Below are 72,089 nucleotides of genomic sequence, written 5' to 3' on the forward strand. Positions count from 1 at the left end.
TAACTAACGCAAACTTCTGGAACTCCAAACAATCTACCAAAATAGGACTACCTAGAAAATTTGTTTATTGATCAGCAGCAATTGGAATCAATATTTTATCACGTTCTGGCGATTTTTAACAATTATTTTCGTGAACAGAAAGTTTCTGGAATTTTCAGCAAGATCAAATAACTATCATCCAAGAAGATCCTATGGGTTAAACTTGGCACAAACACTAATTAAAACATAAAAAGACATCTAACCAGAGGGTAGATCAAAGATTTATTCCTAAACAGAAGCAAAAAAAACTAAAAATAAAATTGGGTTGCCTCCCAACAAGCGCTATCGTTTAACGCCCCTAGCTAGGCATAATAGCAAGGATAGATCTAGGTATTGCCATCTTTGGTAGGCAATCCATAAGTGGCTCTCATAATAGATTCATAAGGTAATTTTATTTTCTTTCTAGGGAAGTGTTCCATGCCTTTCCTTAACGGAAATTGGAATCTAATATTCCCTTCCTTCATATCAATAATTGCACCAATCGTTCTGAGGAAAGGTTTACCAAGAATAATAGGACATGAAGGATTGCAATCTATATCAAGAACAATAAAATCTATGGGCACATAATTCCTATTTGCAAAAATAAGAACATCATTAATTCTTCGCATAGGTTTCTTAATAGTGGAATCCGCAAGGTGCAAGTTTAGAGAGCAATCATCAAATTCACGGAAACCTAGTAAATCGCATAAAGTTTTTGGAATCGTGGAAACACTAGCACCCAAATCACACAAAGCATAGCATTCATGATCTTTAATTTTAATTTTAATAGTAGGTTCCCATTCATCATAAAGTTTTCTAGTGATAGAAACTTCCAACTCAAGTTTTTCTTCATAAGATTGCATCAAAGCATCAACGATATGTTTGGTAAAGGCTTTATTTTGACTATAAGCATGAGGAGAATTTAGCACGGATTGCAACAAGGAAATACAATCTATTAAAGAACAGTTATCATAATTAAATTCCTTGAAATCCAAAATAGTGGATTCATTAATATCTAGAGTTTTGACCTCTTCATTCCCACTTTTATCAATTTTAGCATCAAGATCTAAAAACTCCGAATTTTTGGAACGCCTTCTAGGTAAAGGTGGGTCATATTCAGTCCCATCATTATCAAGATTCATATTGCAAAACAAAGATTTATAGGGGACACATCAATAACTTTTAGATCTTCATCTTTATTTTCATAGAACTTTTCCGGTTTAGCGGCTATCCTATTAACTAAGGTGACCTGCTTATCTGAAATTTCATCTATCAATTTCTCGAGGTGAGCAATCTGAGATTTCAAACCATCAAATTCTTTAGACATATCATCGAGCTCTTTATTCATATAACTCATAAAGCTTTTTTGTTCCTTAAGCTCATTTCCAAAGAAATTATTATGCTCAACTGTAAAACCATAAAACTCCTGACGTTGCTTTCGATCTCTTCCAACCTTTTAAGGTGAAGATCTCCAAATCTAGGTAGAGCCATCGTGACAAGCAAGCAATCCAACACGCAAGCAAACAAGAAGTAAACAAAAAAGCGAACGGAAAAGAGAGGGCGAATAAAACGGCAAGGGTGAAGTGGGGGAGAGGAAAACGAGAGGCAAATGGCAAATAATGTAATGCGGGAGATAAGGGTTTGTGATGGGTACTTGGTATGTTGACTTTTGCATAGACTCCCCGGCAACGGCGCCAGAAATCCTTCTTGCTACCTCTCGAGCACTCCGTTGGTTTTCCCTTGAAGAGGAAAGGGTGATACAGTAAAGCAGCGTAAGTATTTCCCTCAGTTTTTGAGAACCAAGGTATCAATCAAGTAGGAGGCCACACACGAATCCCTCGCACCTACACAAACAAATAAATCCTCGCAACCAACGCGATAAGGGGTTGTCAATCCCTACACGGTCACTTACGAGAGTGAGATCTGATAGATATGATAAGATAATATTTTTGGTATTTTTATGATAAAGATGCAAAGTAAAATAGAAGGCAATAAAAATAACTGTTGGAAGATTAATATGATGGAAAATAGACTCGGGGGCCATAGGTTTCACTAGTGGCTTCTCTCAAGAGCATAAGTATTGCGGTGGGTGAACAAATTACTGTGGAGCAATTGATAGAATTGAGCATAGTTATGAGAATATCTAGGTATGATCATGTATATAGGCATCACGTCCGAGACAAGTAGACCGACTCCTGCCTGCATCTACTACTATTACTCCACACATCGACCGCTATCCAGCATGCATCTAGAGTATTAAGTTCATAAGAACAGAGTAACGCTTTAAGCAAGATGACATGATGTAGAGGGATAAACTCATGCAATATGATATAAACCCCATCTTGTTATCCTCGATGGCAACAATACAATACGTGCCTTGCTGCCCCTACTGTCACTGGGAAAGGACACCGCAAGGATGAACCCAAAACTAAGCACTTCTCCCATTGCAAGAAAGATCAATCTAGTAGGCCAAACCAAACTGATAATTCAAAGAGACTTGCAAAGATAACCAATCATACATAAAAGAATTCAGAGAAGATTCAAATATTGCTCATAGATAAACTTGATCATAAACCCACAATTCATCGGTCTCAACAAACACACCGCAAAAGAAGATTACATCGAATAGATCTCCACGAGAGAGGGGGAGAACATTGTATTGAGATCCAAAAAGAGAGAAGAAGCCATCTAACTAATAACTATGGGCCCGAAGGTCTAAGATAAACTACTCACACATCATCGGAGAGGCTATGGTGTTGATGTAGAAGCCCTCCGTGATCGATGCCCCCTCCGGTGGAGCTCTGGAAAAGGCCCCAAGATGGGATCTCACGGGTACAGAAGGTTGCGGCGGTGGAATTAGGTTTTTGGCTCCGTATCTGGTAGTTTGGGGTACGTAGGTATATATAGGAGGAAGAAGTACGTCGATGGAGCAACGTGGGGCCCATGAGGGTGGAGGGCGCGCCTGGGGGGGTAGGCGCGCCCCCCTACCTCGTGCCCTCCTGGTTGATGTCTTGACGTAGGGTCCAAGTCCTCTGGATCATGTTCGTTCCGAAAATCACGTTCCCGAAGGTTTCATTCCGTTTGATATTCTTTTTCTGCGAAACTCTAAAATAGGCAAAAAAACAGCAATTCTGGGCTGGGCCTCCGGTTAATAGGTTAGTCCCAAAAATAATATAAAAGTGTATAATAAATCCCAATAATGTCCAAAACAGAATGTAATATAGCATGGAACAATAAAAAATTATAGATATGTTGGAGATGTATCAGTCGCCGTCCCGTTCCTCGCTGCCACTAGTCGAGGAGGACGCGTCGGCGTTCCACTCCACACCGCGACGCGTCAAGGTGGATGCGTCGGCGTTCCCAATCTCGCGCACGCGCGTCGGAGGACGCGTCGGCTCCCCGTTACGAGGAGAACGTCGCGCCGCCCGCCGAGCCCCCCAGCCTTGAGGAGCTTTGGAAAGAAATGGATGTCGCCATGTGGGAGGCTTTGCCGCCGGCCGAGCACGCCAAAATAGAGGCGGAGAAGAAGGCCGAGAAATAGCCGCGGGGCTAGCTGCCTGGCAGGTCTATGTCGCGTCCGAGAGAGTCAGGCAATTGGCTCTTTGGTAGAAGGCTCATGCAAGGGCCGTGAGGGTGGCGGAGGACGCCCGTCCCAAAGCCCTGTGTGCAGTCGGGCCCAAGCGCCTCATTTACGCTTGGCGGTACGTGGACCGAGTGCACGCTTCCAGCGAGGAGGATTACCTGTTGGCGCCAGATCACCACACCGGTGAGATCGCGCTTGCCCGCCGGCAAGCCGCCAATCAACACCTCGCGAGTTGCAAGGTTGAGGAAGAGGCGTTGTGTCAGCGCGCTGGGAAACAGTCGCGCACCAGGGCACTCGTGGCGCGCCCCAAGCGCTCCTGTGAGCGCCGTGGCTTTTAGTAGGAGTATAATTTAGTTTCATAAGGTGATCTCATTAGTTTTGGGACGCAAATGATAAATCCCGAACGTTCGGGAATTATTAGCATCCTTAATTAAGTATGTAAGAGGGAAAGTTTGGAAACCTTGTGTATCTGCATGCATTTTGTAAGTATGTGCATATAGCACAAACTTTACTATATACTATCGCACTACACGTCTCTCTCTATATATGCTTGCAGACTGTGCTACTCCCTCCGTCCAGGTGAATAAGTCATCTTTGGCTGTGCACCGTGACCAAGAAGGCGGTACGACTTTATACACCTAGACGGAGGGAGTGCTACTATTACTTATATACGTGCAAATGCACGTTTTAACATTACGATGCGGTTTTTGTAAAAGTAGAAAAACAGCACTAGTCAAGCTTGTGAAACAATTCAATGCAAAACAAATGCAAAAATGCTCATTTGATTGTTTACTTTTAGCTTCCTTCTCTGTGGTTATTTCTCTGTCATACTTTGTACGGAGTATCTCACTGGTCGGAAAGGCATGCAAATTCCCAAACCGCTTCCTACACCCTGTATCAAATTTTTTTCCTAACAAGTTGTGTCGTGCAATTGGAATTCCAACTTGAGTACTAGTACTACTAGTAGGAGTACCAGGGGCCAGTTTGTTTAGGCTTCTAGATTAGTAGTTATCCCATTACTACACTAGTAGGGAAAGGGGCTTTTACCCCGGTTTGTAAGGGCCTTTTGTCCCGGTTCTCGAACCGGGACTAAAGGGTCGTTACTAAAGCCCTAAACCTTTAGTCCCGGTTCTTACACGAACCGGGACAGAAGGTCCTCCACGTGGCCGCTGCTGCCAGCCCAGGCAGGGGGGCCTTTGGTCCCGGTTGGTGCCACCAACCGGGACCAATAGGCAGGGCCTTTTGTCCCGGTTGGTGTCACCAACCGGGACCAATAGGCATCCACGCGTCAGCAGCTGGCAGGAGCTGAGGTTTTTGTTTTTTTTTAAAGGGGGTGGTTTAGGGGTTTTGGGGGGTTAATTTAGGTGTTTCATATATTGTGTTAGCTAGCTAATTAATAGAGAGAAGTGTCCTCTCTTATCTCCGTGCTTGGTCGACGCTACGTACTATATACGTATGGAGAGGAATAGACACACTAGCTAGTAATCAAATGAAGGAAACAGAAGATCGTCATGAACATATGCATACAGAGAGAAGTGATATCGACCACCTCTCCTTCTTTGAGATATTGGTCGAACAACAAGTTCTCGTATATCTATCCGACACTACCGGCTACATATATACAATAATTATCTCTTACAATACAATCTCCTAATTAAATTGTAGGAACACAGGGTCCACATAGTATTCTCCGTTTTCAGCGATCACGTGGTCAAGGAAGAATGCCGCCAATTCCTCCTGAATTCCTCGCATACGATCTGGTGCTAGGAGTTCATCCCGCTTCCGAAACATCTAATTTGAAGAAGGGGGTCAATACATATATATATGAATAAATGAAACTCAACACAAATGATGGTAATAAAATAAAATTGTGAATATTATTGCTTACGCACTTCATATTGTTCTTCAGTGTAGCCCCGCTCACAGGTCGTGTAGCCGATGGACTCGCAAACGTAGTATCCATAGTAATTATTCCCGGGTTCCTGCCACAACCACTTTACAAGAAATAGAGGTCAATCAAACTGATAAGCAAGCATGCTAAATGGTATTGATGAAACTGGCGCTTGAATCACTAGGAGATGCGCGGAACATGCTACTATAGTACTTACTTTCGGGTGATTAAATTGCAGCTTCTTCGGCAGCCCCAGAGCTTTTGAGGTGAATTTTCTCCAAACCCTGCCAGACAAAGAAAACAATTACTTGATATCAGGAAATGAACAAAGTTGCTGATATGGTGGATAATGATCGATTTAACTTACTTCTGGAGCATTTGAGTCATGTTCGCATAGTCCTGGGGATCTTTTCGTCTCGAGTCTAAGACGGTTACTACTCCCTGCTCAAGCTTAATCTCTAGGAGAATATAGTGGAAGCTGCGCATGCATGCATAAGTCATCAATTACATTACCATAACCTGGACTAATAAGGGAAACCGGATATGCACAAGACAGTAACACTCACTTGAAGTTGTAAGGAAAGAGTATTATATCTTTGTTTTGATTTAATACCAACGATTGTAGCAAGTTGGCCTCGCCTTCTTTGGGATGTTTTTCAACCGTATATGCATCTATGAGATTTGTGTTAATGAACCCAATATCACCGATTTGTCTTTTCTTCAATTCAGCGATCTTCAATCTGCATAATATAGTGAGGATAATTATAAATACATGCAATGAAAGAGCTGACCTATATAGAGAGACTTAATGACAGAAGTAGTACTACTTACAGACAGTAGCAAGTGATCGTTGTTTTATCGAGGGCCTTTTGATTGTAAAACTGGAAGAAATCCTCAAATGGAACATTCAGCAGATCAATTCCAACGAGGTCATGCTCCGGTTTAACTCTCAGCGTCAAAGTATCCATCCCATCAGACTCTCTGCAGGTTTTCATGTACCAATCATGTAGTCTTCGCATCATCGTTGTTAGAGATCTTTCATCTTTGATGAGAGGCTTCCCGTAATGGTATTTGTGTTCGTCCACCTCCATGATTTCATAATGTACATCGTCGGGCAGGTAATCTCCAAGATTGCTATAACCGGGCACCATACTCGGATCATTAGCGACGATGTCTTTTGACACCTTGAGCGGGGGGCACGATTGGTTCGCTTGTTCGCCGAGCTGGGCAATTTTTTTCCCAGCTCGTCGTTCTTTTAACCTTTGATCACTGACAGTACTTCCCGACCGCTCCGCTTCGGCATATGTCTTTGCAAGAATGCGCTCATAGTTGCCTCTCGGCGGAGACTTTGGTGGTTTTGTCAGGGCAGCCAGAGTGCGCTTTGCTTTCACCGGAACTACCTTCTCCTCCGGAGGTGGATGTTTCTTTGCTTTCACCCCTTCAAAGAAGTTTGTCACTTTGGCTCGCACGATCTTCCTGGTTTCCTCCTCGGTCCTCTCGTATGGTAACTTCTCTGGAGTCTTCAGAGAAGGACCGAATCTGTATTGCCTCCCACCTCTGGCAGTTGTACTACTAGACGCCGGCAGAGCAGATGGAGCGGCTGTGTCTGTCTTCTTTCCTTGCTTACGAGGCGGAGGAGAAGGACTACGACGCGCCGGAGCAGCCGCAGCGGCGGCGGGTCTCTTCCGCCCTTGCTGACGAGGCGGAGAAGGAGGAGGCTGGCTGCTCTGGCGCGCTGGCGCTGGCGGAGAAGGAGGCAGAGTGCCACCACGCGCCGGAGAAGGAGGCTGAGTGCCCTGATCACTCGCCGGAGGAGGAGGCGGAGGAGGAGGCGGAGTGCCCTTACTCGCCGGAGCCGTCCAGTTCGGAAGCTTGATGAGCTCCTTCCGCCATAGGCATGGAGTCTTCAGAGCAGAACCCAGCCGAGTCTCCCCTTCACTGGTAGGGTGGTCAAGCTGGAGCTCCTCAAATCCCTCCGTTATATCATCCACCATCACCCTAGCATATCCTTCTGGAATCGGCCGGCAGTGGTAGGTTGCGCCGGGTTCAGGAGGTAAAACAGAGCCAACAGCCGCCTTGACTTTGAAGTTCTGCCATTCCGCCATAAGGTGGCAATGTTGAGACTCCGTGATAGTATCCACGGGGTAGCTAGCAGGAGCCGCATGCTCCAGCTGAAGCAGCTCGGTGGAAGCCACGCTGCTTCTCCGCTGAGATGGCGGTGTAGCTTCGGGGGCAGTTTCGGCATGTCGATTGCCGTCTCGTTCCTCTAGCGCTTGAACCCTTTCGTGCAGCTTCTGAATTTGGATCTGCTCCACTTTTTTCCTCCTCTCCTGGCTTTTGTAACCGCCCATGTCCGGAAAACCAGCCTTCCACGGAACGGAGCCTGGCGTGCCTCGTGTCCGTCCAGGGTGCTCAGGATTCCCGATGGCCATTGTGAGCTCGTCGTTCTCTCTGTCTGGAACGAACGTCCCTTGCTGCGCTGCATCGATATATTGCTGAATCTTCTTGACTGGTATTCTCAAAAGCTCGTTCGTCCAAACGCACCTCCCTGATACAGGGTCCAAGGTTCCGCCAGCCCCGAAGAACCAAGTCCGGCAACGGTCTGTCCAGTTCATTGTCTGTTGTTCGATCCCTTTTTCAAGCAGATCACTCTCAGCCTTGGCCCACTTAGGTTGGGCTTTGAGGTAGCCACCTGACCCCGTGCGATGGTGAAGCTTCTTCTTTGCAGCATTCTTCTTGTTTTTCGCTCACATCTTCTTACTCTTTTCCGATGTCTTGTGGGCCACAAATGCGGGCCAGTGATCTCTGATCTTCTCATACCGGCTGATGAATTCGGGTGTCTCTTCTTTGTCGACAAACGTTTTCAGCTCATTCTTCCACCTCTTGAATAGGTCTGCCATCTTCTTAAGAGCATGAGACTTGATTAATTGCTCTATAACTGGCTTCTCCGGATCCTCCTCTGGCGGTAGGGTGAAATTTGCCTTCAGCTCAGTCCAAAGATCATCTTTCTGCATATCATTGACATAAGACACCTCAGGGTCTTCCTTCTTAGGCTCATACCATTGTTGGATGCTGATCGGGATCTTGTCCCTAACTAAAACCCCGCACTGAGCAGCAAATGCATCCTTTGTCCGGATGGGTTCAATCGGTTGGCCGTCGCGCGCGATTGCTGTGATCTCAAACCTTTCATCCGAGCGCAACTTTCTCTTTGGGCCTCGTCTCTTTACCGAAGTTGTGCTCGATCCGGAGGGCTAGAAAAAAAGAAGAAAGACGAGTGTTAATTAATATGTGTACATACCAAAATAATGAATGCATCAATTAGCTAGTCAGCACAGGCTTAACTAATATATTTACCTGGCCGGACTCTGTTCGGTCACCGGAGCCGTCACCACGGGCTCCTTCTTGCACCAGCATTGGGTCACCAGAGCCATCATAATCATGTCTTTCCTCCTCCACTCTTCGATCATCGTAGCCTGCTTCTTCACCCTGTTCTTCCAGACCATCATTGTCATTAAGATACGACAAGATATCACCTCCGGCTAAGATTATGTCCCCCAACACCTCTTCTGCTTGCTCGTCTCGTCCGTGCTCCATTGTTTCTGCAAATATTACAACATGGCAATTATTACACAAACATGACAGTAGGTGGATATATTAGTGCAAACGTAGACCTAGCTTATTCCGGGTTTGGGGTGGCCTAGGCAACGCTTCAAGGGTAGGGGCGCGGCGGGAGGGGGTAGGAGACCGACATCGTTTGTTTCTAGGGTTTGGGTGTCCTCGAGAGTTTTGGTCGAGCGAGAGGGCCGGGGGGTGCTCCCGTGGTAAAAGTTATTACGGTCGAGAGGGGGTATAAATATCGACCGTCCATCATGTCGAAGTTATCTGGGAGGGAGTTATATATGTCGACAACGACGACATACATACATGGGAAAATAATGTTATCGGGGAGGGGGTATATCGACCCCCCCACGTGTTGAAGTTATCGGGAGGGGGTTATATCGACAACGACGACATACGTACATGGGAAAATAATATTATCGGCGGGGAGGGGGTATATCGACCCCCCCTCGTGTTGAAGTTATCGGGAGAGGGGTATATCGACGATGACAGACCCGATAAAACATAAGAAAACGAAGAAGAAATAAAAAGAGGAGAGGAAGAAAAGGAATAGAGGAGAAGATCGAAGAAAAAAAAGAAGAAAAAAAAAGAGGAGAAGAAGAAAGGAATAGAAGAGAAGAAGAAAAAATAGAAAAAATTTCTATTTTTTCTTCTTCTCTTCTATTCCTTTCTTCTTCTCCTCTTCTTTTTCTTCTTTTTTCCTCTTCTTATTTATTTCTCCTCTTCTTCCTCTCCTCTTCTTCTCCTTTCTTCCTCTTCTTATTTTCCTTTTTATATGAACATATCATCATATATATGAACATACATTTTCTTTGCATATGCATATGAACATACATTTTCTTTGCATATGCATATGAACATACATACATACATTTTTCTTTCATATGAACATACATACATACATTTTCTTTGCATATGACCATACATACATTTTTCTTTGCATATGACCATTCATACATTTTCTTTGCATATGCTTTGCATATAAACACACATACATATGAACATACATACATACATATAAACATAACATACATACACAAAAAATTCTAAAAATCTGCCTAAAAAATTCTAAAAATCTGCCTAAAAAAATTATATGAAAAAAAAGCATACATCATCCATCCATCCATATAATGAACATATACATCATCCATCCATCCATATAATCAACATATGCATATGAAAAAAATTATATGAAAAAAATTATATGAAGAGGATCGAGGGGACAGGGAGGAAAGGGGGTCGCCGGAGCCGAACCGAACGGGGAGGAGGGGCGGTGTCCAGGCAGGGACGGCAGTGGGGGCGGGCGCCGGCGACGACGACAATGGTGGGGGCGGGCCGGGGCGCGGCCGTGCGTGCTCGGGGACGGGGCAGGGGCACGGGGCGGCGGCCGGCGTGGGCTCGGGCGCGGGGCAGGGGCACGGGGAGACGGGGATGGCGGCCGGCGGCGGCGATGGCGACGAGGAGCGCGCGAGCGATTTGGGCAGCCTGGCGGCGGGGGCAACTGGCGAGGGAGGCGACGGAGATGTGAAATTTTCACAAGTCCTGGTTATATAGCAAGGGCAAAAGGTCCCTTTTCAGCAGCGCAAAGGGCGGGAAGCGGCGGCCTTTGGTCCCGGTTGGTGGCACCAACCGGGACTAAAGGGGGGCATTGGTCCTGGTTGGTGCCACGAACCGGTACCAATGCACCCCTTTAGTCCCAGTTGGTGGCACCAACCGGGACCAAAGGCCTCTTGCTGCCCGCGTCACGGCCAAAAGTTTAGTCCCACCTCGCTAGTTGAGAGGGGCTCGGAGTGGTTTATAAGCCCCGCTGCGGCTGCTGTCTCGAACTCTTCTGGGCTTAACTTTGGCGCGCTGCCCGTTGAGCCCTCTAGCCCTTCTGAGCCGGTATTTGCAAACCCGAGGGTTGGAGGGCCCAGCGGGCAGCGCCCCAACAATTTTTTTTTTGCAGTCCGGATCGCGGCCAAAAGTTTAGTCCCACCTCGCTAGCCGAGGGGCGCCCGCACCAGTTTAAATGCCGCGGCGCGGCTGCTGTTTCGAACTCCTCTCTATAGCAGGCTTCTGGGCCTAACTTTGGCGCGCTGCCCGTTTAGCCTGCTAGCCCTTCTAGGCCTGTATTTGCAAACCTGAGGGTTGGAAGGCTAAGCGGGCAACGCCCCAACAATTTTTTTTGCTATATTTAGTTTTTTTGTTTTCTTTTTTGCTTTATTTATTTTGTTTTGTTTCTACTTACAACAAAAAACTTATTTATTTTATTTTATATTATTTTGTTTCTAATTAATTATTTATTTTACTTTATGATAATTCTTTTTGCTATTAAAGTTTCTATCAAAAAAAGTTCTTTATAAAAAAAATTGCTGTATTTATTTTTTTTGTTTTCTTTTTTGCTTTATTTATTTTGTTTTGTTTCTACTTACAACAAAAAACTTATTTATTTTATTTTATTTTGTTTCTAATTACTTATTTATTTTACTTTATGATAATTCTTTTTGCTATTTAATTTTCTATCAAAAAAAGTTCTTTATGAAAATTCTTTTTGCTTTTAATGATTTTGAACAGAAAATACTTCGATAATTTTAGTTGCATCAATTTTATATGATTTTAGTTTCAATAATACTAGAGGTTTCTTATAATGTTTTGAACAGAAAATACTTTGTTAATTTTAGTTTCATAAATTTTATTAAAGTTTATTTTATTTTGTCGGAACACAAGAAGTCCGGAGTTGTAATAAGTTATTAAAAATAAAAAAGAGGCGCAATGCTCGTTGATTTGCTTCAAGCCTTTCGGAATAGTGTAGACTGCACTGCACATAGCTCCATGCAGTCTACCTTATTCCTCAAGGCTTGAAGCTAAGCAACATGAGCATTGCGCCTCTTCTTCATCGTCTCTGCACTCAAGGCTTATAAACCGCTCGTAGTGCCTCTCAGCTAGCGAGGTGGGACTAAAAAACTGCTTAGTAAGAAACTCTAGTACCGGTTCGTGCCACGAACCGGTACTAAAGGTGCTCGTGGGGCCACAACCTCATTAGTACCGGTTCGTGGCACCAACAGGGACCAAAGGGTGGAATTGGTCCCGGTTCGTGCCACCAACCGGGACCAATGGCCTTGCACAGCGGCGTGGTGGTGAGTTTAGTCCCACCTCGCTAGTTGAGAGAGAGCCGCACCTGTTTATAAGGTGCGGTGCGCCTGAGCTGTCGAGCTCCTCTCTAAAGCAGGCTTACGGGCCTAACCTCTCTGTACATGCATGTGGGCCTACTGGGCCTTCTGCGGGCCTGAATCCTGGCCCATGGATGGGTTTCTAATCGTATTCAGGCCGTGGTGGCCCAGTAGGTGGCATAATTTTTAATTTTTGGCCTATTATTTTTCATGCATTTACTAATTATTTTGAGCTATAAGACCCTAAAATTGAAAAGCATTTCAAATGAACTCTGAGAAGGTTGAAAGTTGGCATGGTATCATCATTTCATCCACATAGCATGTGCAAGAAAGTTGAGAGGGTTACGGCAAAAACTAGATGCACTTCTTGTACAAAACGGACAATGGTATCATACTCGTCTATTACAAAGTTGGCATGGTATCATCATAATAGTTGCGGGAGAAAGTCTTCACTTTTTCTTCGCTTGTGTCATTTTCTCATTGCACCGTAACCATGGATAATCTTCATCATTTATCAGGATGCTTGGGTCAGCCTTGACTTTGAAGGGAGGAATTTCATGAAACTTTTCATAATCTTCAGACATGTCTGTCTTGCCCTCCACTCCCACAATGTCCCTTTTTCCTGAAAGAACTATGTGGCGCTTTGGCTCATCGTATGATGTATTCGCTTCCTTATCTTTTCTTTTCCTCGGTCTGGTAGACATGTCCTTCACATAGATAACCTGTGCCACACCATTGGCTAGGACGAACGGTTCGTCAGTGTACCCAAGATTGTTCAGATCCACTGTTGTCATTCCGTACTGTGGGTCTACCTGTACCCCGACTCCTGACAGATTGACCCATTTGCACTTAAACAAGGGACCTTAAAATCATGTCCGTAGTCAAGTTCCCATATGACCATTATGTAACCATAATATGTGTCCTTTCCCCTCTCGGTTGCTGCATCAAAGCGGACACCGCTGTTTTGGTTGGTGCTCTTTTGATCTTGGGCGATCGTGTAAAATGTATTCCCATTTATCTCGTATCCTTTGTAAGTCAATACAGTCGAAGATGGTCCCCTGGACAACGAGTACAACTCATCACAAACAGTGGTGTCACCTCTGAGACGTGTTTCCAACCAACTGCTGAAAGTCCTGATGTGTTCACATGTAATCCAGTCGTCACACTGCTCCGGGTGTTTGGAGCACAGATTGTTCTTGTGTTCATCGACATACGGGGTCACCAAGGTAGAGTTCTGTAGAACTGTGTAGTGTGCTTGAGACCAAGAATATCCGTCCCTGCATATTATTGAGTCCCCCCTCCAAGCGTGCCTTTTCCAGTCAGTCTCCCCTCATACCGCGATTTAGGGAGACCTATCTTCTTAGGGCCATGAATGAAGTCAACACAAAACCCAATGACATCCTCTGTTTGATGGCCCATGGAGATGCTTCCTTCTAGCCTAGCGCGGTTACGGACATATTTCTTTAGGACTCCCATGAACCTCTCAAAGGGGAACATATTGTGTAGAAATACGGGCCCCAGAATGACAATCTCGTCGACTAGATGAACTAGGACGTGCGTCATGATATTGAAGAAGGATGGTGGGAACACCAGCTCGAAACTGACAAGACATTGCGCCACATCACTCCTTAGCCTTGGTATGATTTCTGGATCGATCACCTTCTGAGAGATTGCATTGAGGAATGCACATAGCTTCACAATGGCTAATCGGACGTTTTCCGGTAGAAGCCCCCTCAATGCAACCGGAAGCAGTTGCGTCATAATCACGTGGCAGTCATGAGACTTTAGGTTCTGGAACTTTTTCTCTGGCATATTTATTATTCCCTTTATATTCGACGAGAAGCCAGTCGGGACCTTCATACTGAGCAGGCATTCAAAGAAGATTTCTTTCTCTTCTTTCGTAAGAGCATAGCTGGCAGGACCTTCATACTGCTTCGGAGGCATGCCATTTTTTTCGTGCAAACGTTGCAGGTCCTCCCGTGCCTCAGGTGTATCTTTTGTCTTCCCATACACGCCCAAGAAGCCTAGCAGGTTCACGCAAAGGTTCTTCGTCACGTGCATCACGTCGATTGAAGAGCGGACCTCTAGCTCTTTCCAGTAGGGTAGGTCCCAAAATATAGATTTCTTCTTCCACATGGGTGTGTGTCCCTCAGCGTCATTCGGAACAGCTAGTCCGCCGGGATCCTTTCCAAAGATTACGTGTAAATCATTGACCATAGCAAGTACGTGATCACCGGTACGCATGGCGGGCTTCTTCCGGTGATCTGCCTCGCCTTTGAAATGCTTGCCTTTCTTTCGACATTGATGGTTGGTCGGAAGAAATCGACGATGGCCCAGGTACACATTCTTCCTACTTTTGTCCAGGTATATACTTTCAGTGTCATCTAAATAGTGCGTGCATGCATGGTATCCCTTGTTTGTCTGTCCTGAAAGGTTACTGAGAGTGGGCCAATCATTGATGGTTACAAACAGCAACGCGTGTAGGTTAAATTCCTCCTGTTTGTGCTCATCCCACGTACGTACACCGTTTCCATTCCACAGCTGTAAAAGTTCTTCAACTAATGGCCTTAGGTACACATCAATGTCGTTGCCGGGTTGCTTAGGGCCTTGGATGAGAATTGGCATCATAATGAACTTCCGCTTCATGCACATCCAAGGAGGAAGGTTATACATACATAGAGTCACGGGCCAGGTGCTGTGATTGCTGCTCTGCTCCCCGAAAGGATTAATGCCATCCGTGCTTAAACCAAACCATACGTTCCTTGGGTCAGCTACAAACTCAGCCCAGTACTTTCTCTCGATTTTTCTCCACTGCGACCCGTCAGCGGGTGCTCTCAACTTCCCGTCTTTCTTACGGTCCTCACTGTGCCATCGCATCAACTTGGCATGCTCTTCGTTTCTGAACAGACGTTTCAACCGTGGTATTATAGGAGCATACCACATCACCTTCATAGGAACCCTCTTCCTGGGGGGCTCGCCGTCAACATCACCAGGGTCATCTCGTCTGATCTTATACCGCAATGCACCGCATACCGGGCATGCGTTCAGATCCTTGTACGCACCACGGTAGAGGATGCAGTCATTAGGGCATGCATGTATCTTCTGCACCTCCAATCCTAGAGGGCGTACGACCTTCTTTGTTGCGTATGTACTGTCGGGCAATTCGTTATCCTTTGGAAGCTTCTTCTTCAATATTTTCAATAGCTTCTCAAATCCTTTGTCAGGCACAGCATTCTCTGCCTTCCACTGCAGCAATTCCAGTACGGTACCGAGCTTTATGTTGCCATCTTCGCAATTGGGGTACAACCCTTTTTTGTGATCCTCTAACATGCGATCGAACTTCAGCTTCTCCTTTTGACTTTCGCATTGCGTCCTTGCATCGACTATGACCCGGCGGAGATCATCATCATCGGGCACTGGTTCCTCTTGATCTTCAGCAGCTTCCCCCCTTGCAGCATCATTGGGCACATCGTCTGGTTCCTCTTGATCTTCAGCAGCTTCCCCCGTTGCAGCATCACCGTATTCAGGGGGCACATAGTTGTCATCGTCCTCTTCTTCTTCGCCGTCCTCCATCATAACCCCTATTTCTCCGTGCCTCGTCCGAACATTATAGTGTGGCATGAAACCCTTGTAAAGCAGGTGGGTGTGAAGGATTTTCCGGTCAGAGTAAGACTTCGTATTCCCACATATAGGGCATGGACAACACATAAAACCATTCTTCTTGTTTGCCTCAGCCACTTCGAGAAAATCATGCACGCCCTTAATGTACTCGGAGGTGTGTCTGTCACCGTACATCCATTGCCGGTTCATCTGCGTGCATTATATATAATTAAGTGTGTCAAAAACCATTACAGAACATCATGAATAGATAATTAAGTGACCAAATTAATAGAAGTTCATCATCACATTAGAACCAAAGTACATACATAGTTCTCATCTAACAACATATATATAGCTCTCCAGAGCATCTAATTAATTAAACCATACATTGAAACTATGTAAAACATTTCAATGCGAAAACAAATGCGATCATAATCACAACCAAGGTAACAATTGATCCAACGGCATAATGATACCAAGCCTCGGTATGAATGGCATATTTTCTAATCTTTCTAATCTTCAAGCGCATTACATCCATCTTGATCTTGTGATCATCGACGACATCCGCAACATGCAACTCCAATATCATCTTCTCCTCCTCAATTTTTTTATTTTTTCCTTCAAGTAATTGTTTTCTTCTTCAACTAAATTTAACCTCTCGACAATAGGGTCGGTTAGAATTTCCGGTTCAACCACCTCCTAGATAAATAAAATCTATGTCACGTTGGTCGGCATATTTGTCATAAACAATAAATGAACCAAATAGTTATAAAAAGATAATATATACCACATCCGAATCATAGACAGGACGAGGGCCCACGGGGGCGGATACCAAAACCATCGCACTATGTAATAAGAAGGAATAATAAAAGTAACAAAATTAGACAAGTATCTATCTAAAGTAAGAATTTTTTTTCTTTCAGAAAGAAGATAAGAACAAGAGGCTCACCACGGTGGTGCTGGCGACGAGATCGGTGCGGGCGATCGACGGCGGTGAAGACGGGGACGGGACGTGACGGACCGCTAAACCTAGACAAATCTCGGGGAAAATGGAGCTCGGAGGTCGAGTTTCGAGAGAAGAAATATTAACTAGTGTGGCTAAGACATTTCATCGAACACCTCATGTGCATAGGAGGTGAGCTAGAGCACCCAAATTCCCTCCCCTCGTCGGCCAGAAAAAATAGAGCACTCTGGAGTGCTCTGCTGTGGCGATGGGGTATATATAGGCAACTCATTGGTCCCGGTTCGTGGCACCAACCGGGACTAAAGGCCTTTGGTCTCGGTTGGTGCCACGAACCGGGACCAATGCCCCCCTTTAGTCCCGGTTGGTGGCACCAACCGGGACCAAAGGCCTTGTGCTGCCCTGCGTCAGAAGTTTAGTCCCACCTCGCTAGTTGAGAGAGCTCGAGAGTGGTTTATAAGCGCTGCTGCGCCCACCCTCTCGAACTCCTCTCAACTGCAGGCTTTCGGGCCTAACTATTCTCTTTGCCTGTGGGGCCTACTGGGCCTTCTGCGGGCCTGAATCCGGGCCCATGGATGGGTTTCTAGTCGTATTCAGGCCGTGGTGGCCCAGTAGGTGGCATAATTTTTTTCCTCTGTTTTTTTCTCTTTTGCTTTATTTGTTTTGTTTTGTTTCTACTTACAACAAAAAACTTATTTATTTTATTTCTAATTACTTATGTATTTTACTTTAATTATTTTATTTTTATTTATTTTACTGCTGCTATTTTTATTTATTTTACTGCTGCTATTTTTACTTAATTTATTAAGGTTTATTTATTGTAGTTACTATAGTTTATTTTATTTTATTTTATTAAGGTTTATTTAGTTTTATTTATTTTATTAAGGTTTATTTATTTTATAAATATAAAAAATGAACATAGATGCGCTTATAGAGAAAATTCAACCTAAATTCATAATAAATTTCTATGAAATTTACTGTGAATTTAGGTCAAATTCCCTGTATAAGGGCATCTATTTTCACTTTAAGAGAAGCTCAACAAGGCAGAGAGGGACGGCCTTATAAACTGATGTGAGCGCCCTTCGGTTGGCGAGGTGGGACTAAACACTGGCCGCAACTAGGACCAGGCCTTTAGTCCCGGTTTGTGGTAGGAACCGGGACTAAAGGGTGGTGGGCCAGGAGCGTGGCCCATTGGTCCCGGTTTGTCCCACCAACCGGGACCAAAGGGTCCGGACGAACCGGGACCAATGCCCCCACGAGGCACGGCAGGTCCCTGGCCGCACGAACCGGGACCAATGCTCACATTAGTCCCGGTTCATGACTGAACCGGGACTAATGTGAAAACTGTCCTGTGACCTAAGCCCTGTTTTCTACTAGTGCTACTAGCTCCGTCCTGGTTTATTGGTCCCCATTGTAATCTGTGTCAAATTTTGATCATAAATTTAACTAATGAAATGTTTGTGCATGTCACATCCACTAACATTTTATCAGCTAAATCTTTGGTCAAAATTTACCTCAAATTACAATGGTGATGAATAAACCAGGACGGAGGTACTAGTACTCCCTCCTTTCCGGTTTATAGGGCTCAATTCAAAAATCTCACCAACCAAGGTAGTAGATGGTAAGTGGTGGAATACTTTTCATAATTTGCAAAAGCACCCAATTAATGCTCTTGTTTTCCTCAAAAATTCATGTTTACCAATGTATTAATTGCAATGCATGCATGCATTGCTCAATTTTCTCTTAATACTTGCATGCAATTATTTAATGCACCTTGGAATCTGAAATTGTGATGGGGAACAACCAAATTGAGCCTTATAAAATGGAAAAACTAAGATTTTGAGATAAGCCCTATAAACCGGAAAGGAGGGAGTAGTAGTTTAGAAGCCCAAATAAATGAGTGAGGCGCCTTAATATTACTCTCCACTGTGACTAGTCTTATGGGAAAAGCTGGGGAAGAGACGGCTTATTTTTTAAGCCGCCAAAAGAACTGGCCCTAGGAGTATCGAGTGTGCGAGATGAACCGGAGGAAGTAAATGCAGAGAGATGAAATGCAAAAAAGACGGAGGGATGTGATGGTTGCTTGTCCGTTTATTTTACCAGGCCGCTTATTACTGGCAGTGGTTGGGTTTTGTGATATGACGGCTTTACTGCCGCGCCACGAGCGGGGTGAGAGTGAGACTCCCGTGCAGGACCGCCCTCTACACTTGTACTACATCAGTCGTGGTTTATTAGTCCCCCATTGAATTTGACTAAAGATTTAACTGACAAAATTTTAGTGCATGTCAACAAAACCTATATCGTTGGATTCGTATTTGAACATAGTTTTCAATGATATAATTTTAGGTGACATGCATCAGTATTTATCGTACTATATATAATGTTAGTTCAATTTTTGGTCGTACTAATCTATAGTACTCCCTCCATTTACTTATACAAGGCCACTATGGAATATACACTTTGCATCTATACAAGGCCACCAATAGTAATCGAGGCAAAATAAATGATATTTCCTCATACTAGCAACTTGTTTAATACTTGCATGCATGCAGTCATAATGATAGTCAGCTACTTCCTCCACTCAGCTTGCTTGCATGCAGGCGGCATATTAATGATCCTAGTAAATGAAAAGAAAAGTTGACTTGCAAAGCAGGTATTAAATTTTACATTGGTACATGTAATCTGAGTTTGTGGCCTTGTATATAAAAATGAAAGGAGTAGTAAGGTGCCCGTGCGTTGCACGGAAGAGTGAAATGCATTGATCGGGGAGTTGTTTATTTTGACGAAGGATGTGGGGGTCATCTCTAGAGCTCACAAACATCCGAGTGAAATAGATAAAAAGGTATCTTTTGCAAACAAAAGCGTTTAACTGTTCAACCTGCATCCAAAACTTGTGAAGAAATAACACTTATTGTGCTTTGCAAGAAATGATCTTTAAGAATTAGTTTTTGAGTATCAATTGTTATACATGTTGGCTACAGATGACATGGCACTTTCTTATAGTCAACAGTTGGCTATACTATTAAGTATTAGCCATGCCCTTATACACCTAGATGGAGGGATTAAATCAGGATGGCTTGGAAGGGGCAGAGGAGATGTAAGAAATGGTTCATAGTAAGTCTTTCACCAGTACTGTAGTAAATATTCATACAAGGAAGATTCTAGACTAAACTATAAATGGATACACTTTTATTCATGCGCGATACTCCAATAGAGCAAGATCATGCATGGAAGTCTCCACATGCTTAGACAGCGGATTACACTGAGCGAAGACTAATGATCAACATTTAACTTGATAATGCGTATGTCCAGGTGAACCTCCTTGGAGTCCCCGTGCACCGCATTGGGGGGTAAATCATACCATGCGTCTTCCATGTCCACATCGGCGGGAAGGTCCCAGCTCTGCACAGTCCTAGTCAGCATGATGGAGCCGGTGTCGCCGCCCACGTACCTCGGAGGGGTACTAACAGTGAGCACGCACCCGTACATCGGCCTCGTGCCAGTGTCAGCGTCAGCGGCGTCGCCCCTGACGCACACTACAGAGACGGGACGGCGGCCTGCGCGGGCCTCACCGGTGCCCACGATCAAGAGGAAGACGTTGCCGTCCTCCTCCGAGACTAGCAGGCGGCGGTGATCCTCCAGCGACTCCGGCATGGTGAACGGGTAGCATGTCTCGTACTTGATGTTCTCCGCCAAGGGCCAGTAGTGACCTTTTTTTAGTAATGATATCTGGCGATTGTTCGGCACGAGCTCAATCCTGGCGAATCCCACGTGACCGTCAGATTTCCATCCGACGGTGGCCTCTTTTTAAGCCATAGTATTTGACAAAACCTCCACCCTTACACATGTACTGTAACTGCGTCGCGGGCGGTTGCAACTGCCATGTCTCCCAGCGAACGTTTGCTGGGGATTGGAGTTAGCACCGATGGAGGTTCGTAGTCATTCCACGCTCGGGCATTGAAGTTTGTAACTATTTTAGATTAGAATATACTCCTCCGGTGCTAGTAGTAGAGCAGAGTCCTACTCCACTACTACTCTACTCAAGCAAGTTAGGGCATAGTAGTAGGTACTGTAGGGAGTACCAGTATTGTGATCACTCAAGCAAGTTGTCTGACTTCGATATGACCCTACGCTGCTGGTATGTTTCTCGTAAGTCAAGCGGCGTGTTGTAGTCATCATCACCTGTCCACTTCCCGCATCACATTTTCACTTCTCCATCTTTGTCCGCTCTTCCATCCCCGCTAAGGCGCCTCCCCCCTCGTCCAATCTTCCATCCCCGCTAAGGCGCCTTCCCCTCGTCCGAAACCCAAGCACTAACAATGGCAGAACCAAGCAGCGTCCGCCAAAAGAGTGGCTGGAATTCGCTCCCCACAGAAGTAATCAAGCTCATTGTTTCGCGTGTGGACAATCTCAGTACCATGCCGCTCGCCGCGTGCTCGTCGAGGCTGTACCGTTTACTCAAAGCCCTTAGGCCAGAGCTTTTTAAGCCAGCTCTTTGCTTGCTGATGCCGCCTGATCTTCAAAAACGGCGTGTCACGCAGCATAACGATTGTAGGGTGGCGAGCATCAACCCCCTTGACTGCGATCCGATCCCCGTCACCCTCAACTACATTAACGGTATGTACTGGGTCGACATGAACACGTCTTGGATGGTGCTCGTCGACGGTCGCGGCAGCTGGATGCTCGTGGAGATCTACACCCGGCGATTGATCCCCCTTCCTTCGATTAACACTGCACTGCTTTGGCACCGCGGCCCAGAATACTCGGAATCTTATAGTAGCCCACATGATACCAAGTTTGTTTTGCTCAAGGTTGTAATATGCCAAGTGCCCACAAGAGCTGTGAATTATAAAGACTTTAGGCTAATTGCGTCCTTCAACCGCGGTCTCGCCTATCTGGCAGGTCACTGCAGTAAGTGGATAAATCTGCACGTCCATCACAAGATCATACATCCTCCATGGTTCTCTGATGCCATTAAACACAAGGGCTTCATTTAAGCTATCGACTCCTTCTATGGCTGGACGTATTGCTGGCCTACTCCAGTCATCGCTACAAACGGCTGTTACAGCAGTATGTTACTTTCCTATGATATCATGATGGCTTGCTTATATTACTATCAACATTTACTGAAAAAATATTCATGCTCATAACATGTTGTTCTTAAGATTGACTACATTAAGAGCCCTTTTTTATTTGACTCCAACTTGATATGATGTTGTAGGCCGCCTGGTGTCCCTACCCTTCCTAATCCCAGAACCTTTCAAAGAAAAGCGGCATGGCAGTTGCAGGTGGTTCCTGGCTCGATCAGACGGCGGCGAATGATTGATGATCGTTCGCACTTACCGGACGTGTTGTTTCGTGGAATACAATCACAGTCACTGCAAGGTCTTTGAGAAGGATCCCAGCTTCTCTGGGCCTTCAGGAATTTTTGACTGGAGGTTGGTAAGTAGCCTTGGTACACGCTCTCTGTTTGTCAGACTGAATTATCCGATTAACCAGGAGATAACCGATGGCAAGGATCATGATGGCAGCGCGGTTTCGTTCATCAAGCAAAACTGTGTGTACACAGCGTACCATGCGTCTCTGCATGCACCATACCTTTATATGTGCCGCCACACTCTGCAGCCCAAAGTAGAAGAGAGGGTCGCAAGTATCAGACTTCGACCTGCTGGCTGGAGTTTCCCCCGTCAGGCACCCATCTGGTTCAAGCCGTCAGCCAATCTCTACAGCTTAATAAATAGTAACGTCTAACTGAGCCAGTTACTTACATGCGTAGACTTGGTGTAGTAGGATCTTTACTTAGTTTGATGCATACACTTGTTCTTTTTTGGTAGCCCTTTTGTAATGATGGCTGATGTTTGGTTTGGAAGAGAGAGCTGCGTCTTCACTCTTCTAGCCTGCTTACTACTTCTGTTGCACCCCCAGCCCTGGTTGCTGCTGCTGCTGTTTTCAATATCCAATCAGTAGTATATTTCGTCTGTTGGTTCAATAAATGTGTTGTTAGAACGACAAACACAATGTTTTGGAAGTCGTTGCACGGTTCGATCCTTTAGTGCCCCGTACCGTACGTAGCGCATACTATTTTTCGTACGGAACGCATTTTCCACTTGTTGATAACATGCAGCCCACTGATGAAGGCCCAATAGAGGAGCCCATAATTAACTGGAAGGGAGGCTCTCACATGAATCCGGCCCAGGTACATGCTCATGGTCCCCTAAACATAAATAAGTAAATAAATAAATAATGCTAAATGCTCATGCACCAGTTCTTTAAATTCATGATTTAACAGGAGGATATTATTTCCTATGATAGTGTCGTTACATTCAGTCGATATTATTCTTAGGCAAAGATAGCGACCAGTCTTCTTTCTCCCAGCATTTTCTTCCTGCAACCAGCGGACCCATGCAAATTGTAGTCAACGTCATAAATAGTTCCGGTCCATTTTTATTTTTCAATAAGAATGTCCAACCCAGCCCAGCACATTGGCGACAGTACTTTATCCTTCACCTTGGTGCGCTCGCCGCGGCGCCGCCGTCCGGCCCTGTCAACATAGTTTTTTTTAGAAACGGTCCCTGTCAACATAGTGAATTGGGAGAGGATTGTAGTTCTGAGTATGACAGTACGGACCCACCAGGTCCACTCCCGAACACAAGCAAGCGCCTCTACTACTCAGATGAACCCCTCGTTTTTTTCTCTGATCCACCCTGCTGATATCTGGGACCCACATCATTTTCAATGTATAGTCAATTAACGACAGAATTGCACAACTTTTTTTGAGTAGTAATTCGGAGGAGCAGGCAATAAACTGGGTTGTGCGGTCTCTGTGGCCCGTCTAACAACATGACTAGCCCAGCAGTTTTTTCTTTGGGAAAATAGGTAGCCCAGTATTTCTTTTTGAAGAATACCCAAGCTAGGCCTATTTGTTTTCTCCGACTTACTAGGCTACAAATCTTTCAAGACGAGGAGGGATGCATTCCGGCCTGGCCAAAGAGTATTGTCAGTGTCTGTTAAAAGTAATATCAAAAGGGGTTGAAAATTCCAAAAAAAATATAGCAAATGGGATATTAGTTTCTTTTTTTGTTTTTGTTCTTCACTGATATATTATAGTGTATTTTATTAGATTTAACATGACATAGTACTAATTTATTTTTAAATTTGTTTTAGTATGGCTACTAATTTTTGGATTAAGAATATTTTGCTCCCGAGCAAAAAATTGACAATTTTCAAAATTTCGCACATATTTAGTAGTTTTTTAACCCTGGTACTGACCAGAAAATAGGCAGCAATTCTAGAAATGGAAAACGGGCTGCAATAAATTCCATATGAATTAGAAAATGAGTAAAAAATATAAAAATAATAGCAAATGGGTTGTACACGCCACAGATTTCGAGGCTGACTTATTTACGCAAGGCTTTGTCAGTCAACACACGATTCTAGAAGCAGTGATTGTTGGATGTCCATCTAACGGCCGACGTGCTTCTTCAATCTCTGATCTTCCTGCTCCAGCCGCCTAAACTAGCGCCGGCGGGACTACCTGCTCCCTCCTCTTGTGGCCCGCTGTGATGCCGCGCAGGCTTCCCCGGCCCACCCTACTCCCTCCGCTGGCCTGGCCGCACGCAATCAACTGCCTCCTTATTACGCGAAAAAAATGATTCCTTCCACTGACATCTGGGGCGCACCGATTGGGAGGCTGACCTGTGGGGCTACTAAGTTGACGCGTACGCAGGGCTTGTCAACTTAGTCAATAAACGATTCTAGCAGCAATAACCGTTGGATTTGAATCGAACGGTCCTGCTGCTTCTTCGATCGCTGCTCTTCTTGCACCAGCCGCCCAAACCAGCGCCGGCGAGACCGCCTGCTCCTGCCTCCAGTGGCCGGCTGTGCTGCCGTTGAGGCCTCACCGCCCCCTACTACTCCCACCGCTAGCCAGGCCCTGCGGCGACGGCAGCCTCACACCACAGCCGAACCAGTGAACCGCCGTACTCCTCTCCGCGTGGGCATCCACTGCGGCGTCTTCCCCGGCTCCGCGTCGTCCCCTTCCTAGGCCTCGCCGTCGTCCACCACCTTGGATGCGCTCGGCGCGGAGTGGTCAACGTGGTCAACGAACGACACCATCGGAAGTAGACTATGCGTGGAGAGGCTGACAGTTGGGTCCGCGACCGCACGCAAGGAAATGCCTCCTTATTACGCGCAAAATAATGATTCCTTCACCTGACAGCTGGGACCCACCGGAAGGGCCTCTGTATTTCGCGAAAAAACATTCCCACCACTGACAGGTCGGACCCACCAGCTATATCTTCGCACGCAAGGAAGTGCCTCCTTATTTTGCACAAAAAATGGAAAACCCCCCTGCTAGCTGGGACCCACAATAGTGGGAGGCTGACTTGTGGGCCAACTAAGTTGACGGGGACGGAGGGCTTTGTCAACTTAGTCAATATGAACGATTCTAGCTCCAGTGACCGTACGATGTTCATCCAACGGCCGTAGTGCTTCTTCAACCTCTGGTCTTCTTGCTCCAGCCGCCCAAACCAGCGCCGGTCGTGCCTCGTGCTCCTGCCTCCCGTGGCCGGCTGTGATGCCGCGGAGGCCTCACCGCCCCCTACTACTCCCACCATTGGCCAGGCCATCCCTCTACTCACCCACACCCCCTGTTATTCTGCGACGACGGCAGTCTCACACCGCAGCCGAACTAGTGAACCCTCGTACTCCTCTCCGCGTGGGCATCCACTGCCGCGTCTTCCCCGGCTCCGCGTCGTCCCCTTCCTAGGCCTCGCCCTCGTCCACCGCCTTGGTGCTCTCGGCGCGGCGTGGTCAATGTGGTCAACGACCGACTTCCATCAGAAGAGTACTGTACGTGGAGAGGCTGACAGCTGGGTCCACGGCAGCTGCAAGGAAGTGCCTCCTTATTACGCGCAAAATAATTATTCCTGCACCTGACAGCGGGGACCCACCGGACGGGCCACCATATTTCGCGAAAAAGGCGTTTCCCCCTGACTGCTGGGACCCACCAGCTACATCTTTGCACGTAAGGAAGTGCGTCCAGGCAAAAAAAACGATTCGCCCCCCTGACTGCTGGGACCCACCAGCTATATCTTCGCACGCAAGGAAGTGCCTGACAGTCGGGACCCACCTGGTCGAAGCGTACGTAGCGTTGTCATTCGGGTCACGATCGTGTACGTACATACTGGTCGATGTAGAGCGCGCACGTGTCGTAGTAGAGGCGCGCATGTAGCATGTACACGTGCAAGGAAGAAAATACGGCCACGTACGTACATACAGGCGGGATCTCGAATGCCTACTCGCGCATACGTACGGCCAGGGCTCGTGTACATGGCTGGGTCGGAACGGAGAAACAGCGTCGTCGTCGTGTTCATGGGGAGCCAACCGGCTGGGTTGGAACGGAATGCATCGTCGTGTTCATTGGGAGGGCTTGGACGGAACAGCCGATGGAAACGAGGCCTGGCGTACCGCAGAACGGAGGAAACGGTCTTGTGTTCGACTGACCACGGTCGAAACGGGATACTGTTCATCGGTAGGTGTCTGGCGTACCGCAAAACGGAGGAAACGGCCTTGTGTTCGACCGGCCACGTTCGAAACTGGGTCCTGTTGATCGGGAGGGGTGTGGCGTACCGCAAAACGGAGGAAATGGACTTGTGTTGGAGCGCTAAGGTCGAATCGGGGGTCCTGTTCGTCGGGAGGGGTGTGGCGTACCGCAAAACGGGACTCCACGGGACATTGTTCATCTCCATCGTCGACCCCCTCCAGCCTCCACGGGCTACTGTTCATCCACCGTCGACCTCCTCCGGCCTCCACCTGCGACTGTTCATCCACGGGCTCCTGTTCATCCAGCCTCCACCGCGCGCTACTCCACCGGCTACTATTCAACCAGCCCTCTCCACAGGCTCCTGTTCAACCACCCCTCCACGGGCTACTATTCATCCAGCCCTCCACGGGGTCGTCCTGTTCATCCAGCCCTCCACGGGGTCCTGTTCATCCAGCCCCCACCGGCTCGATCGATCGGGGTCCTGTTCATCCAGAGGCAACACCACGAGGACCTATTCATCCACTCCCACCAGGAACTGTTCATCCAAACCCCCCAGCAACGCTCACTGTTCATCCAGAGGCAGCATCGATCGGCTTCAGTTAGCAGCAATAGCGAAGGAATCGCTCAATCAGGTTCAGTTAACAGCCATCGATCGATCGCTCAGGTTCAGTAACGTGTAGCCTGCAGTGCAATCGCTCAGGTAGGCAAAACCCTCGCTCGGGTTCAGTTAGAGCCCAACGCCTCGCACCCACGCGCGTGCGTGTACGAGAGAAGCGCGCAAACCTCCGTGCATCGCTCGGCCCCGACCACCCACCGTAACAAGGAACACCCCGATATTTTCCTCACCCTCGCTTCTACCACGGTTTTTTCCGTCATGGACGGCCCAAAGAATGCCATGCAGCTGCGTCTCCGGCCCGCTCAGGACAAAAAGCCCATTTTCTGTCATGATTTTTTGTCATAGAAGTAGGAGCCCACCACATCTATGATGATACCGGGTTTTGTCACAATTATCGTCATAGAAGTGTCATAAGTATGACAGAAAAAAAATTGTTCGGCCCTAAATGTCATGGATGTGTCTTTTTTTTGTAGTGGAACATACACCCTGCAAATCACCGTGTTCAAATTTGGCATTTTTCTGGGCTCATTTACCATTTTTAGGGGATTATATGCATTTTCTAGGCATTTAGCGCATATAAATCCAATCAAGCTACAGGTGCACAGGTGTGATGTGAGGGACGTGGATTGCTGTTCGATCGCGGCACATCCAACGATGCACACGCGCGATCCCCGTGGCTGGGGTTCCGGCCAACCATAACGCAACACACAATAGGCTCAGCGCACACTGTTTCCGGAAGCGACGGAGATGAACTGTGTGCGATAATGAACGAGCAAAATTATAAGAGAAGCCAAATTTCTGTTGTCGTTTGTGGTTGAGCTCTTGAATACCACCGCACTGTACAGCTGCCCGGCCCCTCCGTCCCAAAGCTCTCTCCAGGAGTCGTCCATGGCACCGCTGCGCACAGTAACTGGTAAGGAAGCGATGGCATCCTGCCGCGCCGCATTCCTCGCCGCCCGCGACCACACAAATCGTAAGGAAGCGATGGCATCTCGCTGCGCCGAGTTCATCACCGCCGCCAGCCAGACAGTTACATGGGCGGACTTTGAGGCTGCCATGGCCGAATGGGTGGTGGATCTAGAGGCGGCCAAATCCGCACAGAAGGAGCGGAAAAGGCAGAAAGCAGCCAAGAAAAGAGAGTCCCGCCGCCGCAAGAAAAAAGAGGCCGCACGCCGTGGTGAGAAGAGCTTGGCGGAGATCGAAGCACGGTGGGCTGCCTCCTACAAGGCCGGGAAGGAGAACGCCGGCGTCTGGCCAGCATGCCGTGATGGCAGCATGTGAGAAGTAGTTTAAATTTGTAGTATTAGAGCAAATTACCAGTAGTACTTTAAGTTTGTAGTATTAACGTACAATGTCGGTAAGAGCATCCTTTGAGGGCTTTGAGCGTTGATTAACATGTGTGCCCGTGTGTGTTTTTTTTGCGTTAATCATTAGAAGATCATGAAACACACAGTTTCTATGCCGTACCCGTCTGTGTTTTTTGCGTTAATGACCCATAAGCAGTTCCCTGTGCGATATTTCCTAATAAACCGGGCGTACCATTGACCCAAAAAATCAAGTACACGTGTACATTTTTTTGGAGACGGGATCTGCCAACTTTCATTTTTCTCGCACACGAGTATTTTATGCGCTTCGTCTGCGTTGTGTGTTCCCCCGCCCAAGTTTCAAACTTCGCACCGTAATTTTCATTAGGCGCGCGATTTTAGAATTTATTCCTCCAACCACATCCCCTTCCCCTCAGTATCCCCCCTCCCTCGCGCCTCCCCCTACCGGCATCTCAAACCGCCGCCGCCGCAACCACAGCTTCAACCACATCTATGTTCTGCTCGGATACAGTCAGGTAACCCACCGATCTCTATCACGTCCCCGGCCTGATTGCTTAAATGGCGCCTGCGAAACATCCTCATGCCTCCAAATCCCCCCCCCCCCGCCAGGAGCTGATGGAAGTCCATGGCGCGATGGCCGCTGTGCGTGTTGACCCGGAGGAACACCTCACCTCCGCCGTCGCTACCGACATGGTGCAGGCTCTGGCCCAGATGAAGTCCCCTAGCGACTACCCCCCAGGACTTAACAGGTAAGATCTGACCAGCTAAATCTTACCAATACCACTTGCAACGGCTATGATTTGTCCGGTTGATGTATTAAGCATGTTCGTGCCTTGTTTATTTCAATACTACACACTGTGTGATGTTCAAATATTATTGTGTCCAGCTCAATTTCACCAATACCAGCAACAAACTTACAATACATGACTCGGGATATCACTAGAGATGCTGCCCATTTGCTATTTTTAGTGGATGCTAACCCTGTTGCACTTAACATGCCTATCCATGTACTTACGCAGGGTCATAACTGCTGATGCTTTTGTTTTGCCGTCGAGGTGAGCTGCATCCCATGTCTTACAGTATTTCACATAATTTGTGCAATTGCAATTTAACTTCTACCCATTTACTGGTTGCCTGTAGGTACACATGTCAGTGGCACTGATCCAAGCTTCGATCCGGAGGAACAGCTCGCCTCCGCCGTCGCTGACTTTGGGCGAGCTCTGGCCAAGATGAAATGCCCCAGCAACTACCTCTCAGGACTTACCAAGTATATACTCAGCAGTTCAATCTTACCAATACCAGTTGCAATTAATGGCTATGTTCTGTACGGTCGATGTATTAAGCATGTTCTAGTAAACATGCCTAACATGTTTTTGCTACTTTCCCTACCTTTTCATAGACATCTGGGCCATTCTCTACTCTGGCAGCACCTGCCTTGTGATGTTTAACTATACCAATTGCATTTTTATCAGTACCGGTTTCAATGTCTATTAAGCCTGTTGCAATTAACAGTTGAATCCATTTTTAAATAGTTGCATTTCAATGGCTACAAACTTACAAAACATGACTTAGGATGTTGTTAAGCCTGTTGCAATTAACAGTTGTATCCATTTTTTTAATCTGTCCATTTGCTACCATGCTACTCTCCGCAATGAAGATATACTAGAGATGCTACCCCATTTGCTTTTTTTGGTGGATGCTAACCCTGTTGTACTTAACATGCTTGTCCATGTACTTACGCAGGATCATAACGGCCGATGTTGTTGTTTGTCGTCAAGGTTAGCTGCATCCCATGTCTTACAGTATTTCACATCATTTGTGCAATTGCAGTTTAACTTCTACCCTTTACTGGTTGCCTGTAGGTACACATGTCAGTGGCACTGATCCACGCTTCGACCCGGAGGAACAGCTCGCCTCCGCCGCCACTGACTTTGGGCGGGCTCTGGCCAAGATGAAGTGCCCCAGCAACTACCTCTCAGGACTTACCAAGTATGTACCCACCAGTTCAATCTTACCAATACCAGTTGCAATTAATGGCTATGTTTTGTACTGTCGATGTATTAAGCATGTTGTAGTAAACATGCCTAACACGTTTGAGCTATTTTCCCTACCTTTTTATAGACAACTGGGTCATTATCTGCTCTGGCAGCACCTGCCCTGTGATGTTTAACTCTGCCAATTGCATTTTTATCAGTACCGGTTTCAATGACCATTAAGCCTGTTGCAATTAACAGTTGTGTCCATTTTTAAAGAGTTGTATTTCAATGGCTACAAACTTACGAAACATGAATTAGGATGTTGTTAAGCCTGTTGCAATTAACAGTTGTATCCATTTTTTAATCCGTCCCTTTGCTACCATGCTACTCTTTCGAAATGAAGATATCACTACAGATGCTACCGTTTTATTACCATTAGCTATTTTCTGTGGATGTTAACCCTGTTGTAGTTAACATTGGCTTTCCATGTACTTACACAGGGCTACAATGGGCGATGCTGTTGTTTGCCGTCGAGGTTAGCTGCATCCCATGTCTTATACACCATCTATTTTTAAATATAAGTATTTTTAGAGATTCCAATATAGATTACATAAGGAGGAAAATGAGTGAATCTAGATTCTAATCTAAACTATATCTATAATTCTATATACATCCGTATGTAGTTCATATTGAAATCTCAAAAAAAATACTTGTACTTAGGAACATAGGTAGTTGTATTTTACATAATTTGTGCAATCTCAGTTTAGCTTCTAACATTTACTGATTGCTTGTAGGTACATATATGAGGGGTACTGATCCACGCTTCGATCCCTTTTGCGTATGGGGCAATGAGATATTCATGAACAAGCTTCAAGTGAGGAAACTAGGAAAGATTGTTAGACGAAAGAAACGGGTGATTGAAATTAAGCTCTTTATTTACACTTTGTCGAAGACAACAGTGAACTTTAGGATGGTAAGTAATGTGTTGCCTTTTCCCCCTGCCCACAACAAGTTACTCTATTAGATCTCAGTATCTGATATTTTTCTCTTTTCAGTGGTTTCCGAAGCTATTTACTGATGATTTCCTTGCAAACTACATGACCGGAGTGGAGGCAACTAAGGTTAAAGTATATAATTCATGCAACCATGATAATGCTCTAGAAGTCTTCCTGAAGGCGGTGAAGGATGGGCGGGCGATCGTCACAAGGGGTTGGACAAAAGTGGTTCGTGCCTATGGCATGCAGGAAAGCACATTATGGGCATTCCGCTTCTTCAACACCGTCGGCAGTCAAAATGATTTACATTTGTCTCTTCACCTTTACCGCCTTTAAATACTGCGGTTCATCATAGTTAATTGCTACCTGATCCTGTAATTACTGAACATATTGTACTGGCAATTTTATTTATGGATCCGTTGTTGAACCATTATGCTGGGAATTTGAATTGCACATTTCGTATTTCAAAATTTCCAATTAGAATAATAAATTACAGGCAAAAATAAAAATAGAACAGACGGTCATGGACCTTTGCAAACGGTTCTAGCAGTAAAAGCGCTTGCGATGGATAGCCCGATGCCACACAGTTTTCTACATCAAATCGTGTGTGATGTAGTTAATGAAGCAATCAGTTAACCAAGGCAGAGCGTGTGTGATAGTTACACCTTTCATACACGAGCGTATACATAAAACCATGTGGGATGTACATCCGAACGGAAATGTTTTCACTGGATTGACTGTGTGGGATGTACATAAGAATGGAAACGTATTCCTTGGATTGACTGTGTGTGATGTACATACGAACGGAAATGTTTTTCTGGGATTCACCGTGTGGGATGTACATACCTACGGAAATGATTTTCTCGAATTACCGTGTGGGATGTACATACCTACGGAAATGATTTTCTCGGATTACCGTGTGGGATGTACATAACTACGGAAATGATTGGGTTTCGATGCCTCGCCCGATCGCACACGACCCCAGCCTGGGTCCCAGGAGGGCCTATCCCCGACGATTTCTAGGTCGTGTGGGAAGGAGACCCTATCGCACACACTCACTTGGCGACGGTTCCAAATGCCGTCGCGGAAAGGGGTAAAAACCCGTTTGTTTAGGACCCACGCGCACCAGTGATTCTCATCCGGATATGCTCTATGTGTTGGTCATTTGGCCAGATATGCAATTTGATAATGTTTTTCTTTGTAGCCTTCCTGTGTGTATAACGTGTTCTTGAAGGTTAAGAAGATGAAATTCGTCCTCATGCATTGTTGGTTGAAGTAGAGTAGGCAACCCAAGTGGGATTTATTCATTATCAACACCGTCAAGACCGTCGGCATCAACACAGAGGGAGAAGAGGGTGATCCAACTGGACCAACAAAAGAACCTCGAGAAGGTTAGAAAAGGGTTTTGGGGAAAGAAATGAGAGGAGGAGGAGAAGAGAGAAAGGGTAGCGACCAAGATGGCGGAGAGATTCGAATACATCTTGGCAAAGAAGGATGATGCATGTATCAAACGCTCCGACGTCGAGGGAGAAAAGGCCGAGAGGTTTAACATGTTGATGGCATCGACCGAGAAGAAGCTACAGCTCGAAGAGAAGAAGACTATGCTGGAAGAGAAGAAGGTTGAGATCGCGACCACTTCAGAGAATTCAAAAATGTTGACCTTGACGATGGAGAATTTGGATGAAGACGCAAGGATGATTGTGCAAGCCATCCGTCTTAAGTTGTTGAAGTGCTTGAAGGAGCAACAGAATATGGCGGAAAAGGCGGCAACCAAGAGGAAGCGGATTACGAGGAACATATGTTCAAAAACTATGAGCAAACTATGAACATTGACGTTGATCGGGCGTTATGCATGGCCGAGCCCGAGCAAACGTTCGAGGGATGCGGTTGGATGTCCGGCTCTCACATCCATGTCCGCGGACTGGTCCGAAACAGTCCGCGGATGGATACCATGGCCATTTTCATGCGTTGAAGATACCCTAAAGTTTTGGACTTCGTGCGTTGAGATGGTGTGGGTCTTTTTTAGACGGGCCACTGACTCCTTCAAATTTCTTGCGTTCTTGTAACACTAGCACCCAATGGCTAGGCAGCGGGACCGCGAACGGCTGGAGCAGATGTTGGATGCGCTACATGTCATCGCTTGGCGCCTCTCTTCTATGCGAGCTCCCTGATGATGTGGCCAATTGGTGATCCTTTTTCTATTTTCTTTTATACTTTTTTTGGGGGTACGTGTACTGATGCTTGAGTAGATTTTTCTATCTTAATGATGTAGTACTCGTTGCATGGACATGTTGATTGCTTTATTTATAAAGTGACGCAAAAGCCGGTGACAACAATGGCATGTGTATAGTGCGACGGCGTTGTGCGCGATGCTGGCTCGCTGCTTGAGCCCCATTCACTCTTCTCTCCCGCTTGCATCATGACCGTACGCATGAGCCTGCCAACGCCGAGCGAACGACATGCAGCATGGTCGCGCTGCAAGCCCTCTCGCCGAACGTTCGCTCAGAACATTTTTCCGGTAAAAAGCTAAACTGAAGATCAAAGGCGTCAGGGGAGATTGTTTCAGTCTCAAGGTTTGCATTGTTCCTCCTCTTGGGTGATACATTTACTACTACCTCCCGATGATAAAAGGCCTCAGCAGGGATATTCGCTCAGGGAGTAGTAGTAAAAGTGGAAGCAATGGTTTGACCACTCGTGACCAGAACTCGTGGTTTGCGATTCATCGACACCGCGTAAGCGCGTACACATACTAATCTTCGCATCTCCGTCTTGTCACTGCCGGTTCAAACATTTTACGTGTCACGTAGCAAAAGTGTCGCCGTCGAGAGAAACACGCAGCACTACAATTCTATTCCGGTGTTCCCCCAGACAGGCCTCAGAACAATATTCTCTGTGCCACTGTACCGATACAATATGCATGTGAACTTCGAGCTGGTCGTATAACCAGACCAGACATTCTGAAATCTCTGGGAATTATGGTGCGCATTTGCACACGTACGTACACTTGCCAAATTATATGAATCTATTATTGTTAGTAGGAACACTGGTTTGGGCCAGAAGTGCAGGACGACAGTGCAGAGGATGCGAATCCGCGTTTGCGTGGGCGGAAGCGGACACCGCACCGACCGAGCCGTGTGTCGCCCGCAGCCCCGACCTCTCCAGCTGTTCACAGCTACGCCCGGGCCGCCCATGGCGCTGCTGGACGGACGCGTCCTCGAGATTAACAAAACCACGTCACGGGCGGTGCGCCCCGTGCCGCCACCAGTTTACTACTCCATCATATTAGATCACGTCTTAGCAAAGCGACCGTATAGAAAATGTCCAAAGTTGGTCCGCGAAGGAGGAGTATTCGATTCAAATTGCAAACATTTCGTTTCGCCTTTGCGCTTTGTTCCGTTTCCCGTACGTGCAGATATATTTTGCACTTTTAGAAGAATGCATCTTCCTCCTTTTTAAAACTGTTTAGATTTTTGCACTTTGGGAACGCGTGCGTGCGTGCGGTGGGGCGCTGATCTGCATCGACCGATCTCCTTTGACTTGGCTTGGCCTAGGATTGAAGACGGGATTACTGGAATTAATGCGTGCGCGTGTGTGACAGACGAGTCAACGGCAGCCACACAGCTTCTCCTCCCGCGTTCAGATCTCCGACATGACCGTTCGTGCCTCTGCTTCCCATCCGCCTCCTATATAAATCCCCCACCTCACAATCCTCTGAACCCATCCAACTTAATCTCGCCTTCATTCCTCCTACTACCCACCCACATCGATCACTCCATCGTCATCTCTGTGCCCGCATCGAAAAGAGGTAGCAGGATGGCCGGCGCCGGTGCCGCAGCAGCGATCAGCTCGGAGCAGATGAGCGAGTTCCGGGAGGCCTTCGCCTTCTTCGACAAGGACGGCGACGGCTGCATCACGGCGGAGGAGCTGTCCACGGTCATCCGCTCCCTGGGCCAGTCCCCGACGCCCGAGGAGCTGCGCGACATGGTGCGCGACGTGGACGCCGACGGCAACGGCACCATCGAGTTCGCCGAGTTCCTGGCGCTCATGTCCCGCAAGGCCGACGCCGACGCGGACGCCGCCGACCCCGAGGAGGAGCTCCGGGAAGCCTTCAGGGTGTTCGACAAGGACCACGACGGCCACATCTCCAAGGCCGAGCTGCGCCACGTCATGATCAGCCTCGGCGAGAAGCTCACCGACGAGGAGGTCGACGGGATGATCCAGGAGGCCGACCTCGACGGCGACGGCCTCGTCAACTTCGACGAGTTCGTCAGGATGATGATGCTCTCCGACGCCGACCAGCAGCAGCAGCAGCAGCATTGAGAGTTTGTCCGAGACTAGGAAATATAGTCCGTCCGTCCGTCGTCCATTTCTTCGGTGGACGGACGGACACCTCTCTAATCCGCCCGGGGATTAAGTTAGCTAAGCTAGCCATGCATGTGTGGATGAATGGATCTTGAATTCTTGATTGATTATTTACAACTGTTATTGGAAAAGCTAGAGATTAAATAACTAACTAAAGAAAAGAAAAAACTAACTGAACGTGGTGATTCTGTTCCGTCGGCGCCAGCGGTGCATATAATTAAATAATTTTCACCAGTGATTATCCAACTCAAACCATTTTACTTTCTTTTTTTAGAATTACTCAAACCACGGTACTTATCGAACTCTAACCTCTGTACCACATGACATATGTGGTAAGCAATTCAAACCAATCCAAAAGAACTCTAACCTCTGTAATCCCGGTCGAGCAGTGGCGGATACAGGCCCCAGGCCTCGAGCGTGAGGCCCAAATGCTCTGGTGTGACTGAATGCATCCAGTGCAGCTCTGCCCGAATTATTCTTGGGGCTGAAAGATTGATGTCTTTTTACGCCTCGTTTGGCTCCCAAGAATTGAATTTGATTCATTTGATAGGATTCCAAATCAAGTTATACAGCACTTGAATTTAAATTCAATTCCAACATTCACGTGTCATGTGGAAATGTAAGCCATTCATTTTTCTAAACTACGCTGTTTAGTATTTGAACCCCACCTCATGTTTTTGTTTACTAGGACAGTGCCCGTGCAATGCAACATGATATAAATATGGTAAACGTTTGGCAACAGTGCGCGGCCGAGTTTGCGCCGGTCGCACGATGCGTCGCCACGCGGGTCCTTGCTGGCATGTGCTACCTCCCTGCATCGGCATGTTTTCTTTGTCGGGCCCACGCCTGTCCCTTCCCCTTTTGTATTTTTCTCCTTCCTTATCCTCTTCCTCCCTCCCGTCATTTTCCTCCCCTCATTCCCTCTCTGTTTCTTCTTTTCCTCCATGGATCTCTCCTCCTCTTGACCACCGGCCTCCACTGCTACTAGGAACCGGACATGGCCGTGTACCCATCCCCTACCCTTCATCCCCATGTGATTTGTAATACGATGAGAGAAGCCCTCTCCCTCTCCCACCTCCCCCCAAAACAGCCATTAAATTTGTGAGGGCGAGTGGAAGAACACGAGCGAGGTGCTGCTGTGGAGCTAGGGGTGCTTCTTCACCTCCTCTACGACTGCGGCTGGGCAGCATGGCGGGGTGACGCATGCTGCGACCGTTGTCACGCGTGCTGGGAGTTGCAAGGTTCTGCAACTGGTGGAGCTAGAAGCTCATCTGGGCGACCATGCCGGTGACTCCTCAATGTTGCAACTGCCGGGGCTGAAAGCTTCTACCGGCGTGGTAAAAAGCTACGACCATGTTTTGTTTTTGCTGTAACTGGCCCATATTTTTGCTACCACCTACCCGCCCAAAATTTGCTACCAGGTGATTTTTGCTGCAACCGATGAACCATTTTGCTACAACCGTTTCGATTTTTTGTTACTACCGGTGTTTTGTCGATTTTTGCTACATCCATCTTCTGTTTTTTCCTGTCTTTTTTGCTACAACCATATTTTGATTTTGCTGGAACTGAAGACATTTTTTGCTACATCCACCCACGGCGGTGTTGCTCAACGGCGGCAATGGCTTTTTTTTGCTACAATCGTCTCGGATATTTGCTATTACCGGAGATGCCATTTTGCTACCACCGGAGTTTTTGCTACTACCAGAGTCTTCCTGGAAGCATCAGGAATTTTTGCTACCACCCTTGTTTTTGCTGGAACCATCCTAAATTTTTGCTACCACCGTCTTTTGATTTTGCTGGAACCGGCATTTTTCGCTTCGGTATCGGCGATGAAGGCGGGTGGTGTTTTGGTTCGCCGGCAGCGGTGAGGCTGCGAGCGCCGGTGATGAGCATGTTGGAAATATGCCCTAGAGGCAATAATAAAATGGTTATTATTGTATTTCCTTATTCATGATAATTGTCTGTTGTTCATGCTATAATTGTATTAACTGGAAACCGTAATACATGTGTGAATACATAGACCACAACATGTCCCTAGTAAGCCTCTAGTTGACTAGCTCGTTGATCAATAGATGGTTATGGTTTCCTGACCATGGACATTGGATGTCATTGATAACGGGATCACATCATTAGGAGAATGATGTGATGGACAAGACCCAATCCTAAGCATAGCACAAGATCGTGTAGTTCGTTTGCTAGAGCTTTTCTAATGTCAAGTATCATTTCCTTAGACCATGAGATTGTGCAACTCCCGGATACCGTAGGAATGCTTTGGGTGTACCAAACGTCACAACGTAACTGGGTGGCTATAAAGGTGCACTACAGGTATCTCCGAAAGTGTCTGTTGGGTTGGCACGAATCGATACTGGGATTTGTCACTCCGTATGACGGAGAGGTATCTCTGGGCCCACTCGGTAATGCATCATCATAATGAGCTCAATGTGACTAAGGAGTTAGCCACGGGATCATGCATTACGGTACGAGTAAAGTGACTTGCCGGTAACGATATTGAACAAGGTATTGGGATACCGACGATCGAATCTCGGGCAAGTAACGTACCGATTGACAAAGGGAATTGTATACGGGATTGATTGAATCCTCGACATCGTGGTTCATCCGATGAGATCATCGTGGAACATGTGGGAGCCAACATGGGTATCCATATCCCGCTGTTGGTTATTGACCGGAGAGTCGTCTCGGTCATGTCTGCATGTCTCCCGAACCCGTAGGGTCTACACACTTAAGGTTCGGTGACGCTAGGGTTGTAGAGATATTAGTATGCGGAAATCCGAAAGTCGTTCGGAGTCCCGGATGAGATCCCGGACGTCACGAGGAGTTCCGGAATGGCCCGGAGGTAAAGATTTATATATGGGAAGTCCTATTTTGGCCACCGGAAAATGTTCGGTATTTTTCGGTATTGTACCGGGAAGGTTCTAGAAGGTTCCGAAGTGGGGCCCACCTGCATGGGGGGCCCACATGAACGTGGGTAGTGGGAGCAAGGCCCCACACCCCTGGTCAAGGCGCACCAAGATCCCACCTTAGAAGGAATAAGATCATATCCCGATGGGATAAGATCAAGATCCCTAAAAAAGGGGGATAACAATCGGTGGGGAAGGGAAATGATGGAATTTCTTTCCCCCACCTTTGCCAACGCCCCAATGGACTTGGAGGGCAAGAAACCAGCCCCCTCCATCCCTATATATAGTGGGGAGGCGCATGGGAGCAGCACCCCAAGCCCTGGCGCCTCCCTCCCTCCCGTGACACCTCTTCCTCCCCGCTTGCGCTTGGCGAAGCCCTGCCGGGATCCCGCTACTTCCACCACCACGCCGTCGTGCTGCTGGATCTCCATCAACGTCTCCCCCCTTGCTGGATCAAGGAGGAGACGTCCCCGCTCCGTACGTGTGTTGAACGCGGAGGTGCCGTCCGTTCGGCGCTAGGATCATCGATGATTTGGATCACGACGAGTACGACTCCATCAACCCCGTTCTCTTGAACGCTTCCGCTCGCGATCTACAAGGGTATGTAGATGCACTCCTCCCCTCTCGTTGCTAGCATCTCCTAGATTGATCTTGGTGACACGTAGGAAAATTTTGAATTTCTGCTACGTTCCCCAACAGAGCAGGGGCAGCGGTGGTCCGAGCAAGAGCAGCGCGGGCCAGCGTGCGGGATCCCGCGAGCGGCGGCGGCGCTTGCTTTTTTTTCTCCTTTTTTCCCGTGGGGGAGGATGACGATAGGAGATGCGGGGCAGATATGACATATGCGCGCGTCCAGATCGAGCGGCTCTGGTTTGACCGGCCGAAATGTTCCGCCGGTGCGCCGGCACAGAGTACTGCCCTATAAATATTCTAGTATTTTAGCTCGTGATTTATCTACCCATGGTAAATCAAAGGTGACTAATTATCTGCTGATTTCTTCCCACCCGACCCGTCCCCGCGTCGCCTCCAGGGGCGACACGGGCGGAGCCCTAGATCGAGCCACCGTCGGGCCTCCCTCATCGCCTACCTCCCCTCGCCGTCGCCGGATGAGGTTGCCGGACTAAGTCCACGCGGCGGACGGCGGCGGCGGGGCTTTCCCCTTTATCCGTGGCTGGTAAATTGACGGGTGGAGGGAGGCTCGGCCCTCTTCTGTGGGGTGCCACAGCGGCTTCGGTGCCTGGGTTCTCCAAGGTTGCGTCTCCGGCGCGTGGCGGCCGCGGTGACGGTGCCATCGGGCTCCTGGGCTGCGGCCCGGTGCTCTTGCCGGCGAGTCGGGGAGGGGTGGCGCCCCACCCCCCTTCCGGCGTTTTGGTGGCTCCTTCGCTAGCGGGCCTGCTGCTCGCCGGCCTTTGGTGGCTACTGCGACGGTGTTGCAGCTGGGGGGTCGCCGGATCTGGTCGTCTTGGTCGGGTCTGACTCGTCGGCGCCTGCCGGTGACAAGGTGGATGGATCCTGCGTGGTGGTGGCGCCGCCATGGCACCGGAGGTGTGCGGGCCAGCGGGTGTGCGGATCAGCTGCAGGTTGTCCCTGACGTGGCTGGTTGTGTGGGGGTGTGGAGGCCAGTTGCTCCGGGTGATAGCCAGCGTAGCTTTTGCTGGCACCGACGACGCGGCGCCCGTGGGCGTCATTTTTCCTTCCTGAAGGGTCGTCGAGGAGCTCTCTGGCCTTGTCCACCTCCAAGGTTCGTCTTCGAGTGAAAGCCTATGGCCATGTGGTAGTGTCGGGCGACGGCGTCATTTCAGCGTCGCTTCCCTCCTTGGGGCGCCATCTTGAAGACTTGTTCCCCTCCGCGCTTTCCGTGGGCTGGACGTGCACGACATCACGGTTGGATGGTGCCCAACCAGTGATGCGAGTGGTTGGCGTTGCGACTGCGGCGACGACGATGGTGGCGTGCGAAGCTAGGTCGCGCCTGGTCCTTCTGATGTCGGCGGTCTAATGCGCCAATGGGTGCGCCTTTGTTTGGTTCTCGCTGTGACAGAGAAGTCGGAGCTGCGCGTGGCGGGGCCCCTGCGGCAGCGGTGACTCCATGAGGGCGGTTTCAGCGGACGGTGCTCTTCGGAGATGCGATGGACTAGGTCGGTGCGAGGCTTGCACCTTTCTCCTGCGAAGCGCATCAACACAATCGGAGCTGCCGGTCCTCGACGTCTTGCCAATTGTGTGGCTGTGCCGACGAGGTCCTCGCGTGTCGCTCGTTCGGAGGGGTCTTGATGGGTCATCAGTGGCGAAGTTGGAGTCGCCTGCTCGAGGAGAGGTGATGACGATGACATTGCAGGCAACCTCGACGGTTTCCTCTCCTCGACGGTGTGTGTGGTCTTGTGGGTGCCAGGTTGGTCGGAGTGCCCTATTCTGTGGGCGTGTTGTAACGTTTTTTGCCCGGGTTTCCGTTAATTAACCGGGCAATTCTCTTCTTCTTAATCAATGAAAATGGCAAATCTTTTGGCTCGTTTCAAAAAAGGTGACTAATTTCGCACTCCCCGCGTGCTCGCATCTGCCAGAATATTATCAAATATCAGCAACTTTCTCGCCCCCGCGTCGCCCTCCTCGGCGACATGGAGGAAACTCTCAGCGCCACCGCCTACCTCCCCCTCCCTCTCCTTTTTGCCTAGCCGCCACCGGAGGAGCCCACTGGCTCCGAGGATGGTGGTGGTCGGGCGCTTCATGGGCGCGCAACTCGATCTGGCTAGCATGTGTGGGGTGGCGGGGTTGGCCCACCATGGCCGCGGCTGGAGGTGTGTCGGTGGTCGCTGCTCCGAGATGAGGGTGGAAGGGGTGGTGTGGAGCGTCCGTGCCAGCAGCGCCTCGTCTCGTGGCATGTCTGGGCCGCATCTTGGTCGGCGAGTCAAATGCGGCGGCGGAGCTTCGAGCCGGTGTCCAGCTTTGGTGGCAGAGGTGGGGGTGCTACCACTTCAACGAGTCTCAGGGTGGTTGGAGGTGCTCATGTTGGTTGTGTGTTGGTGGCGGACGGACTCAGCTCGGTCCCAGTCGGCCATGGTAGGCGTAGGTGGTTGGATTTGGGCCCCGACGCCCAGATCTGATGGTGGCGTCCTCCGGGCACAGTGAACGTGGTGCAAGCTTGATCCGGGCAGGGTTGTGGCTGCCCTATTCCAGATCTGGTTGGACCAGTAGTGGCGGCTATTGTACTACATGATGCCACATCTCCCATTGCGGTGGTTAGCCTGCTTGAGCAGCTCCTGTGGACTTTGGGTTTTTTTGATCTTGGGTTGGGAGAAATCCCTGGTTCGATATTCGAGGCTGACAACGGCGACGCCCGAGGGCGTCGTCCCCCCCGGAGGCGTTGCTTTGGCCCTGATCTGTCTTCCTCCCTCGTGCTCGAGGGAAACCGACTTGGTTCGGCGTCCTGACTAGGCAGTGGCGGCGTCATGGTGCCGTTCCCTTCTTGAAGGCGTCGTCCTGTTGCTCAAGGATTCCCGGTGGCGCGACTTAAGTCGGTGTCGGCCACTACTCTAGGCGTGAGCCTCCGGGGCGCAATGTACACCATCGTCGGCGCTCTCTCGATAGCGCCTTCCCTAGGTCCACCCAGGCCCTGCCGTCCACTTGCCGACTTCCTCTTGGCGCAATGGGTGGGGCTACGTTTGCCTGTGTTGTCTTAGAGTCTTGGTCATGTCGTAGAGGCCTCCGACATCCATCGTGGTGCGGCTTGGTTGCTTTGTGTTTTGCCTCACCGACATTGGCATGAGGTTGAACTAGGTAGAGCATGTATCGTATTTACGTGTGGTGGGTGTGAGTGGTGGATGTGGTTGCTAATCCTCGAGATTAGTGTTGTAATGGCCGGAAAGCGTTGTATCCGACTTGTTTGCCGTTTCTTCCTTAATACAATGATACGTATGCTTATGCGTATTCTAAAAAAATTAAAGTTAAAATTGACCCACAAGGTAAATAAATTAAGGTGAATGATTAGCATACGGGAAATGTGTGGACAAATGGTGTGCTGTGACAAAAAAACCGGCTGGACAAGAAAAACGATCGAGGGATGTGATGGAAGGGGGGAACCGGTTGACAAACGTTCCGCGGCAATCAAACAGTCTGCGATGATTAACTTGGTAATGATTGACTTGATGATGATTTTCATAATTTTGAATTTCTTAACCAAAACTGCTAAAAGTTGGCGTATGGATTCTCTGAAGTGTCAGCCGTTTATTTTTATTTTGTGGAGTTTAAGTCACTTTTAAGATCTTTTATTTGATTTCAAGTTTTGTATTTGTTGCAACTTGGTTCAGTACAGTACTAGCTTAGCACCTGAGATGTCAACGTGACACCGCACGCGTGCAGTGCAGGACTTGATCACCGATTCCGATCGCACAGCTCACAGATGGCTTCGCTGGACATAACAAGGACGGCTGGGCGTGCGTATTTCTTTTGCAGCCGCAACGCGTGACAGTCTGCATGCCGCCGACCACCGGCGTGTTTGGGCGGCTGGCCTGACAGAGTGACAGTCCAGCTAAGAGGAATGTAACCAGCAGCTAGTCACATTCACCATCTCACAGCTCAAGTTCAGATCCTCCTGACTTGACTTCGAGAAATAAAATGATTCGAATAGACTGGGGCACAAATGTCAACCAAAAAAATGAGTCACCGATCGCCAGATCGTTACGTGCCAGTGACAAGAAAAACTGTTTTTTTTAAATAAAAAGGAAGGGTAAGGGGCAAACGGAAGTTTCTTCTCTTCGGCATACATCTTCCTTGCATTGATGATTGCTTCGAGTGGTTCTTTGATATCATAGTCGCCGGCCTTTGTGTCGTTGTCTTTTTTTTCTTTTCTTTTTTTGCGGGGAGTCTTTTTTTCTTTTCATCGGGCTTTCGGACTTAGCTGTCACCGAGTTGGGAGTGCCACTCTTTTTCTGTTCGTCCCCACTTGATGCATCATCATCTTGCCCAACCGAGCTCTTCTTGTCTGTAATTTCAAAAGTCTAACGGGTCTTTCATTTTTTATCATGCTCAAGCTCGGTCCAACAATGATGCAAAGTGAAGGTCTTCCCTTTCTTTTTCTTCGCTCATTTCTTCCCTCTACTCCGGCACATCCCTTGAGCGAGGTTAAGCTACAAGAAATCATTGAGAACAAAGTTAGTCACAATTAAGAGCAAACAATATATGCTACAATTGAGAGCAAACAATCTAGCTGTTAAAAAAAATTCAAGGCCATCGTCGATCATCCGAGAACTAAGCAACCACATGAGCACGGCACCGAGATTTGTTAACAAGGTTCACCGATATGACTACATCCCCGGAGCATGACTATGGGCGTTCCTCCCCATGACACCGTCACAATATCGCACACCGGCCACCCAGGTGCCGACACACGCCGTCGGCTTCCCCTTGCGCGTCTGTGCTATTATGTTGGCATATGTTATATCGTGTGTCTATCCCCACTATATATGAGAGGTCTATGATACAAGTGTCCTACTAGGACACGACTCCATATCCTATCTAAACACAATACAACTACAAGTCCAACTATAACCCACCTTGTACATAATATTCGACATAACTCTAACACTAGCTCAAGCTCAGAGCCTCGTGACTTGACTTAGAGAAATAAAATGATTAGAATAGACTGGGACACAAATGTCAACCAAAGAAATGAGTCTCCAATTGCCAGATCGTTTCGTGCCGGTAACAAGAAAATCTGTATTTTATAATATAATAAAGAAGGGTAATAGGCACTACCTCCATTTTTAAATATAAGACGCTGGGGCAGTTTATATGTCTTTTTTTTTCTGAAACATGGTCCCTTAGGGCCTGATTTATTTATTTATTTATTACAAAAAACTTATGGTTGGGCAATTGTTGAAGAGCGTTTTAGCCACTCGTGACCGATAAACTTCTCGTGCCCAAAAATGGAGCGGAGATGCTTAAGTCGAATGAAATGTTGTCCGTTCGATGAAATTCAAACGTTCGAATATCGACCCGAAGACCGATGCCATAGTGGTATGTTTGAACAATACTATATCAAAAAGCAGGGATACATCCCACCGAAGAGACTTTTATGATCAATCACATCATTTAGTTCACGAATATCAGTAACCAATCCATAGATGATGAGTAAATGAAAACTCCGGCAGAATTCCGGCCGGCATCAGCCGAAGAAATGGATTGACTCGTCGCTGCTGAACCTGAATTAATCACGGCGACCAGGCCGGCCGTCAGGTGTCCATGGGATGGGAGAAATGGACGAACTATGTATCTCAGTGCTGCTGCTGGTCGGAGTCGGAGAGCATCATCATCCTGACGAACTCGTCGAAGTTGACGAGGCCGTCGCCGTCGAGGTCGGCCTCCTGGATCATCTCCTCCACCTCCACGTCGGTGAGCTTCTCGCCGAGGCTGACCATGACGTGGCGCAGCTCGGCCTTGGAGATGTGGCCGTCGTGGTCCTTGTCGAACACCCTGAAGGCCTCCCGGAGCTCCTCCTCGGGGTCGCTGGCGTCCGCGTCCGCGTCGGCCTTGCGGGACATGAGCGCCAGGAACTCGGCGAACTCGATGGTGCCGTTGCCGTCGGCGTCCACGTCGCGCACCATGTCGCGCAGCTCCTCGGGCGTCGGGGTCTGGCCCAAGGAGCGGATGACCGTGGACAGCTCATCCGCCGTGATGCAGCCGTCGCCGTCCTTATCAAAGAAGGAGAAGGCCTCCCGGAACTCGCTCATATGCTCCGAGCTGATCGCCGCTGCACCGGCAGCCATTGTTGTTGGTGTTGTTGTTGTTGATGATGCAGCAGCACAGAGATGACGATGGAGTGATCGATATGGGTAGATCGAGAAATGAAGGTGAGATCGATTTGGATGGGTTTAGAGGTCGGGGAGGTGGAGATTTATATAGGAGATGGAGTACATGGCTGCCGTTGACTCGTTGCTCTCATTAATTCCAATCGTGCATTCTCTCCTAGCCAAAGTCAAAACAATTGTAGCATTGCACATCAGCACCGCACTGGCACCGTACGCGTTACAAAAGTGCAAAATCTAAACGGGAAAGGTAGTGCGAGCTAACAAAAGTGCAAAGGCAAAAGGCCCGGTTTGAATTTTGAACCGTGAACTTTATTACCTTTTCGTTTTGAAGAAAAGGCAATCCTAGAAGAATTATATATACAAATCTCGAGAATAGTTTTATTTTTTAAAAGAAGGCATAATCTTTGCCTCATCCATTAACTAAGGAAGAAATAGAAGATTCTGCTACATGCACGACGCCACGCGTCCGAATTAGTACATTACTCTCCCGGCATTATTTGTGCCAAACGTTTAGCCCCCACGACGACCCAAAGTTTTGCCTCCTTGATGTTCTAAATGAGAATTGTCGGAGGTGCGGACTTGTGGCGGAAGACACTTGCATTTTTTTCATTCCAAATGGTCTAACCTGCAAGCATTATTATAGACGCCATGTCACTTCTATTTGAAATATTGGCACCGGACATGTTGATCCATCACTCTTTGGTTGATCGCTTTAAGTTCTAAGTGGGGGTGTCAAGGTGCACAAGGTGTGGTTAATCCTTTCCCAACCCCAAAACGCTCAACGTGTCAAATGAGAGTTGATTCTTGCTCCCTTTTACATAGGGGGCAAAGCCCATAATTTGGCCAACCGTATTTTACCTAGCTATCTGTCAATATTGTTTTGGATGACCAACCATGCAAAGAATTTGATCTTTGGGGGGCACAATTTTCAAGCCATGCACTCCATTGAGGTACGGATTACACCCAAGAATTGCGCCTTGTATGCAGAGGCTGTGGAGTAGTGGCCACTATCCGTGTGCTTTCAAGTGATGTCGTCATCGGTGCCCTCTTGGTGGTGTACATCACATAGCTCCAGCCAAGGGAGATGAACTCTCGGACGTGCCAGAACAACACGACGTTGGGATGATTATCATAAAAATCCTAGCATTGCCCCTCACGGCCTCCTTGACCTTCCAATTCTTCCTCCTCGAGCACTCATATATGAGGGGTGCTATCTCCATGGGCTTTCTACCATTCAACCAAGTAGAGTTCCAAAAAGGGGGTGCGAGCGCCATCTCCAATGGAGATGATGGTGGAGGCATAGAAAAGGCCTTGATACACGTCATCACAAGGCTTTTTCATGCCCACCCATAGCTTGGACGGTTCCTTCCATTCAAATCAAAGCCACCGTACTCTAAGCGGCCAGGCAAAATTCACTTTGTGGGGCTGATGTGGTAGATTGCTTGTGAGGCGAGCACAGACTTGACAAGAGCACACCGGCCAATTGTGGTGATGTTCTCCCCATCACAAGAGAATTTTTTTGTTGTGATGTTATATATTGGAATTCACTTTTCTAAGTTGCCAAACCGAGAGGAGGAGGCCCAAATATTTGATCGAAAAGGCTGTCAGCGAAGTCGGAAGGCTCGACAGGATTGTGTCAACATTTATGTTGGTAGAGTGAATGGGAACCTCCAAGCTCTTCTCGAGAATATTTCACGGTAGTAAAGTAGGAGTAATTAGGAAGTGTATGTACCATTTGGGAGGCCGCGTGCACGGGAGAGGGAGGCGGCAAAGCAGTCCACGCGCCGCCGTCGCGGGACGGAGCCGGGCGCCGACGAGGACGCGCGTCTCCTTGCCTGGGTGTACCGCCGCTCCCTCACGACGGCGGAGACGGATACTCTCCGCCTCCGACGGAAGAATGCCAAGGCGCTCTGGCTAGCTATTGGGCAGTCGGAGCGCGAGGCGAAGGAGGCAGCAATGCAGAAGGCTCGGGTGGCAAGGCTGAAGCCGGAGCAGGACAGGACGGTCCGTCGGATGAAGGGGCTCATCGTCCTATCCCACTCCGACTCCGCCTGTGGCGACAGCTGCACCTCGTTGTCCGACGACCAAGACTTTCCACCAGCCGCGGACGCCTACAGCTGCCCCGGCAACCGGAAGGGCAAAGGCCCGGCGAGGAAGTGGTGATTCCTGTCGTGGGAGTAAGTCCGACAGTAAGAATAGGGGGTATGTAGGAGGAGGCAAAATCTAGCTACAGTGAGGTTGTGCACGCAAGATTTACGAGTTCAGGACCTTCTCCGAGGAAGTAAAAGCCCTCCGTCTCGGTGCCCGAAGGCTTGGTCGACTGGATTATGCGTGAGAGTTACAGGGGTGCGAACCCTTGTACCGGAGGAGGGGTTGCTTATATAGAGTGCGCTGGACCCCTCTAGCCCTCAGTTACAAAGGGTTCAATATACATTAAGACAGGGCGTTACTGGTAACGCTAGCTATAAAGAGCTATACATGACCTTTAAGACTACGGAGTGAACGCCTGACCGTTGCCATCCTGAGTGGCTTTAGACCTTCTGTTCTCCAAGTGGTTCTTTGTGTGGCCGAGTGACTCCTCCTTGGTCGAATGGAATTGGGGTACCGACTGAGGTAGCTGGTCGAGTGGATTGCATTCCAAGGTGGTTTCAGTCGGCATATTCGGTTGTACTTTGAATGTCTATGACTCTAGGGCAGTGTCCTTGGGTAGGGCGTCTAGGTCAGGCCTATGACCCTACACGAGGTACATGTCATCGTCATTAGCCCCCGAATGGATTGAGGTCCGAGTGAAAAAAGAGTTGAAGTTGATCCCGACTCTATTCAATGCTTCAGAGGCATTTCACCGTAATCTGCGAATCATGCTGGGGCTTCAACCTCGTTTCAGTCGCCTTGATCAATTCAGAAGCCGTCGAGTGAGTTATGCTGATGATCTTCGAGTGTTGTTGTGGTGCGAAATCCTGGGCGCGATTGGTTGCTCTGCGGTTCCCGGATCTCACGGGATACGAAATTTTGGAGAAGCGCGCGGGACGGAGCGTGCCGTAGTTATCGGAGTGGATAGACAGGGGCTCCTCGATCCTCGCGCCCCCTTTTTCGCCACGTATCAGGCGAGCGACTATTGCGGGATTTGACAAGATTACTCGGGCCCACACGTCAGCCACTCGAAAGTGGCCTCATAAATAGCGTTTGGGCCGATGCGATGCACAGTGCGCCCCAATCGATTTCTTCCTCCTCTGTTCCTCCACCACATTCTCCTCTGCTCTCGTCGTCTCTGCTCGGCCCGTGCGCATTCCGCCGCCATGGGGAAGGACAAGACGGCGGCTCTGGAACGCTCGAAGAAGGCGGCGGCGGCGAAGGGCAAGAAGATGAGTCGGGGGTTGTCGTCGAGGTCCGGTTTACCGCCTGGTTGGATCCAGGGGGACTGGATTCGATCTACGATCCAGAAAGAAGACTTGGAGGACCTGGCCAGCGCAGGCTTGATTGCCCACGGATCTTGGAGGTTGCGGGGAACGAGTCCGAGCCTCAACCGTAGGAGGGTGAGCGTGTCCTCATCGCAACCCATGTCGACCGCGGTTTCACTCTGCCTCCGCATCATTTTTTCCGGGGTTTCTTGAACTTTTTCGGTGGCATAGTGACGATAGTGAGACATGTTTGAATAGAACTGGCAGCCTTCGCACTTGTTGACTATATCTTTAGCCATCTCATTTGCCCGCGGCCAGTTTGGGGTTTCTTGAACTTTTTCGGTGCCCAGATTCATCACTTTTCTCCCAATACCATCACATATCTCACTGCATACGTCTCTTTGTGTGAAAACTTTCTGGGCTGCCACCCGCACTGGGGTTTATTCAAACACATCTTTACCTGTCGATCCCAAACTGTGAAGAAGGCAAATCCGACTGACGCAAAGATGCATGTGATCCAAATGTGCGGAGGTTTAGGGATTCAGATGAGGGGTAGAAGCACTTTTCCTCCTATGACCCTTCCTGAGTCGGTTAGGGGGTGGCAGTCGACCTGGTTCTACTGCCGTGATGTTCCGACTCCTGGTCAGTCGACCGGTCTTCCCCCTTTCACCATGGAGCGAGTCCGCCAACCTACTTCATTGACTGTGACCCCAGAAGAGAAAGGCGAGGTGTCTGTATTAGTCGACCGAGTCATTCAATTAGTTCGTGAGGGTGTGACTGGTAATGGATTTGTTGGAAGTGTTCCTTAGTCGACGCATCTAGCCTCTTCAAGCCCGCGATCATCCGATGTGGATGTACTCGGGCACTGATGACACCGCTCGGGTCCACCCGGAGGAGGTCGCCGAGGAGACGGTGGCACAGTGGCTGCGGAGTATCACCGGGAACAAAGATATCCCCAGAGGGTCCCGGAGGGTTTTGCCATTCGACGCCGGCAATGAGCCGGACATGGTCTGGCCTTCGTTACCGAGTGTCTTTTTATTCTGATTTGCAATTGTCCTTGAATCTGATTGGTGCTTGTTTAACTCCTGTCTTGCAGATTTATACTGAGATGTACTCGATGCCAAACAGGGAGCAAGTTCAGGAGGGAATGGAGAGTGGAGGCGAGAGTGCCGACTGGAAATCTGACGATGAAAGTGACGAAGATAGTGAGGATTCAAGCAGCAGCGAGGAGGTCGACTCGCCACCTCATTCTGAGCGGCGTTCCAAACAGACGCACGATCTAGCGGGCGGGCGCGGTAAGGCGGCGCCACCAAGCACGCAGGCTCCGAAGCGCACTCGGACGTCTACTCCTGAGCCGTCAGAGAAGGCGGCGAAGCAGCCCAAGGTTGCGCTACCGAAGCCCCGGAAGGCCCTGCCCAAGATCAAGGTGGATGTCCCTGTTGCTTCTGCATAAGTGTTTCTCCTCTCTGTTTTTGCTCAAGAACTTCTATGTTATTGTCGACTCATTCTCTTGCTTGACCGAGTGAATTTTGGAACTTTCAGTGCCCCCACTTCTGGGACGTCCATGGATATCGACAAAAGGCAAGACGAAGAGGAAACTGCAGACGCGGCCACTTCTCGAGCAGGTTCAACTCCATAGGCATGTTCTTACTTTGCCGATTGTTTTGGCGGTCGACTGAATATCTCACGGTCGAGTGTTTTGCAACGCCGCCGAATGTCATTGAGCTTCCAGACGACGATGAAGAGGTGCCACAAAAGGGCACAGGGAGAAGGGGTAGGACTTCGAGCAAGAAGGTGCCCACCAGTAAAGTGTCCCACTCGACTTCAGCGCTAGAACAAGTCATTCAGCAATCCGGAGATCCCATTCGAGCTACTATTTCCTTTGCTGATCCGGTGTCGACTAATCGACCATCGGCGTCGACTGCTCAACCCGCTGCTCCGAATGTGCAACCCCAGGCTTCAGCTCCTCTCGCTACCCCATCTATCCCACCAACTCCACTTTTCGTCACCCATCATGTCCCGGAGGACCAGGTAGGCGCTGCCAAGGAATCCATACTCCAATCAGGCCTAATGATGGACCGAATGAAGGTGGTGTACGAGACCAGCAAGGCTTCTTATGATGCTAGCTCCGCCCTTCAAGCCAACGTCCAGGTAAGTGGGATTGCAAATTCGTTTCTGATTCGGCTTTCAGCTTGATCCTTGCTCTGTTAGGATGTGCTACTTCAGAACTACTGCTTTATTATTCATAAGATGTCCGTGGATGAGCGTTTTGGAACCTTTAATGTGCATCTATCATGAGTTTGCACCTCGCATCCGTTCACCCACTGGGTGTTTCAACTATTGTTGTGTAGCTCTGTCCCTTGAGTCGACTGGGTCGCGTCGAGTGTATTCTTGAACCAGTGGGGGCACGCAGAGTGCACCCACTGGGTGTAGTCCCCGAGACCGCCGTCGAATGTTTGATTCAGCGGGGGTCTTTGTGAAATGTTTGCTTGTAGTTCTTCCACTCGGTCTAGGCAAGTCATGCCGAGTGGGACCCGGACCAGTGGGGGCACGCCAAGTGCACCCACTGGGTGTAGTCCCCGAGACCGAGGTCGACTGCGGGCAGTCGGCGGTGGTCTGAGAACAAGTGTTTTCCTTTTTTTTCTTTTCCACTTGTACTGGGCAGACCATGTCGAGTGGAAAATCAGACCAGTGGGGGCACGCCCAAGTGCACCCACTGGGTTTAGTCCCCGAGACTACTGTTGAGTGTTTGATTCGACGGTAGTCTTAGAGCTCTTTTTTCCATAGCTACCTGATTTTTGCATCTTGTCACTTGGAAATGACTAATTCTTGTTTCTGTTGACTGACTTGTCTTGTTGTTTGCTGTAGAAATCCTGTGATCTTGGAACCAAGTTTGCTGATCTTGAGAAGAAGCAGATCCAACTCAATCTCGACCTGGAGTTGGCCAAGGAGAACTTACAGAAGGCTAAGCATGAAGTAGCTGCCATGGGATGTAATAACTTGTCGATTGTTTGCCTTGTCATTTTTTCTTTTCGCCTTTTGAACCGAGTGACTCCACTCGAACAGATGTGCGTAGTGAAAACAGACAACTCCAAGCTTGTCTGAAGAATGTTATTTCTTTAGACAAAATGAAGCAGGCTCTGGAGCAGAAGGACCTCGACCTTGCAGCAGTGCAGAAGACAACGCGAGAGAAAACTGAACTTGCTGATAAGAAGCTGGCTTCAGTCGGCAAGTTGGAAGAAGAAAATGCGAAGTTGAAGACTGCCGCTGAGGAAGCAAATAAAGAGGTCGTGCAGCTGAAGAAGGACAAGGTGGCTTTGACTAACAAAGTCGAAGATCTCACTCAGAAGAGAGATGAACTAGAGACTTATCTGGGGGGCCTTGCCAAGAAGATGTTTCTTATGCTTGAAGGTACCTTCCCTTGTCCGACCGATTTGCAACTGCTGGCTCATCATGTGACTGCCGACTCATTATTTTTCTGTGCGTGCAGAATTCTGTCAAAATTTCGAGGAAGAAACTGGGCGGATTGAGATGAATCTGGACCCCATCAACTCCCCTGTCAAGGATGAAGCTGCGATGAACATGCTGCGACTGGAATCCTGCCTCGCCAGTGCTATAGATTATCTTCCTCGACTGAAAGTGGCTGTGTCGCGGATCGACACGGAGCTCTGGCCAGGCGTGACGTTCCAAAATGACCTCGAGTCTCTGATGACTCGACTCAATGAAATCCTTGGTCGAGTGCTGGCATGGAAGAAATCATCTGCTCGCTGCGGCACCGATGTGGCTCTGTCTCTGGTCCGTGTTCATTGCAAGGAAGTGAGAGAAGAGAAGCTGGCGGCTCTCAAGGTCGCCAATACCAAGAAGCTTCAATTCCAGTCCTTCATGGAGACTTTCATCGACGCTGCCACTCGCATCGCAGATGGAATCGACCTGGATGAGTTCGTCGAGCCAGCTAGTCCCCCTCCCGCGGAGTGAAAAACTTGATAACTTGACTTTATTTGCCTCGGAATGCCGAGTGATTTTGTAACCGTTAAAGCTTTTCAGGCCTCACGCCCGAGTACTTCTGCTTGCGGTTCTGACCCTTGTTGGATTTATCTGAACCTAGTTTTTCTTTTGAATGTGTTTGCTTTGTCTTCATTACTTTCACATTTCTTCACTCCGAGTGAAAGGACCGCTCTTCACTCGGAGTAGACATTGTACTTGTGGTGCAACTTCAAGTGCAACCATACGTTGTATTTGTCGCGCAGCTCCGAGTGCAACCATATGTTGTATTTGTAGTGCATCTCCGAGTGCAACCATACGTCGTACTTGTGACGCAGCTCCGAGTGCAACCATACGTTGTACTTGTGGCGCAGCTCTAATATGCAGCCAAACCGCCGAGTGGGAGGATTGCTCTCCACTCGGAGTAGTTTTGTAACTTAGGCGAGTACGGGATCGCAGCTAAGCCCCCGAGTGGGAGGATTGCTCTCCACTCGGAGTAGTTTTGTAACTTAGGCGAGTACGGGGTCGCAGCTAAGTCCCCGAGTGGGAGGATTGCTCTCCACTCGGAGTAGTTTTGTAACTTAGGCGAGTACGGGATCGCAGCTAAGCCCCCGAGTGGGAGGATTACTCTCCACTCGGAGTAGTTTTGTAACTTAGGCGAGTACGGGATCGCAGCTAAGCCCCCGAATGGGAGGATTGCTCTCCACTCGGAGTAGTTTTGTAACTTAGGCGAGTGCGGGATCGCAGCTAAGCCCCCGAGTGGGCGGATTGCTCCCCACTCGGAGTAGTTTTGTAACTTAGGTGAGTACGGGGTCGCAGCTAAGCCTCCGAGTGGGAGAATTGCTCTCCACTTGGAGTAGTTTTGTAACTTAGGTGAGTACGGGATCGCAGCTAAGCCCCCGAGTGGGAGGATTGCTCTCCACTCGGAGTAGTTTTGTAACTTAGGTCAGTGCAGGGTCGCAGCTAAGCCCCCGAGTGGGAGGATTGCTCTCCACTCGGAGTAGTTTTGTAACTTAGGCGAGTACGGGGTCGCAGCTAAGCCTCCGAGTGGGAGGATTGCTCTCCACTCGGAGTAGTTTTGTAACTTAGGCGAGTATAGGGTAGCAGCTAAGCCTCCGAGTGGGAGGATTGCTCTCCACTCGGAGTAGTTTTGTAACTTAGGCGAGTACGGGATCGCAGCTAAGCCCCCGAGTGGGAGGATTGCTCTCCACTCGGAGTAGTTTTGTAGCTTAGGCGAGTACGGGGTCGTAGCAAAGCCCCCGAGTGGGAGGATTGCTCTCCACTCAGAGTAGTTTTTTAAACTTAGGCGAGTACGGGGTCGCAGCTAAGCCCCCGAGTGGGAGGATTGCTTTCCACTCGGAGTAGTTTTTGAAACTTAGGCGAGTACGGGGCCGCAGCTAAGCCCCCTAGTGGGAGGATTTCTCTCCACTCGGAGTAGTTTTGTAACTTAGGCGAGTACGGGGGCGCAGGTAAGCCTCCGAGTGGGAGGATTGATCTCCACTCGGAGTATTTTTGTAACCTAGGCGAGTACGGGGTCGCAGCTAAGCCTCCGAGTGGGAGGATTGCTCTCCACTCGGAGTAGTTTTGTAACTTAGGCGAGTATGGGGTCGCAGCAACCCCCGAGTGAGAGGGTTGCTCTTCACTCGGAGTGTTTTTGAAACTTAGGCGAATCGGATTCGCGGCTAAGCCCCCGAGTGAGAGGGTTGCTCTTCACTCGGAGTGTTTTTGAAAGTTAGGCGAATCAGATTCGCTGCTAAGCCACCCACTGGGGGATTTGAACACATATTTCTATGCGATAACAGTCATTAAGATACCACAAAAATCTTGTCTTTGAAGCAAACTGAAGGATTCTTATTACAACTCGTCGATCCGAGTGTTTAGGTATTAAAACGGTGGAGCAGTTGCGCATTCCACGAGGGTGGCTCGTCTTCTTTCTTGGCTATGTTGTAGAGGTGATACGCCCCGTTGTGGAGCACCTTGGTGATGATGAAGGGGCCTTCCCAGGCCGGAGCGAGCTTGTGAGGTCGTTTCTGGTGCACTCCGAGCACAATGTCTCCTTCTTGAAATGCTTGACCTCTGACATTTCGGGCATGGAATCGACGCAGGTCTTGTTAATAGATGGCCGACGGATCATAGCCCTCTCTCGTTCTTCCTCTAAGAGATCAACCGCATCTTGGCATGCCTACTCAGCTTCAGCTTCTGAGAAGAGTTCCACTCGAGGGGCATTGTGCAGCAAATCACTCGGAAGCACAGCTTCAGCACCATATACCATGAAGAAAGGAGTTCGGTCAGTCAACCAGTTGGGAGTTGTTCTCAGTCCCCATAGGACATATGGCAATTCAGTCACCCAGGCTCCAGCAGCGTGCTTGAGATCTCGCATCAGTCGGGGTTTCAGCCCTTGAAGGATCAAACCATTCGCCCTTTCTGCCTGCCCATTCGACTGCGAGTGCGCAACAGATGCATAATTGACCCGAGTGCCCTTGGAAGCACAAAACACCCTGAACTCATCAGAATCAAAGTTGGAGCCATTATCTGTGATAATGCTGCGAGGGACTCCATATCTAAATATCAGCTCTCTAATGAAACTGATGGCAGTGCTTGAATCCAGATTCTTGATAGGCTTGGCTTCGATCCATTTGGTGAGCTTGTCGACTGCTACGAGCAAATGAGTGAAGCCGCTTCTGCTGGTCTTGAAAGGTCCAACCATGTCCAACCCCCAAACTGCAAACGGCCAAACGAGTGGAATAGTCTTCAAGGCAGATGCGGGCTTGTGAGACATGTTTGAATAGAACTGGCAGCCTTCGCACTTGTCGACTATATCTTTAGCCATCTCATTTGCCCGCGGCCAATAGAATCCTACTCGGTATGCTTTGGCCACGATGGTCCAAGAGGACGCATGGTGACCACATGTCCCCGAGTGGATTTCGTTTAAGATCATTCGACCTTCTTCTGGGGAGATGCAACGCTAGGCGACTCCGGTAACACTTTCCCTGTAAAGCTGTCCGCTTATCACCGTGAAAGCTTTGGATCGATGGACGATCTAGCGGGCTTCATCTTCATCCTCTGGGAGCTCCTGCCTGAGCAGGTATGTAATATATGGCACCGTCCAGTCGGGGGTGATCACCAAAACCTCCATAATCAGGTCGACTACGGCTGGGACTTCAATCTCAGTCAGATTGGTTGAACTTATCGGTTGTGGGGGCTCCTCCATGAAGGGGTCTTCTTGAACTGACGGGGTGTGAAGATGCTCCAAGAACACATTGCTGGGAATAGGTTTCCGAGTGGAACCTATCTTCGCCAGATCATCCGCAGCTTGATTTTTGATTCGGGGTATGTGGTGGAGCTCTAACCCCTCAAACTTCTTCTCTAGTTTCCTTACTGCATTGCAATAGCCAGTCATAGCGGGGCTCCTGATATCCTACTCCTTCATCACTTGATTGACCACCAAGTCTGAGTTGCCGTAGACCATCAGACGCCGGACGCCGAGTGAGATAGCCATACGCAACTCATACAAAAGTGCCTCATACTCAGCTTCATTGTTTGAAGAATCGAAGTAAATTTGGAGGATATAGCTGAGATTGTCACCTCTTGGGGACACAAGAACTACTCCAACACCCGAGCCATTCAATATCTTGGACCCATCAAAGAACATAGTCCAATGTTCCGAGTGAATCTGAGTCGGTTGCTGCTGTTCAATCCACTTGGCGAGGAAATCTGCTATTGCTTGGGACTTGATTGCTTTCTTTGCCTCGAACTTGATATCTAACGGAAGGAGTTCAATCGCCCACTTTACCACTTGACCAGTTGCGTCCCTATTGTTCAGAATTTCTGATAATGGAGCGTCGCTGACGACTGAAACCGAGTGGTCTGCGAAGTAGTGTGCAAGTTTCTTCGTGGTCAGGTAAATTCCATAGACAAGCTTCTGATAATGCGGGTATCTTTGCTTGGACGGAGTCAAGACTTCAAAAATATAATACACTGGGCGTTGAACTTTGTAGGTTTTGCCTTCTTCTTCCCGCTCGACTGTGAGCACTGCGCTGACGACCTGTCCAGTGGCTGCGATATACATCAGTAGAGGCTCTTTGCTGACTGGAGCAGCAAGCACCGGCCGGGTAGAAAGCAGGGCTTTGAGATCTACAAACGCTGCTTCAGCTTCAGGAGTCCACTCAAACTTGTCAGACTTTTTCATCAGTCGGTAAAGAGGTAATGCCTTTTCACCGACACATGAGATGAATCGACTCAATGCAGCCAAACAACCACTAAGCTTCTGAACATCATGCACACGCACGGGGCGTTTCATTCGGAGGATTGCTCCAACCTTTTCTGGGTTTGCATCGATCGCTTGTTCGGAAATGAGGAAGCCGAGTAACTTTCCACCCGGGACTCCGAATGTGCACTTTGACGGATTGAGATTGATATCATATCTTCTTAAGTTGGCAAAGGTTTCAGCGAGGTCAGTCAGTAGGTCGGAACCTTGCGTGACTTGACCATGATGTTATCCATGTACGCCTCCATGTTCCGACTGATTTGAGTGAGCAGGCACTTCTGAATCATACGCATGAACGTGGCGCCAGCATTCTTGAGGCCGAAGGGCATGGTAACATAGCAAAAACACCTGAATGGGGTAATGAAGGCTATTATTATTTCATCGGGCCCATACAGTCGGATCTGATGGTACCCGGAATATGCATCCAAAAAGGACAAACGCTCACATCTCGCAGTCGAGTTGACTATCTGGTCGATGCGGGGGAGAGGGAAATGATCTTTCGGGCAGGCCCGATTGATGTGCTTGAAATCGATACACATACGAAGTGATTCGTCTTTCTTGGGGACCATGACAACATTGGCGAGCCACTCGGAGTGGTATATCTCGCGGATGAACTCAGCTGCCAGAAGCCGAGCTACCTCCTCGCCAATTGCTTTCCTTTTCTCCACGGCGGACCGACGGAGATGCTCTTTGACGGGTTTTTATTTTGGGTCGACTCGCAAACGGTGCTCAGCCAGTCCCCTGGGTACACCCGGCATGTCAGATGGTTTCCATGCGAAGATGTCCCAGTTCTCATAGATAAACTGGATGAGCGCTTCTTCCTATTTGCTGTCAAGTCTTGTTGAGATGTGGGTCGGAGCAGCATTGGGATCGGTCGGGTGAATATGAATAGGCTTCGTTTCACTGGCCGACTGGAATGCGGACTCAGAAGCAGGCTTCTTAGCTCGCAACAAATCACTCGGATCTGCGTTCTTGTTGTACTCTTCCATTTCTACTGCTGCCATTTGCTCATCAGCAATCTTTGAGCCCTTCTGGAGGCACACTTCTGCCCTTTGCTGATTCCCTGTGACTGTAATCACGCCCCTTGGGCCAGGCATCTTCAACTTGAGGTACACGTAACATGGTCAAGCCATGAAACGAGCATATGCAGTCCTGCCCAGAATAGCATGATAGGCACTGTGAAAATCCACCACCTCAAACGTCAACTTTTCCTTACGGTAATTCTTTGAATCACCAAAAACCACATCAAGAGTGATCTGGCCGAGTGAATCGGCTTTCTTTCCTGGGATGACTCCGTGGGATCTCATGTTGCTCTCGCTGAGCTTGGACATCGGAATGCCCATCCCTCGGAGGGTCTCAGCATACAGAATGTTCAAACTACTGCCACCATCCATCATAACCTTGGTCAGTCGGGTGCCCCCAACGCCTGGGTCGATCACCAACGCTTGCCGCCCGGGGGTAGCAACGTGCGTTGGGTGATCAGACTGGTCGAACGTAATGGGAGTCTTTGACCATTTTAAATACATCATAGTTGCCAGAGCAACCATGTTCACTTCTCGATTGATAACTTTCAGTCGACTTCTGCTCTCGACGTCAGCAAAAATCACTAAAGTGGCATTGACATTGGGATAACCATCATCCTCCTCTTTGTCCTCTTCCTTATCAGATTTCTTTTCTTTTTCGCTGGGCTGGCCCTCTCGGAAACTCTGAATCAGGAGTCGACACTGTTGAGTGGTGTGCTTGGGATAAATCCAGTTACCCTCTTCATCTTTCTTGGTGTGTATGTGGCACGGCGAATCAGAACATCATTTCCCGCTTGATCTTTCACTTTTTTGGGGACCCATGGCCCCTTAGGCTTTCCCTTGATTCACAACAGTGGCTTCAGCAGGACCTGCAGTTTCAGCTTTGCGCTTCTGCTTCCGACTGGAATTTCCCCCTTCGGTGTCCTGGGCGACTGGTTTATTCTTGCCACTGCGGAGTCGGTCTTCCTCTTCGCCTTAGCGTACCGAGTGGCTATTTCCACCATTCGGGCCAGGGTCATGTCTCCTGTCCGGCCGAATTTTAGGTAGAGCTCTCTGTACCGAACGCCCTCTTTAAAGGCAAAACTGCTTGGTGCTGTGACACATTTTCCATGGTATGATGAAGGGTAGTCCATCTCTGAATGTAATCTCTCAAGGTTTCATTCGGTTTCTGGACACAATGCTGCAATTCAGTTAGGCCGGTTGGTCGCTTGCAGGTGCCCTCGAATGTTTTAACGAACACTCGGGCCAAATCTTCCCAACTGAAAATATTGCCGAGGGCCAACTGATTCAACCAAGCCCTGGCTAAACCCTCAAGCATCAGGGGAGGTGTTTCATGGCTACATCATCGTTGCCGCCACCAATCTGCACTGTCACTCGGTAATCTTCCAGCCAAGTGCCAGGCTTTGACTCACTGGTGAACTTACTCACACCCATTGCTAATCTGAAGTTAGAAGGGATCTCAGCGGCTCTGATAGCTCTACTGAAACATTCAGGCCCAGACACATGAACTCTGCTCCCAGTCGGACGGTCTCTGTCTTGCCCCACTCTGTGTGCCCGGCCTCTGTCGACCAGACCCTGAACAAGAACTGATCTTGCATCAAACCCGGGCTCTCTTGGGTTGACTGGAGCTCTCCGCTCATCACCATACGGGTGCCTGTCATCATACCGCTGGGGCGCGTACGATCCGCCCCTCAGAGGGGGCGTAGGCACTCGACGGCAGTCATCATGGACAAATCGATGATCATTCTGTTCGTGGCTCCGATCCAGGTATTGCTCCTGGCGGTGTCTGATACGTCCATTTTGCATCATGCTTTTATATTGATATTTATTGCATTATGGGATGTTATTACACATTATGTTACAATACTTATGCCTATTCTCTCTTATTTTACAAGGTTTACATGAAGAGGGAGAATGCCGGCAGCTGGAATTCTGGGCTGGAAAAGGAGCAAATATTAGAGACCTATTCTGCACAACTCCAAAAGCCCCGAAACTCCACGAAAGCCATTTTTGGAAATAATACAAAAAATACTGAGCGAAGAAAATACCACAGGGGGCCCACACCCTGGCCACGAGGGTGGGGGCGCGCCCTACCCCCCTGGGCGCGCTCCCCTGCCTCGTGGGCCCCCTGGCAGGCCTCCGGTGCCCATCTTCTGCTATATGAAGTCTTTCATCCGAGAAAAAAATCATAAGCAAGCTTACGGGATGAAACTCCACCGCCACGAGGCGGAACCTTGGCGGAACCAATCTAGGGCTCCGACAAAGCTGTTCTGCCAGGGAAACTTCCCTTCGGGAGGGGGAAATCATCGCCATCGTCATCACCAACGATCCTCTCATCGGGAGGGGGTCAATCTCCAGCAACATCTTCACCAGCACCATCTCCTCTCAAACCCTAGTTCATCTCTTGTATCCAATCTTTGTCCCAAACCCTCAGATTGGTACCTGTGGGTTGCTAGTAGTGTTGATTACTCCTTGTAGTTGATGCTAGTTGGTTTATCTGGTGGAAGATCGTATGTTCAGATCCATTATGCATATTAATACCCCTCTGATTATGAACATGAATATGCTTTCTGAGTAGTTATGTTTGTTCCTAAGGACATGGGAGAAGTCTTGCTATTAGTAGTCATGTGAATTTGGTATTCGTTCGATATTTTGATGAGATGTATGTTGTCTCTCCTCTAGTGGTGTTATGTGAACGTCGACTACATGACACTTCACCATTGTTTGGGCCTAGAGGAAGGCATTGGGAAGTAATAAGTAGATGATGGGTTGCTAGAGTGACAGAAGCTTAAACCCTAGTTTATGCGTTGCTTCGTAAGGGGCTGATTTGGATCCATATGTTTCATGCTATGGTTAGGTTTACCTTAATACTTCTTTTGTAGTTGCGGATGCTTGCAATAGGAGTTAATCATAAGTGGGATGCTTGTCCAAGTAAGGACAGCACCCAAGCACCGGTCCACCCACATATCAAATTATCAAAGTACCGAACGCGAATCATATGAACGTGATGAAAACTAGCTTGACGATAATTCCCATGTGTCCTCGGGAGTGTTTTCCTTCATATAAGAAATTGTCCAGGCTTGTCCTTTGCTACAAAAAGGATTGGGCCACCTTGCTGCACTTTATTTACAATTGTTACTTGTTACCCGTTACAAATTACCTTATCACACAACTATCTGTTACCGATAATTTCAGTGCTTGCAGAGAATACCTTACTGAAAACGGCTTGCCATTTCCTTCTGCTCCTCGTTGTGTTCGACACTCTTACTTATCAAAAGGACTACGATAGATCCCCTATACTTGTGGGTCATCAAGACTCTTTTCTGGCGCCGTTGCCGGGGAGTGAAGCGCCTTTGGTAGGTGGAATTTGGTAAGGAAAAATTTATATAGTGTGCTAAAATTTACTGTCACTTGTTACTATGGAAAGTAATCCTTTGAGGGGCTTGTTCGGGGTATCTTCATCCCGTCCAGTAGAGCAAATAGTTGCTCCTCAACCTACTGAACCTACTGAAAATGTTTACTTTGAAATTCCTTCGGGTATGATAGAGAAACTGCTAGCTAATCCTTTTTCAGGAGATGGAACATTGCATCCCGATTTACACTTAATCTATGTGGATGAAGTTTGTGGATTATTTAAGCTTGCAGGTATGCCCGATGATGTTATCAAGAAGAAGGTCTTCCCTTTATCTTTGAAGGGAGATGCATTGACATGGCATAGGCTATGTGATGATATGGGATCATGGGACTACAAGCGATTGAAATTGGAATTTCATCAGAAGTTTTATCCTATGCATCTTGTTCATCGTGATCGTAATTATACATATATTTTTTGGCCTCGCGAAGGAGAAAGCATCGCTCAAGCTTGGGGGAGGCTTAAGTCAATGTTATATTCATGCCCCAATCATGAGATCTCAAGAGAAATGATTATTCAAAATTTTTATGCTCGGCTTTCTGACAACAATCGCTCCATGCTCGATACTTCTTGTACTGGTTCTTTTATGATGAAGACTATTGAATTCAAATGGGATTTATTGGAAAGAATTAAACGCAACTCTGAAGACTGGGATCTCGACGAAGGTAAGGATTCAGGTATAACACCTAAGTTTGATTGTGTTAAATCTTTTATGGATACCGATGTTTTCCGTAAATTTAGCACTAAATATGGACTTGACTCTGAGATAGTAGCTTCTTTCTGTGAATCATTTGCTACTCATGTTGATCTCCCTAAGGAGAAGTGGTTTAAATATCATCCTCCCATAGAAGTAAAAGTAGTTGAACCTATTAAAGTTGAAGAAAAAACTATCACTTATAATGATCCTATTGTTCCTACTGCTTATGTTGAGAAACCACCCTTCCCTATTAGAATAAAGGATCATGCTAAAGCTTCAACTGTACTTTGTAAGAGTAATACTAGAACTTATACACCCCCTGAGCAAGTTAAAGTTGAACCTAATATTGCTATGGTTAAAGATCTCTTGGCTGATAATATTGATGGGCATGTAATTTATTTCTGTGAGGAAACTGCTAGAATTGCTAAGCCTGGTGCTAAAAATAAACATAGACCTGTTGTAGGCATGCCTGTTATTTCTGTTAAAATAGGAGATCATTGTTATCATGGCTAATGTGATGTGGGTGCTAGTGCTAGTGCTAGTGCAATACCTATTTCTTTATATCAAGAAATTATGCATGATATTGCACCCGCTGAGTTAGAAGAAATAGATGTTACCATTAAGCTTGCCAATAGAGATACTATTTCACCAATTGGGATTGTTAGAGATGTTGAAGTCTTGTGTGGGAAAGTTAAATATCCTGCTGATTTTCTTGTTCTTGGTTCCCCACAAGATAGCTTTTGTCCCATTATATTTGGTAGACCCTTCTTAAACACCGTCAATGCTAGGATAGACTGCGAAAAGGATGTTGTTACTATTGGTTTGGATGATATGTCTCATGAGTTTAATTTCTCTAAATTTCGTAGACAACCTCGTGATGAGGAATTGCCTAGTAAGGATGAAATTATTGGTCTTGCTTCTATTGCCGTGCCCCCTAGTGATCCTTTAGAACAATATTTGCTAGACCATGAAAATGATATGTTTATGGATGAAAGAAGGGAAATAGATGAAGTATTCTTTAAACAGGGACCTATTCTGAAACACAACTTGCCTGTTGAAATCCTCGGGGATCCTCCTCCACCCAAGGGTGATCCCGTGTTTGAACTTAAACCATTACCTGATACTCTTAAATATGCTTATCTTGATGAAAAAAAAGATATATCATGTTATTATTAGTGCTAACCTTTCAGAGCAAGAAGAGGAAAGATTATTGAAAACTCTGAAGAAGCATTGTGCTGCTATTGGATATACTCTTGATGATCTTAAGGGCATTAGTCCCACTCTATGTCAACACAAAATAAATTTGGAGAAAGACGCCAAACCAGTTATTGATCACCAATGATGGCTGAATCCTAAGATGAAAGAAGTGGTAAGAAAGGAATTACTAAAGCTCCTTGAGGAAGGTATAATTTATCCCGTTGCTGATAGTTAGTGGGTAAGTCCTGTCCATTGTGTCTCTAAGAAGGGAGGTATTACTGTCGTTCCTAATGATAAAAATGAGTTGATCCCGCAAAGAATTATTATAGGTTATAGGATGGTAATTGATTTCCGTAAATTAAATAAAGCCACTAAAAAAGATCATTACCCTTTGCCTTTCATTGATCAAATGCTAGAAAGACTATCCAAACATACACACTTTTGCTTTCTAGATGGTTACTCTGGTTTCTCTCAAATACATGTTTCAGCTGATGATCAAGCAAAGACCACTTTTGCTTGCCCTTTCGGTACTTTTGCTTATAGATGTATGCCTTTTGGTTTATGTAATGCACCTGCTACCTTTCAAAGATGCATGATGGCTATATTCTCTGACTTTTGTGAAAAGATTTGTGAGGTTTTCATGGATGATTTCTCCGTCTATGGATCCTCTTTTGATGATTGCTTGAGCAACCTTGATCGAGTTCTGCAGAGATGTGAAGAAACTAATCTTGTCTTGAATTGGGAGAAATGCCACTTTATGGTTAATGAAGGCATTGTCTTGGGGCATAAAATTTCTGAAAGAGCCACTGAAGTTGATAAAGCTAAAGTTGATGCTATTGAAAAGATGTCGTGTCCCAAGGACATCAAAGGTATAAGAAGTTTCCTAGGACATGCTGGTTTTTATAGGAGGTTCATTATGGACTTCTAAAAAATTTCTCGGCCTCTGACTAATCTATTACAAAAAGATATACCTTTTGTCTTTGATGATGATTGTGTAGAAGCATTTGAAATACTTAAGAAAGCATTAATCTCTGCACCTATTGTTCAGCCACCTGATTGGAATTTACCCTTTGAAATTATGTGTGATGCTAGTGATTATGTTGTAGGTGCTGTTCTAGGACAAAGAGTTGATAAGAAATTAAATGTTATTCAATATGCTAGTAAAACTCTAGACAATGCCCAGAGAAATTATGCTACTACTGAAAAAGAATTCTTAGCAGTTGTATTTGCTTGTGATAAGTTTAGACCTTATATTGTTGATTCTAAAGTAACTATTCACACTGATCATGCTGCTATTAAATATCTTATGGAAAATAAATATGCTAAACCTAGACTTATTAGATGGGTTCTCTTGCTACAAGAATTTGATTTACACATTATTGATAGAAAGAGAGCTGAGAACCCCGTTGCAGATAACTTGTCTAGGTTAGAAAATGTTCTTGATGACCCACTACCTATTGATGATAGCTTTCCTGATGAACAATTAGCTGTCATAAATACTTCTCGTACTGCTCCATGGTATGCTGATTATGCTAATTACATTGTTGCTAAATTTATACCACCTAGTTTCACATACTAGCAAAAGAAAAAGTTTTTCTATGATTTAAGACATTACTTCTGGGATGACCCACATCTTTATAAAGAAGGAGTAGATGGTGTTATTAGACGTTGTGTACCTGAGCATGAACAGGAACAGATCCTACGGAAGTGTCACTCCGAGGCTTATGGAGGACACCACGCTGGAGATAGAACTGCACATAAGGTATTGCAATCCGGTTTTTATTGGCCTACATTCTTCAAGGATGCTCGTAAGTTTGTCTTATCTTGTGATGAATGTCAAAGAGTCGGTAATATTAGTAGACGTCAGGAAATGCCTATGAATTATTCACTTGTTATTGAACCATTCGATGTTTGGGGCTTTGATTATATTGGACCTTTTCCTTCCCCTAATGGGTATAAACATATTTTAGTCGCTGTTGATTACGTTACTAAGTGTGTAGAGGCTATTCCAACTAGTAGTGCCGATCATAACACCTCTATTAAGATGCTTACAGAAGTTATTTTTCCAAGGTTTGGAGTCCCTAGATATTTGATGACTGATGGTGGTTCACATTTTATTCATGATGCTTTTCGTAAAATGCTTGCCAAGTATGATGTTAATCATAGAATTGCATCCCCTTATCACCCACAGTCTAGTGGTCAAGTAGAATTGAGCAATAGAGAGCTCAAATTAATTTTGCAAAAGACTGTTAATAGATCTAGAAAGAATTGGTCCAAGAAACTTGATGATGCATTATGGGCCTATAGAACTGCATATAAAAATCCTATGGGTATGTCTCCGTATAAAATAGTTTATGGAAAAGCATGTCATTTACCTCTCGAACTAGAACATAAGGCATATTGGGCTATTAAAGAGCTCAATTATGATTTCAAACTTGCCGGTGAGAAGAGGCTATTTGACATTAGCTCACTTGATGAATGGAGAACCCAAGCCTATGAGAATGCCAAGTTGTTTAAGGAAAAGTTAAAAGATGGCATGACAAAAGGATACAAAAGCCTGAGTTTAATGTAGGTGATTATGTTTTGCTATACAAATCTCGTTTAAGATTTTTTGCAGGAAAACTTCTCTCTAAATGGGAAGGCCCTTACATTATCGAGGAGGTCTACCGTTCCGGTGCCATAAAAATCAACAACTTCGAAGGCACAAACCCGAAGGTGGTGAACGGTCAAAGAATCAAACATTATATCTCAGGTAATCACATAAATGTTGAAACCAATGTTATTGAAACCGTAACCCCGGAGGAATACATAAGGGACACTTTCCGGAATGCTTCAGACTCCGAAAAGGAATAGGTATGTGGTACGGTAAGTAAACCGACTCCAAAACAGTTCTAATGGCAATTTTTCTCCGTTTTGGAATATTTAGAAAAATAGGAAAATAAGAAGCAGTCCGGGAAGGACACAAGGCTTCCACGAGGGTGGGAGGCGCGCCCTACCCCCCTTGGCGCGCCCCCTGCCTCGTGGGCACCTCGTGTACCCTCCGGACTCCGTTTTCTTGCACAATACTTCTTTCGGTCGGTAAAAATTCATTATATAATCTCCCGAAGGTTTTGACCACCGTATCATACAAATATCCTCTGTTTTTGTTTTGAGCTGTTTTCTGCCAGAGTTCTCAAGGCCAGGCATCATGTCGTCCTCCTCCTCCAACAATGAGGGAAACGATGCTTGGCTAATGAAGATAGAGCTAAAGAGAGAAGAACCCGTGGAGATCAACAAGGATGAAGGAATCAAGAAGGCCAAGGAGGACCAAGCTCCGGCGGCAGAAGAAGAAGACATCCTTCCACCTCTCTTTACCCCAACCGAGATTGAAGCTTTCAAGATGATTGAATTAGCTCATATACAACATAAGTATCTCACACGTGAAAATATTTTGTTGAAGGAGCATATCGTCGCACTCAAGGGCATTATCCGTAAGTTGGAAGATCTATTACGCTCGACGTGCGACTATTCATCAACAACTCCATCTCCTTCACCAGCAAAAGAGATATAATCACATGGGTATGGGCACTCCCCTTGGCAACTGCCAAGCTTGGGGGAGGTGCCCCCGTATCGTATCACCATGACACTCCTATCTTTACCGTTTTTCTTAGTTCAATCCTTTTGGTAATATCTTGATCTAGTAGAATAAAGTTTTAGTATGATCTAGTTTTGAGTTTTGCTTTATGATCCCTCTATGTAATCGAGTCCGTGAGTTATATAATAAAGATTAGTGTTGAGTCAAGGGCTTGATTATCTTGCTATGATCTTGAGTGAATAAAATAAAAAGAACGAATAAAAAGAAATAAAGAGATTATATTGATCTTATGGAGAGTAATGACTTCACATATAAAGAGTATGATGATTAAAAGTTGTTGAGAGTTGACAAATCGACGATCCGCCCCTCAGAGGGGGCGTAGGCACTCGACGGCGGTCATCATGGACAAATCGATGATCATTCTGTTCGTGGCTCCGATCCAGGTATTGCTCCTAGCGGTGTCTGATCCGTCCATTTTGCATCATGCTTTTATATTGATATTTATTGCATTATGGGATGTTATTACACATTATGTTACAATACTTATGCCTATTCTCTCTTATTTTACAAGGTTTACATGAAGAGGGAGAATGCCGGCAGCTGGAATTCTGGGCTGGAAAAGGAGCAAATATTAGAGACCTATTCTGCACAACTCCAAAAGTCCTGAAACTCCACGGAAGCCATTTTTGGAAATAATAAAAAAATATTGAGCGAAGAAAATACCAGAGGGGGCCCACACCCTGGCCACGAGGGCGGGGGGCGCGCCCTACCCCCTGGGCGCGCCCCCTTCCTCGTGGGCCCCTGGCAGGCCTCCTGTGCCCATCTTCTGCTATATGAAGTCTTTCGTCCGAGAAAAAATGATAAGCAAGCTTACGGGACAAAACTCCGCCGCCACGAGGCGGAACCAATCTAGGGCTCCGGCAGAGCTGTTCTGCCGGGGAAACTTCCCTCCGGGAGGGGGAAATCATCACCATCGTCATCACCCACGATCCTCTCATCGGGAGGGGTCAATCTCCATCAACATCTTCACCAGCACCATCTCTTCTCAAACCCTAGTTCATCTCTTGTATCCAATCTTTGTCCCAAAGCCTCAGATTGGTACCTGTGGGTTGCTAGTAGTGTTGATTACTCCTTGTAGTTGATGCTAGTTGGTTTATTTGGTGGAAGATCATATGTTCAGATCCAATATGCATATTAATACCCCTCTGATTATGAACATGAATATGCTTTGTGAGTAGTTACGTTTGTTCCTGAGGACATGGGAGAAGTCTTGCTATTAGTAGTCATGTGAATTTGGTATTCGTTCGATATTTTGATGAGATGTATGTTTTCTCTCCTCTAGTGGTGTTATGTGAATGTCGACTACATGACACTTCACCATTGTTTGGGCCTAGAGGAAGGCATTGGGAAGTAATAAGTAGATGATGGGTTGCTAGAGTGACAAAAGCTTAAACCCTAGTTTATGCGTTGCTTCGTAAGGGGCTGATTTGGATCCATATGTTCCATGCTATGGTTAGGTTTACCTTAATACTTCTTTTGTACTTGCGGATGCTTGCAATAGGAGTTAATCATAAGTGGGATGCTTGTCCAAGTAAGGACAGCACCCAAGCACCGGTCCACCCACATATCAAATTATCAAAGTACTGAACGCGAATCATATGAACGTGATGAAAAGTAGCTTGACGATAATTCCCATGTGTCCTCGGGAGCGTTTTCCTTCATATAAGAAATTGTCCAGGCTTGTTCTTTGCTACAAAAAGGATTGGGCCACCTTGCTGCACTTTATTTACACTTGTTACTTGTTACCCGTTACAAATTACCTTATCACAAAACTATCTGTTACCGATAATTTCAGTGCTTGCAGAGAATACCTTACTGAAAACCGCTTGTCATTTCCTTCTGCTCCTCGTTGGGTTCGACACTCTTACTTATCGAAAGGACTACGATAGATCCCGTAAACTTGTGGGTCATCAGTGTCCAGGACCCTCACGCCGCGGAGGCGATCTTGGGCTGTGAGCCGACTGGACTGTGTCCGCCACCACAGACCTGCTGTGGATCCAGTTGCGCGACTGGGAAACGGCTGAGTTTTGTTCCCCTGCCGCTCGGAGCAACGCTCGAATCTGCATCAAACCTCTGCCAGCCTCTGAACGGGATGGCTGAATCGACTCTGCTATATGGGTTGCACCTGCGAGATTCTGGACTGGTGTGCGATATACCTGAGGTTCAGGCGGGAACAACTGTCGGTGACGTCGACTGGATTCGGGGATCTGCCGACGAGCGCGTTCGTCGAGTGAATGTTGGAGATTCTCCAGACGCGCGTGCTCAGCCAGGGTGGCCAGGCGCGCAGCCTGCAAGGCACGAGCCTCAGAGGTCTCTCCAATGATGGGGGTGTCGAGCGCCTCCACGTTGCGACGATGCAGCTCCTTCCTCTGCTCCGAAGTGAGGGCTTCGGGATGATACTCGTCATGACCATGTGACGAGCCGCCACCATCACCGCCGCCACTGCAATGGAAACCAGGCGGGCTACATCGTGTGTCGACCATCAGGACCTCCGCCGCAGCGTCGCTGCTTCCGCACTCGGACAGGGTCTCAGCGGAACCAGTCGAATAGTCCGTAGAGAGATTCGTCGGGCTCAATTGCCGCGACTTGTGGGGTGGCCGACTGGCAGGCCACCGCATGCTTCACCCACCGCTGAAGCCGCGATCGAGCGGATCTCTTGCGACTGTGAACAGCTGGAAGGGTGGACAACATAGGAGCCGACCGATACTGGGTCAACGGCTGCCGCAGGAGGACGCCGCAGGCACTCGCACGGAAGTGCGCCGCCCCGCGGATGGGAACACTACAAAAAAAGACACTTCCGTGATGATACGTGTTTGTCACAGTAGGTCACGTTCTCTGTCATGCATGTACATCCATGACGATTTTATGACAGAATCAAGATAGTCATACCTGTGCTATCGTAGAAGTGTTCCATGACATTACCAAAATTGTCATCACGGAAGTGTCCACTTCCATGACGATAAATCGCGCGTCAGAGAAGTGCTTTCGTCAAGGGTGACCGACACGTGGCATCCACCGTAACGGGTCGCCGTTAAGCTATCGGGTCCGATTTTGGTCCGATAACCCGTTAACAGCCCAGACCAATGGGAAATTTCCACGTGTAAAAATTCTGATTGGCCGGAGGAAACGTGGGTCAGATAGGCGCCTATGATATGTCGACACGTGCGATGGCCCACCACTGGCCCATTTAGCTTACAAAGGATGGTCCGTTTTACTTAGTCAAAAGTTTGCGGGCTGGCCCATGAAAATCCTATTAACGGTCTCTTCGCAAATAGCCCATTTTGCGGCCCAGTAACTCACGGCCCGTTAGGGCCTGCCCGAAATCGGCCCAACAACGTCATGTGGGCCGTCGAATATAACACCAGCCCGTTTCACTTTTGGCCATATGGCCCACTACGTCTTTCGACCCATATGAGGCCTTCGTATCGTTAGGCCCTTTAGAGGCCCACGATGACTCTAGCCCATAATGAATAGTAAATTTCTTTGTACCCGTTAACGGCCCATGATTCACATGGGCCGTTTCCAGCCCGTGTTAGCTTTCGGCCTACTGATGGCCCATACGTTCTTGGGCTCCTTTCCGGCCCTTGATTACTTCCGGCCTGTTACTGGCCTGTTCCCCTAATGGGCCAAATTTGGCCGGTGGCAAGAGTCGGCCCGTTTCTGGCCTGTTAACCCGTTGCGCCGTTTCCAGTCCGTCCTATATTCTGGCCCATTAACGACCCGTTATGCCTGTGACAGAATTAAGCCTTTGCTGTCCTCCGTCCTATTAACGGCCCGTTACTGTGCTGGACCGATACCAATTATGCCCGTTTACGGCCCATGTTGACCCACTTATCCGACGGCCCAAGGCCCACCAATTCTACGGCCCTGTTGGAGGCCCATTTATCGACGGCCTGTAGGAGGCCCATGGATCCTCCGGCCCGTAGCAGGGTCAAGGTTACCATGGTCCGTATATGGCCCATGATTGTTGCGGCCACTAGCAAACCAGGGAAAAAGAAGACTAGGAAATAAATAAGCCCGAAACTAATGCTAGGCTATTAAGGCGATTGCACAGATTACATCCACTAGGCATCAAAGATCGCCACCAGTGCAAATATAGGGAACACCCTACACTATACAAAAATGGCTTGCTGTTTTCTTCAGCCGGTGGCTGCACGTTAAGAACAAATTTTGTATCGCAACAAAACAAATTACAACTATAAAACAAAAGGAAGGTTGGCATAAAAGTTAACAGTCTGGCAGATAAATGCACCACCAGTAGTTCAGAAGCTCAGTTCATTTGACCTGACTGTTACGTTTTCATGATGTATTGTCCGATGGAGCACCATAACCTTCGCCTTCATTTCTCCTGGGCTCCTGAACAACATAGCAAATGTCTGATAGTCTGGTTTCAAAACCATGCATATCTTGACGACATCGAACAATGTCTGTCCTTGTTTCACAAAGGGTCTTTGTTAGGGAATGGACTTGTGTCTGGAGCGCAGATATAACATTGTTTTGAGCTTGCATATCTTGATCATGAGGCAGTTTGGACGAGATTGCCTTAACAACCAACCCAGTATTACGCAGGAATGTGCTTTTGGCACTGTTAGTGGACAGGTACTGATCCACTGCATCAAGAGCTGACATTGCGGTTATAGTTGCCTCGCCACCTTCAGAAGGTGGCGGTTCCACCATTTTTCCATAGCTTGCTGAAAATTTGAGTTTTTACATTAGTAGTACCAGAACTGAAGATATTAAGGAGGCAGCAAAACCAAACAAAATAGCTTTGGTCTATATACAGAACTTATTCTGGTGAACCCGTGTAAAATATTAGTTGTATTTTACTGCAAAGTACATAATAAAACCAGGTTCCAAACATATGACCATGTACCATGGCTAATGTATTGTCTATTTCTTCACATTGTATTGACAGCTAAGGATAAAGAGACAAAGTTTATAATACGGTAAGCATAGTATGACATCATTCATATCACAAAACAACTGAGATCAGACAAACAGGCAATTGTAACGTTGTGTGGGCCAGTCCAACACGGAACTAGATTACAGGTCAAGATCAAAGGAACATCACTCCTCTCTTTTAAACCTTGTAAGGTCCAATGATACGCTAAGACAATTGTGTATAAAA

At 47.6% G+C, this 72,089-nt stretch overlaps 1 protein-coding gene and 1 pseudogene across 1 annotated transcript; one reads left to right on the top strand and one right to left on the bottom strand.

Annotated features, from left to right (window-relative positions):
* The first annotated feature begins 34,918 nt into the window (after window positions 1-34,918).
* Window positions 34,919-35,772, top strand: LOC109781813 (uncharacterized). The gene has a single exon (XM_040388914.3). It carries the CDS (start codon window positions 35,093-35,095, stop codon window positions 35,597-35,599), a length of 507 nt encoding a protein of 168 aa, XP_040244848.1. The 5' UTR covers window positions 34,919-35,092; the 3' UTR covers window positions 35,600-35,772.
* An 8,811-nt stretch (window positions 35,773-44,583) lies between these two features.
* Window positions 44,584-45,524, bottom strand: LOC109781810 (uncharacterized; annotated as a pseudogene).
* Between the last annotated feature and the right edge of the window lie 26,565 nt (window positions 45,525-72,089).

This window comes from Aegilops tauschii, chromosome 5 (genome assembly GCF_002575655.3).
Source record: "Aegilops tauschii subsp. strangulata cultivar AL8/78 chromosome 5, Aet v6.0, whole genome shotgun sequence".
NCBI classification, from domain to species: Eukaryota; Viridiplantae; Streptophyta; class Magnoliopsida; order Poales; family Poaceae; genus Aegilops; species Aegilops tauschii.

Excerpts from the sequence above, each read along its gene's own strand:
- LOC109781813 (XM_040388914.3), top strand. The coding sequence starts at position 35,093 with ATGGCCGGCGCCGGTGCCGCAGCAGCGATCAGCTCGGAGCAGATGAGC.